This window comes from Rhipicephalus microplus, chromosome 2, assembly GCF_043290135.1.
Source record: "Rhipicephalus microplus isolate Deutch F79 chromosome 2, USDA_Rmic, whole genome shotgun sequence".
Lineage (NCBI taxonomy): Eukaryota > Metazoa > Arthropoda > Arachnida > Ixodida > Ixodidae > Rhipicephalus > Rhipicephalus microplus.
In genome coordinates, this window is record NC_134701.1 from 146,058,272 (window position 1) to 146,130,360 (window position 72,089).

General features: G+C 45.5%; 2 protein-coding genes across 4 annotated transcripts; both read left to right on the forward strand.

The window, feature by feature from the left end:
• Positions 1 to 2,421: 2,421 nt before the first annotated feature.
• LOC142792021 (endothelin-converting enzyme 2-like) lies at positions 2,422 to 34,060 on the forward strand. The gene is made up of 6 exons (XM_075885592.1): positions 2,422 to 2,609; positions 10,854 to 10,995; positions 13,293 to 13,652; positions 21,313 to 21,542; positions 25,320 to 25,589; positions 32,885 to 34,060. Exons 1-6 carry the CDS (start codon positions 2,422 to 2,424, stop codon positions 33,987 to 33,989), a joined length of 2,295 nt encoding a protein of 764 aa, XP_075741707.1. The 3' UTR covers positions 33,990 to 34,060.
• A 14,613-nt stretch (positions 34,061 to 48,673) lies between these two features.
• Positions 48,674 to 69,497, forward strand: LOC119182148 (uncharacterized). Of its 3 annotated transcripts, none has more exons than XM_075886904.1 (5): positions 48,674 to 48,910; positions 52,755 to 52,832; positions 60,124 to 60,192; positions 65,934 to 65,978; positions 69,223 to 69,497. In XM_075886904.1, the coding sequence occupies exons 1-5, from the start codon at positions 48,832 to 48,834 to the stop codon at positions 69,447 to 69,449; spliced, it is 498 nt and encodes a 165-aa protein (XP_075743019.1). In that variant the 5' UTR covers positions 48,674 to 48,831; the 3' UTR covers positions 69,450 to 69,497. The 3 variants fall into 3 exon arrangements, with proteins under 3 accessions (XP_075743019.1, XP_075743021.1, XP_075743020.1); XM_075886906.1 differs by having other exon boundaries at positions 52,759 to 52,832; XM_075886905.1 differs by lacking the exon at positions 60,124 to 60,192.
• The last annotated feature ends 2,592 nt before the right edge of the window (positions 69,498 to 72,089 follow it).

The following is a 72,089-nucleotide window of genomic DNA, read 5'->3' on the forward strand; positions in this document are numbered from 1 at the left end:
TTGGTCGTAAAAATTGTTCATCGTTTCGTTTCGTTGATACTTTTTAGCAGTATTCATGTTGCCAACTTGCCCTTTCTGTGTATTTACGTACTATAAAAAAAACTACCTGTATACGCTCTTTGCTTAAAAGGCACGCATTTCTTCCAAATGTGTATATGATTTCGAGACCAAGCAAGGAGGAGCAACTTGGGCAGTTATTAGACACTCCTGGATTTGCAAAATACATTATTTATTATTTCAATATCTAGACACCCACGCGTAATGCTCCTTCACTTTTGGCTACCTTTAGTCATATAACTACGTCATATACGATTTTATTATTTTTTAGTAAGGTGCACTCTGTGGACTCCGCGAATGGCAGAAAGAGAAGAAGAATCACAATGAATGATACCGAAATACGACCGGTGATCATCGTGATTGTTATAGCACTTGTTTATTTCCTTAGGTGTTGCTGACTTTCTTGCACTTCATTTTAGAATGTTTCTTTCTACTCAAGTTTTGTTAATAAGCAATGATGGAGCTACCATTCATACGCCAAATCCCCAAGAGTGAAAAAACTTACTATTGGGCTCGTTGGTAGAGCATTTCCAAAAGTTAATTCGAGCGCGAAAACTTGACACGATCACTCACACACGGACACACCCAAGAGTGAGTATGCCACCGTAGTACTCAGGCTAAAACCAAACAAACAAACAAATATGCAACCGCTGCATAAATAAACAATGCTGCAAATGATCGAAAGAAGTCAAATCTTTTTCAGGCATTGTCATCAGGCTTGTACAGCATAAATGTATGCTCTAACGCAGCCTACCTTCCATATTTCTTGCCAAGCATAAATAAAAAATAAATGTTTGCTGTGAAACTACTTCCTCGCGATGCGATACCATGGAGCCTCGAGCCTAATTTATACTAGTCATTTAGCGGACCACGTAGCGACCGGGGGGCACGGCGCTGATGTCTTGGAGAACCGTGGCACTCCCATCTCGTATAACGAATTGACAAAACATTTTTACATGACGCGGAGACAATAGCCTCCACCACACAGAAAACTAAGCAAACCCCAGGCTCCACACTCAGGCTTCTTCAGGTCGGGGTGTACCCTAACCCCGTGCTATTGAACATGATTTATCCCGACATACAGCCAACTAATACATGTACCTACTGCCACGATATAGATACCTTGGAACAAATGCTGTGGCGGTGCCCCTTGTTACGCTGTGGGAAAGTCATCACGCTGTCCAAATCGGAGGGTGCTATTGCAAGCTCCGGACTTGAAAAACAGCGACGGGCAGTCCAACGGGCCCGCGACGCAGCAGAGACTTGGTCTATATGTTCCGACGTGGGAGCGGCCCGCAACGTGCTAAAGCACGTTCTGAAGAACCAAACAAAGTTCGTCAATCCATATGTTTAGTGGACCTTGTGAGTAATATTTTTTCCCTAAATTAAAGTGTTCATAAAATATTATATTAGAATTTCTACTGTAGACGCATCTATTCAGTTTCATAAACAAGTTTTTTGTGACTACCATTACCTTAACAAAAAGGGTGTGGCCCAAAAAGGATGTGGATGAATGAAAGGCAAAATTGAAAGTTTTTTTTATCTCTCTAATTTCTTTACAAGATGAGGGCTATATAGATTGGCCTGAATAAAGAACATTTATAGAACGCCTTCAGCTTTATGTACGTTGTTCTTTCTTTTGGGTACGTTGAATAATCTAAATGTCTCACTAGGTAGGTAGGTAAAAAACTTTATTAGGATCCACTGAGGAATTACTAACCCGGGCTAGGCCTTTAGGAGCTCTCGTCCGCTGAGCATCATGCGATGTCTTCGGTGATAGCCCTGGCTCGCTGGACAACTCAGATTTGCTTCACTGCACTTGGGCTGAGAAGGGCGCCTCGCCATCGCTAACCCAGTCATCCTAGGGTACACTCACGCCCGTCCGAGTAGTGGCGGCAAACACTGCACTTACACTCCGTAAGTATATGTGCCATGTCGGCTGTCTCGTGCCCGCACCACGGACAGCCGGGTGACGGGTAGAGCGAGGGGCACAATCTATGCAGGTGTCGGGGATTCTCAAATGTATCAGTCTGCAGACGCCTGAGATCAGACGCCTGAGACCTTTGTAGCTGCATGCGGGGTCGTGGGTAACGTCGTCGAGTTTTTCTGTAATGGTTTAGAATTTCGTGGAAAGTAACCATGATGTCCTTGCAGTCCTGTAAGGCCTTGGTGTCTGATGTTTAATTGATGGCCGATCCACCGGAGTGGGTGTGATGCATGTTTCAAGATTCATCACCATCATCATCATTATCTGACAAACACGAGCACCATTAACCACGCGCACCATTAACGGGCGGCTTCGTTCTTTGTACAACATCCGTAGTAGACAAGCTTCGTGAAAGAAAAGGCAATCAGCCGGTAACAATGGTTGTCGAGAAGAAAACAAGCAAGAAGGCGACCCCTGTGTCGTCTCCTTTCGGGCTAAGGAACGCAGACCACAGCAAGAAGCGCCGGCATAGGGATCATCAAGCCAAAGACATCCAAGGCATAAGCAAACAAGCAATCAAGAAGGATTCGCACCGCAGCAAGAGCGTGTCTCCAGAGTCCCTCAGGTAAATGCTCTTGTATATCGCATTTCCTGAATCCGGCGCAGAATATATTGTTTGCTTTTGTCAGTTGAACGTGTCCTAGAAAACAGAGAATTTTGTCTTTCAGTATAGAATTTATAGGCTACTAAATTGACAAGATAACGTGGTCTACGACTCTGATATCGGAATCTGTACAACACACATTAGTGAAACTTGTCTTCACAAAAGTAGTTGAATGTTTATTACACATTTATAAGAAATGTATATTGGTGTTTAGTGCCTGCACTACTCTTGGATGTTGATGCCTTTATGTTAGACCTGGTCGCACATCTTTACCGTAACAATCAACGACGTGCGGCAGTATACGCTTTCCGGAAACACTGTGCGCACCGAATAATTGTGCAAATCACTCTTTAACCACAAGCATTTGCAAACCATGCAAGTGACACATAACGGGATTTCACTCAATGGTTTTTCAACTCACGTTCCGGTGCAGCGAAGGAGAGTGATCTGCGGGTCGGCAATAGTCCTGTAGATATGTGCTTGCTATGCATCGTCGTGCTGGCGAGCAGTGTTAGGCTGATTAGTCGCTTCGGCGAAGATACGATCAATTCAGTCCTGCATCAGTGTATGTGTGACAGCCAGTTGGGTCGCAATGCGCTCAACTCACCAACGCGTGAGAGACAAGTTCTAAGCTTCAGCCGCGTAGCCGTGAAGGCATCCCGCTCCCCCCTCACGTGTCCGTCACCGCACCAAACTACCTGCGTGACATGAGTCGATCAATGCTGTTGTCTTTCAGTGGCACTTAGTGCAGCAGTTCAAGGGAGCAAATAAACGTCATTTCTTTCTCTCTCTCTCTCTCGTAGTCGGCCCCGTTTATTCGTTTTGCGTACATGAAGGACATACATCATTATTGCATAAGGAAGGTGCACTATACTGCACACGCTACCAAAAGATGAAATACGGAACACCGCCAAAACGCAACCGACTAAGCACGTAACTGCGTCAGCGAAGCTCGTATAGCGCGTCAAAATCAAGCACTGTATTTGTGGCCTTCGAAATCAGCCCCAAAAACCATAGGAGAGGTGGTTGCGAAGGCAATGCGTCTATATGCCCGAAACATGAGCCGCGAACATGCTGCCCTATCCTCGTATTTTACCCTCCCCCTCCGGTACGCAGGCAAACGCCCCTGGGGGCCACTACTTGCGTACAGAGCAATGCTCTCACAGTTGCCTACTCGCAGCGGTGATGTCACGTGACATAGCGGTACGGTATTGTCACGTGACTGAGCAGTATGAAGGAGAGCACTTGCACGCAGCGGCTGGTCGCAACATGCGACAGAAGGCATGGCCTCAGAGATTGCGTGCTGGCAGCAAGCTACCAATGGAAAAGAGGGCAACGTTTCATGCATGGATGGATGGAATAAACTTTATTTTGTATCCGGCGTCTTAGTGGGCTGAGCTCCCGCCTGGGTGTCGGCTAGAAAGTCTTGTCTCCTTGCGGTTTCCTCGGCCCGCTGAATTGCCCATAACTGATCGTCCAGTCATAGAATATACTTTTACAGCGCAAACATAAAACGATCCACAAAGAAAGCGACGACACACACCAGCGCTGACTAACAACTGACTTTATTTCGGGATATGTCAATGCATAAATACCTCCTGGGCAACCTCACCGCACATGCGCCACACATCTCGACAGATAACAGACACTCAGAGGAACAATCAGAGTTGACAAAAGAAATGAAACCGTGTATTACATACGTGATGAAATGAACTGAAACTCAGATGGGAGCAGCGTCAGAGACGTGTCGCTTATACAAAGCTGAGCCCTTTTTCTGATATGATAGGCTTCCAAAGCCAGCAGCGCATGTTCATTGTTACTCCTGCCAAGGATCGACGTCCCTTCAAAACGTGGCTCACAATTGCAGCAAGAATTAATATGAGCCACAAGATGGGCTCCTTTATCTTCGTTCTTGTTAACTTTTTGAGCGTGTTCCCTGAGCCGCTCGTTGATACATCTTCCAGTTTTTCCGACGTAGAACTTGCCACACGAGAGCGGGATGGCATAAACCACACCGACGGCACACGGGACATAAGTCACACCGTGTCGGATTTTGCAACCTCCTCTGTTCATACCGCAAGTGCGGGAGCACAGCTTGGAAAGCTTGTTCGGGGCAGACAGCGCCATAGCGACCCCATGTCTGCCTGCCACTTTCTTGAGCTGATGGGATATCCCATGCATATACGGGACCACCACAGGCCTCGCTTTGTCCTGTACGGCGTCCGCCCGCTTGGCAGTTTTCTTTTTCTGGAAGAGCGTTTCCGCCACTGCAATCAAAAGCGACCTTGGGAACCCCGCAGCCAAAAGTCGGCTGATCTGATTTGCGAAACTATCGTGCATCTTGTGAGTGCATGATTTTCTAAGCGCCGCTTCCATGGCCCCCATCGCAATACCTCTTTTCACAATTTTCGAATGCGCCGACTTAAAAGGTAACAAGTCCTTAGTTGCGCGTGGATGATAGGACCAACACACATGACGTTCACAAAACTCGAGCCTTAATTCTAAAAACTGTAAAACACCATTCTGTGGGAGCTCAAAAGTAAACACCAGACCTCGTCCTTCTCTGCTAAAATCACCTAAAATCTTAGTCACCGAGTCCTGGTAGGAGGAGTCTATAGATAATAAAACCAAAAAATCATCGACGTACCTAAAAACCTTTACAATCTTTCTCGCGCTAAAACCTATGCTTAAAGAGCAATCCACATTTGCTAAAAAAATATCTACAAGCAGAGGCGCCAGACAGGAACCAATACATATGCCATTACGCTGCAAATATGGCTGGTCATTAAACACGATAAAAGTGACCTTAAGATAAAACTCTAAAAGGCTCAAGAAATTGCTCAAAGAAACACCGGCAAAATTCTGAAAAGGCACAGCCCCATAGGCCTCAATGCACGCTTGCACAGAAGACATAAGCTCATGCTGGGGTACAGAATAAAACAAATCTTCTATGTCAACTGAGAATCCATAACCCACATTGGTATTCCTACTCAAGAAGTGCACTACATCATCTGCATTTTTTGAGTGTCTGTTATCTGTCGAGATGTGTGGCGCATGTGCGGTGAGGTTGCCCAGGAGGTATTTATGCATTGACATATCCCGAAATAAAGTCAGTTGTTAGTCAGCGCTGGTGTGTGTCGTCGCTTTCTTTGTGGATCGTTTTATGTTTGCGCTGTAAAAGTATATTCTATGGCTATGAACCAACTAGGCCCAAAAGAAGTTTTACTTATGATCGTCCAGGGCTGAACTGAGCAGCACGGCCAGCCAACGCGCGCGGAGGCTGTCGGTGGAGGCCGCGTTCTCATTACTGTGTTTTTGATTTCCTCGCATTCCCTTAGTATATGTTCTAAGGAAGCTCGTGCCTGACAATCTTTACATTGAGCGGACGCGAATATCTCTGGATACATAGCATGTAGTAGCGCTGGATTACTATAGGATCAGGTTTTTAATTGTCGCCATTGGACAGACTGTGCCCCGTTGAGTTTATGGTGAGGAGGGGGGTAAACCCGCCTGTCATTTATAATGCTTCATAATTTCACTGAATGTTGTCATTCAGTCCTCCAACTGCCGCACATTTGGAAATTCTGACGAGGTATCAATATTTGTCGTAGCCGGGAAACTCAGTCCTCGAGCTACGTTGTGTGCCACCTCGTTAGGGTTGATATCTCCTGTGGTGTTGGGTATGTGAGCTGGTAGCCAAAGAATGCAAACGCATCTGTCGTCTTGGTTGGTTTCGCCTGTCCTAAGAGTACGCAGTGCTTCAGGGGAGATTCTGCCATTTGCAAAGTTGCGTACAGCTGCTTGTGAATCGCTGATTATATAACACGCGTCAGTTCGTGATATGGTCAAAGCTATAGCTATCTCTTCTACCGTTTCAACGCATCTCGTGTGTATTGTAAGACTGGTTCTGCATTGTTTTTGTGGTTAACTACAGCCACGACGAAGCAGATGTTTTGCTTTTAACGATCGGCATCTACGAAGACCGCTTCTTTGTTGTTTCCGTAGTTCTTTGTCATCGTCATTGCTCTGCTCAGCCTTCTACCTGCGTTGTGCACAGGGTGCATATTTTTAGGTAACGCAGGCACCATGAGCTTAGCCCGTATGTCACTAGGAATGACCCATTTAGTGCCAAATTGTGTGTGGTAAGTGATGCCCAATTTTTCAAGGATGTATCTACCAGTTTTGTTTTAGAGAGGGGCTCGTACTGTGCAATACGTTGCGCCTCTATCAGTTCCTCTAGTGTATTACGTAAATCTAGCTCTAACAGCCTCACTGTACTTGTGATTTGCATAAGCCCCAGCGCTTGTTCGTAGATTTTTCTTATGAGGCTGTATAATTTCATTTTTTCTGCTGCGAACCATCTTTGGTATGCAGAAACATATGTAAGGTGGCTGATGACAAACGCGAGGGTGAGCCGTGTGACATTTGCCTCTCTTATGCCGCTATGCTTATTCGTAAGTCTTTTGATTAAGCGTATCGTTTGAGAAACCTTCGCTTCGATATTACGTACCGCTTCCCCGTTGGTGCCTTTGGCTTCTATTATTAACCGCAGTACCCTAATCTTATCGACATTGGGTATGTTGTGTCCATCTCGTGTTTTAAGTTGTATGTCTGTATAGGTATGTGTGCTGTGGGGCTTGGGATTGATGATTTGTGGGGTTTAACGTCCCAAAACCACCATTTGAATATGAGAGACGCCGTAGTGGAGAGCTCCGGAAATTTTTACCTCCTGGGGTTCTTCAACGTGCACCCAAATCTGAGTACACGGGCCTACGACATTTCCGCCTACATCGGAAATGCAGCCACCAAAGCCGGGATTTGATCCCGCGACCTGCGGGTCAGCAGCCGAGTACCTTAGCCACTAGACCACCGTGGCGGGGCCGCTTGGGAGGTGAGCCTTTTAATGTGGGCATGGCTTTTTTTTTTTTTTGAGGCGTTGGTTCCACACTGTTTGAAGTACAATTAGTGCCACCTAGGCTGCGTTGGTAGGTGGTCTGATGCCAGCGCGCGCTTGAATGCTGGCATCGAGGCGCTGAAGGACTGAGGGTGCCACAATTTCCATGTTGGTGTGATTATGCAGTATATATGTTCTCCAATTTTAGGCGGCCGCACCGCCCGACAGATGAAAGATGAAAAACGTGGGTACAGAGTGAAGGTGTCTGATATATAAAAGGCGCGTCCGAAGACCGATAGTGAATTGCTCCAATGACTTAGTCACCTTAGCGCCTGCTTCCTATCACGGCTGATCGAGAAATCGTGGGTTTAATTCCCGGGTCTCAAAGATTGCAAAATGCACCGCCGCGGTGGTCTAGTGCCTAAGGTACTCGGCTGCTGACCCGTTGGTCGTGGGTTCGAATCCCGGCTGCGGCGGCTGCATTTCTGATATGGCAGTAATTTTGTAGGCCCGTGTGCTCAGATTTCGGTGCCGGTTAAAGAAACCGAGGTGGTCGAAATTTCTAGAACCCTCCACTACAGCTCCTCTCGTAATTATATGTTCGTTTTGAGACGTTAAACCCGACACATCAGCGAAAAATTGCAAATTTTTGTCTGAATATTTGTGTGTGTTCTATTCATGTCAACTTTAACAACGTTATATCCACGACGAACATACGTTCTTGAAGTCTTTGTGGGCAGTTTCCTGTTAGAAAAAAATCCTGTCGTCTCCACAAAGTGAATTGCGATAAGTGGGGTGAGGCTACAATGCCTATCGGTAAAATCGTGAAACATTCATGCACACACCATGAAGACTCGACACGTTGTTATAGAGTGTTCACGTGCCCGCTTATACACACGATGGTTTTTATTTACTTATTCATTCAAATATCTACTTGTTTACATACAAGATGTAATAATTTATTTAACTATGAAGGTATATATAAGGATTGCATCAATGATTAGAAAACTGTGGGATGTGTACTTATTTGAAGGTTACAATTTTGTGGTTGGTGAGGTTCGTGGCCAAAGAATGTTGGGTGAACTTTGTTGCATTGGCACGGGGCCGGTCATTGCGGATGGAGACACTGATGATCAGGTTGTAGTCAAACAACAAGCGGTTGCATACCTTGCTGCTGTGGCCGAAGGAGTGATCGATGTAGTTGAGTACCTTAGTTGAGTACCGGCTAAGGTACTCGACTGCTGACCCGCAGGTCGCGGGATCGAATCTCCACTGCGGCGGCTGCATTTTCGATGGAGGCGGAAACGTTGTAGGCCCGTTCGCTCGGATTTGGGTGCACGTTAAAGAACTCCAGGTGGTCTAAATTTCCGGAGCCTTCGACTACGGCGTCTCTCATAATTATATGGTGGTTTTCGGACGTTAAACCCGACATATCAATCAATCAATCAATCAATCAATCAATCAATCAATCAATCAATCAATCAAGGTAGTCGTGGTTGGAGGGTGCCTTCAAGCTCAGGTAGCACATTTTCCGGCGCTTGACCACTGCTTCCCGCGCCCGCTTCAATTCTACGTTCTCTTGCCGCGACATGCGTGCCACTTCCACATCGCGGGCTTTCTCATAAGGTTCCGCTTGTCGGCAAGCCCACTTAGCTTCGCATGCGCGAGCTCTCACCGCTGCCGCTGGCTACACATTGATGCTGGTGCTGGCTTGCGATTGCTGCCGCCTCCGGAGTCTTTCTTTGGTCTCTCGAGCTCTCACTGCGATGTCTTGCTGGTGGGCCCCCGTTGCAGTCACGTTGCGAGCTTTTCGCACCACTGCCTGCACTTCGAAGATGTCCATGACGATTAGCTAGAAGGAGATAAGTAGCTGCGTTGAGTAGCTGCCGCTAAAAGAAACACTGCAGTGCCAACAGCAAACCTGCGATCGCGCGCCCACTTCCAAGACAAAACTGTGACTTGCGGTTACTTTGATGGCACGCACTCGAAGCGCTGTTTAGTTCTTCCGAGAGAAGACACACGCCAGACCTCCCAGCTTCAGCAACCGTACTGCTTTCGATAAGTACAGTAGGGAGAACTCTGGCGCTAGTGTCTACTGGAGCTACATAAAACTTTTTTAGAGCCAGCATGGCATTGGTGGGCAGTACACACATCAGTCTAGACGTACATATTTCAGTTTCGTTTGACTTCCCATGACGGGAAGCCACTTTGTCACGAGGCAATAATAAACAAATGGCCCATGCCGCGTCAACATTTGTTATGCTTCCTTTCTGCCACAAACAAGCAGTGACTGAGACCACCTTCCTGCTTCCGTCGCTGCGATCAAAAAACCTGCCCCCTTCAAAGCCTCAATTGATAACATATTGTTCAACCACACCTTTCTGTATTGCCTTCAGACCCTAAAGGTATGAAAATAAATCAATGAACAGTTGCACTTCACCACCTCATCTATTCAAGTCGCGTCATGAAATTCACAACGATCGGTCCTTTTTTTATTGAAAACAAACAAGAACACAAAAATAAAGAATGCCTCAGGGGCGTTCGATGACTGCAAGCACGCATACTAGGCTAATTTATGTACTACCCATCATTCCAATGCTGGCTGAACAATTGTGGTGCCACGGTCTCTTCAAGGTAATTTTATTAAGAATATTTATGACAGCAGCTACAGCGCCGTGAGAAGCAACCGACCAATCCATAGGTAGCCAGCAGCAGCGGTCAGCACCGCCATGTTACGCGGAAGAAAACCACATAACTTAGAGGTGAGGTGACGCAATGCACTGGGCGGGGCACCGGGAACGCCGCTGCCCTCTCCTGCGAAGGGAGGCGAGTTGAGAGTGAATGCTTCGTGCAAATATTCTTATTTCTGGATCTCCAGTCCTCCTTCGGCTTTTCGAAAAATTATTGCGGCTATGTTTTTCTACGAAGCATCCAACTCATTCCAAGTTGTTTTTCACGCCAAGTTTCATTAGTGGTGTATGACCCTTTTATGGTATTCAGTAAGGGGCTGCATTTGCACCATGGCCACTTACACCCCAAGGAAATGTACTGAAGCTGTCTACCCTAATAAAGTTTTCCAAAAAAGAGTTATATATAGCGATACCGATTCGCATAAAGGAGTTAAATAACACCTAGTTTCCTTTGAATTAAAAGCGATCACGTGAATGGCAGGGTTGGTATTAAATTGAGTACTGTATTGTAGGGTGTGACTAATGAGTACATTGTGTTTCCAAAACAGTTGAAACAGTTTTGTATCACCAAATGTCCTGTTGTCCTCATGTTTCTTAACGAAACGTTATTCTATTACGCAGAAGCCCGTTGGATGTAAAAAGCTCTCCGAAGGCGCACACGCGAAATAAAGGCTCGCATTCGAAAGTACCTTCACGGGAGTCACCCGGAAAAGGGCCTTCGTCACCACTAGTGCCATCGCTGCGAGCCAGCCCTTCACCCAAAGTGAGTAACTCATTGATCTGTAGAAGCTGTGTTCATATTGGGTTGCATTGTACTTAATTTGAACGCATAGGCGACGCGTAGTTGCCAAGAATGCGGTATGCTTACATTGGTGAGGGGTGAGCTCCTGGCAGCATTTTCTATGCGATCATGTTGCATTGCGGGCTCTACAATTTGAGTGAATCGATATGTTAGCGCCGACGTTTACCAAATCATTTACAAATTACGGTAGTCGGTTCTAATTCTGTTTGTCATTGAAAGGCTATCTGCTAGGTTATGCAAACTTTTACGTTACGAACAACACAAATTCCGGCCCGGGTTGATGCATATGTTATTGCTTGAAATTATAGTGCTTTGAGAAAAAACGGACGTTTTTATGCTTCACAAAGAAGCTCATTTCTTCCAGTGCCTCACAAAGTCAACAGATTGTGAAGGGAAGCGTTCGAAAACTAAATAACAGTTCGTGTTTGGGGCGTGGTGTCTACAAGATAATACTACACCATTAGTATTGTCGACAGTTTCAGGATTGAAGTGCTGCCTATATGCTGCTTGAGAAATTTATTATACTCTTTATGAAAATATTTTTGGAAACAATGTCAGTCATGCATCCCGCCAGAAAATACTAGCAGCCCCAATAGTAACGACGGAAACAATTTTTAGTCTAACCTAACTTTAATAAGTACTGCAATAACTTGAGTGTTATAGCCGATAGTTGCTGTACATGTATTGCATCATAGAAAAAAAAGTGAGGGTTTCGCCAGCTACTAAAGGTCCTAAAATCAGATGGCACATATTTGGACTCATAGGCAGTAATGCTGAAAAAGATGCATACAGGAGACCATCGATTTTTAGGGCGGCCACTTTATCGGACACGCTTCAGAACCGGACACAGTCGTGGCGCCATCACATGACACATAGTGTCAATGTAAACAAAAAATGTCTGTAATTGCAGCCACTGAGACTTCGAAATCTGAATGTTCGCACGTTTTATTCGAACTCACGCTCCGAAACATCATTAACTCTAGCGAGCATGCTTTCGCGTCGAACATCTCACAGACATAAAACGATGATATCGCAAACTTCATGGCTGTAGGGAAACTCCAGAGTTTGAACTGGCACCTTGCAAAATTATTCTGTCAGGAATGACTCCGTCAATTCGAAGGAAAAACCTGTTACGGTGCGAGTGCGACAGTTACTTAACAATTATCAGCAGAAATGCCCATGGGTGCAATGGCATCAATCACCAAAATTATCGGTACGATGTAAGCTCTGACAACCGTAACGACAAGCTTTCCTACGTAACAGCTGGGCAGTGCGTGTGGCCCAGAGTACTTCCAAGTTCACAACATTCCTCTAAAGGACGACAACTTAAAGCCTCCACGCCACCTTTTCAATTCTGCCTCCTCATGCGAGACTGCTAAAAACGCCGCAAAACAGCATTGCTCGTGCTGAACACATACATAACATCACAACCGAAATGCTACTTTAGCACGAATGCGCTCCGATAAAGGTCACGGAGTGAATTCGGACCAGCGCCAGCGAAATGCTCTAAGAAAACGTGGCGTCGTGAACTTGTGTTTCAGAGCGCAGAGTCCATTGTAAAGTACCCATGAAGTACAGTCGTCTGCAAGCTTAACATGAACGCTCCGACGCGTGACCTGGACTACTTTGATGCCAGCAGCGAAGCGCTGGGCGCTGTGGCCGAGATAATAGCTCGGTATGCTTCTATAGTACGTCGGCATGCATGGGTAAGATCTCGGCAACAGAACACAAAGCTATGCGGTGCTACAGTCAATCAAACTGTTCCAGGCACGCTGCGGAGCCTTCGTGTTAATCCTACTGACGACTGTCTTGCGAAGTACCCGGTTCATGAAAAGGGTGAAGGAGAAGCATAAATGGAAAGACTCTATTCCACTGAGCTTCTCGTTCTCATCTGCCTTTGCAAGGACATGATGTTTCGTTACCGACAGGCAGTAGTTGGACTACGAACGAATAATGCGCCATAGTTGCATTTTAGGCAGTGGGTTATTTCACCAAAGAGAAAACATAGCAGTTTCTCTTCGCAATGAACGAAGTATTATGAAAACCGCCATCACGGCGGGTTGAGCGGTGATGCTTGTAAAAAATCAACAATCAAAACGTAAATTAGGGATAACAGTAGGCGTGTTCAACATTTGTGTGAGTACATGAAGGAGCACGAGATCACCCTTTCATTGCGTTTTGAATGCACTGGTCATTAGCGATGTGCGTGGATACAAGCTTGATGTAACGAGACCTGCCTGGCACTTTTTTTTTCACAGGACCAGAAATCGCCCCGACGAGATGAACAAGTGGGAACTATCTGCAGTTGGAAAATAGTTCTGATTGCCAGTGCTTCCGTCGCAGCAGCTGTGGTTATACTCGGCGCAGCGTTTTTATGGCGTATCGAACGGTCTCACCGAAACGCTGACGCCCTGAAGTCGTCTACTTGCTCAACGCACTTCTGCAAGAAGTACGCGTCACTTCTTAACAGCGCCGTGAACGACGGTGTTGACCCGTGCAATGATTTTTACGAACACGTCTGCGGCCTTTGGGAAAATACGCATGGTGACAGAACGGTTATGGAGGAGGCCTGGAGAGGTTTTATTATGCTGGCCATGACCAAGCTAAGCGAAGAAAAGGTAAGAGGTGGCCTGAGGTGTGCCGTAGAGTGTCATGCACTGTACTTAGCCCCAAGAAACAGTTTAAATTGCGAAAAATTATTGAATTGTAAGCAGTTTAACCCTAGCCACTATTTCCCACAGTTATATCTCGTCATGTGGGTAAAACTAGGTTTAGGGATATTTATGTACGGCTCTTGGAATCTAGTTACGTGTTGTGGTTTTATCTTTTCACTGTCGCCCACGACATGAGTCACGTTAAGTTACCTATCCCCCAGCAGGATATATGGAACAGTGAGGCCCACGTAACGACTTTATGCTGTCCCATAGTAGAGTTTTACGTACTTTAAATTGTTAACAATTTTCGGAACACACAGATTTGATGTAACTCACTGTGTGAAAATCAAATTTTCAGCAAAAAATTTCGAATAGGTGCGGTTCCTTGATCGTAACAGAAACACTCGAGCGACTTCAAACTGTGCCCTTAGAGTATACGCCTTTACGAATATTTTTTCAACACAAAAGTCTTTTATGCCAAGGTACACCAACAATTCACTCACGTTTTTTTTTTGGCAGGAAAATGGTGTCACAAAAAATAGGCTGGCTGAGAAAGGAGATAAAAAAACGTTACGTGAACGGGAGTCGAATTCACGACCTTGGTCCAAGAAAACAGATACCGGGCATACTGCTCACAATGCCATGGTTTCATAGATATCTTGCACTGTCATCTTACACTGCTTTTAGTAAAGTGAAGGAACACCTAAGAGGCGTTGAGCAAAATAATACATCACGAGCATGATATACACGCTTTACTTCTTCAGCACGTAGTGTGTATACGTTGCCTTCCCATCTGGAGCATGTCTAATAAGGAGAAATGGAATTTGGTCCATGCCTTAACACACTTCCAGGTGACGACCGTAGCCCCCAGCGTCTACAGGCGTCGGCTTTGGTCAGATAGTGCATCCATAGCAAAAAAAAAAAAAAAAAAAAATGTCGCCCGCATCTGCCCATGATGGGAACTCTAGTATATGCGTGGCGGGATATCACGTTAATGTTGCGTTGTTGGGTATGGCTTCGAAATGCCTAATTGTTACTTCTTCTTTATTATTGAATGAAGCAGAAGCGATGCCTTCAACGTCAAGAAACTGAAGTTAAAACGCCCTTGAATGAATTCCAAGCTCGCGATTTAGGGCCAACATATGCGAGGTGACCTGTGAACAGTTGTGCAGCGTGAGCAGTCACTTTTTTTTTACTAGCAGACGCTGCTTGTGTCGGCCTTGCGAAGCAAGAGAGGGGGAGGAGAGTGGCAGTTTTGTGCCTGTCTTCCTTAGCCGGCTATATGTTCGCATACCGCACGAATCTCGAAATTCGAGCATGTGCAGTGAAGTGTGGACAGCACCACCTTCGACGTAGAAGCGCAACATCGTGCTACATTAGTAGCACGATGTTACGCTTCCACGTCGAATACACCGCATTTTAAAATGTACCTTTTGAACGCCCGCATGGACACATGCCTCTACTTCGCGTAGCTGTAAACGGCGCTGCCTGGAACTACGTGCTCACCACTAACCATCATGCGCTCACTCCCCAAACTACGGTTGGCCAACAGGGAAGACACCACGCGCATTGCGATTCTCTCCAGTATGGCAGGTTCAATGACTCAAAATGCCGCGAGTGGGTGACCTAAACTCAAGTTCGGCGTCCTATCAGTGACGCTCTCCTGGCTTTAGCGCCGAATGCTCTGACTCTGCCAGTAGATATTACCTCCTATAGCGACAACAAGCACCTATACCCACAAGAGTTTCTTTAATCTACGATTGTGGACGTCAGGCATCGGAACGGAGATGTATCACTCAGCGTGAACATATGTGCCTTTGCGTTAAACGGGGCTACAGCTATCGAGAATTAAGGTACAATGGGGTAGTAGCCTCTCTTATATCTCTTTACTGTAAACAATAAACTACTTCCGTGAGCAGACGTTTTACTCTCCTGTGATACCGATTCCTATGATGAAGGGATTAAGCATGTCTTTTTTTATTTTATTTTTTTATTCTGGCGTTAAGTTCAGGAATTGTCGAAACCCAACGGTTAGTAACTTCATTACTGTGGACGTTAAGTAACAAACCATAAGTGTTTATTTAGAGCTATGGAAGGTATTCGTCGGCGATGTGACACTTGAAACGATCAGTCTCTCTGAATGAGGTATAAGCGACACTTGCCTAGTTTCCGCCAACAAAAAGCTGAAATAGCTTCAACAAGCGCCCTATGAGGCAAGTGACTACAGCGAAAGTGAGCTTTCTCTTGGTATATTTTATTGCCGCTATAGAAACGTCTTCACTTTTCTAAATGAGCAAACTTCGGCGACTTTTAGCGTTTATATCTATCTATCTATCTATCTGTCTATCTATTTATCTATCTATCTATCCGCCCACAAAGTTTAGCTCTCCTGGCCATTTAGATAATGGTATCGATACCGAAATTAGTGTGGCATAACATGACTGTACGACAAGCTTAAGCGACTAGTCATAACATGAAAATTATGACATGCATGTACTGAATGTTATAATTTACATTTCATGGTCTTGCTGCTCTTGCTGTGGTTTCTTTCGCATGACATGTAGCACAACCGATATAGTATTACATGACTACATGGAAAAAAAGTGTTACAAACCCTAGCGCGGAAATCATGACATGTATGTCATGTAAGTCATCACCACACGCCACGCTCATGGTGTGCTAGCGGTCGTTAAGCTAGCTTCAGATATACCAAATTTGGTATTACATGACGCCAACGAACGACGAACGTAAATGACATGTCCAAACATGACAATTAAGACATGCGTGTCGTGTACAAGACGACTACATGCTACGTTCACGGTGCGCTCGCGGTCGTTTCTCTACCTTCATATATACTATATTTGGTGTTGCGTGCCGTCAATGGATGACCAAGCTAAATGACACATTCAAACATTATCATCATGACATGCGTGTCATGTAAAATATGAGTACATCTTACGCTCATTGTGCGCTCGCGGTCGTTTCGCCAGCTTCACAAGTACCATATTTGGTGTTACGTGACATCGACGAATGACAAAAGTATATAACTGCTGCAAACATTATAATCATGAGATGCGTGTCATGTACCAGCATGACTACATGCCACATTCAAGGCACCAATATACTTCTACACGACCTGGCACGTGTGCGTGCCGGCATTCGTTTCGTCGAGTCAAGCCAGCGATGCCACGCCAGGCGCCGATCTGCCTGCCATATACTCGCATGCACGCGCCGCGCTCAACAGTGGCTCACAGTGGCTCACAGTGGCTCGCAGTAGCTCACTAGGGATGAGGCTGAGGAGAGAGAGAAAGGGATAGGAAGAAAAAAGGGATAGGGAGAGATAGGAACAAGGACAGAGAGACCACGTAGAGAAGTAAAAAAATTGCCCGCAGCTTCCCTCGGGGGAACACTGAGGAGGATACGGACCATATAATTGGTTAACGGGGTGTTAAAGTGCGACTTACTTGGGTCGATGGCTAAATTGGTTAACGTGGTTGTGAAATGGGGTGTTAAATTGCGACTTACTTGGGTCGATGGCTAAATTGGTTAACGTGGTTGTAGGAGGGGGTGTTAAATGAGTGAACACGTACACACGTATGTGAAAGGGCGGCGCTGGTCGAAGGGACGTCGATCATTGTGTTCGTGGATTCGTTGGAATTCATTTCACCGCCACCTTGGACGTCGACGCGCCGTACAAACCAACCGACGAGCGGCAACTGAGCGAGCGAGCGCCGACCTTGAGTATATATACAGCACGACGGCGCATGCACTGTCAGCTGTTGAATGTTCTCGAAGCGCGACGCCACATGCGCGTCCACTGGAGAATCAGGAGAATTGTAGATGTCGAACGCGGTGTGTGGAGGAGGAAGGGTGCACAGATGGTGGAGGAGTGAAGCGCGCGCAGTGTGTAGAGGAGGAAGGGATGCACAGATGGTGGAAGAGTGGGCGACGGCGCATGCGCGCGCGTCAGCTGTCGAATGTTCGAGAAGCGGTGCGGACGGCGCGGACGGCGCACTACAAGGCGCGAGTATAAGATGCTCCGCATCTAAAAGGAGATGGGAAAGATGAACACGGTCGCGAAAGTCCGAGGACGGAGCACCCCTCTGCGAGAGCTTCACGGTGTCAGGAAATGGCTAAGGGCGAGCCGGTCAGCCAGAGCTGCAATGTCGTCGGAGATCGCGGGGGCACAACCAGTCGGCGTGAAATCCAGCCAGCGAATCCCGCTGCGTTTCTTCGACGCATGCGAGTTTCAGCGCACCCGGCGTTCCTCCGTCACGAAGAGGGGCTCGTATACGTCACGAAGAGAGGCAGACGCGGTGCTGTCTGGGTAGAGGCTGGTGCACACCGGCGACTAGCAGTGGTCCCGTGACCACTTCCGACTGGCGGCCAAAAAGCGACTGATGTTAACATCGGCAGAGGCTGCACGCGAGCGACCGGAAGTTGCAGTAGCGGAGAGTCACGTCTGGATCTCGTTATCAGTGAGAACTCTGGAGACCGGCGCCGATCAGCTGATTGCCGCCAGCTGAGTGAGTGGAGCAAACCGAGCGCGCCGCATTTCTCGTTTTTATTATTCGTTATCGCCAGCGCAATGAAAAAAAAAAATGGAAGCATATCCACGGAGTGAATGATGGAGAGTGGGGCCAAGTATTCGTCTGTAAATTCGTTCTTGCTTCCGTCCGTCCATGCGTCCGTCAGTGTGACCGTTCATGCGTCCATCAGCCCGTCCGTGCGTGCGTCTGTTCATGCGTCCATCCCTGCGTTCGTCCATGCAGCCACCCCTGCGTCCGTTCATGCGTCCATCCATGCATCTGTCTATGTGTCCATTCGTCCATCTATTCAGCACTCCAAGTACCACCATCTCGCATCTTTTCATCATATATTCCCCATATAGAAGCACCGCAATCCAGCGGACATTCCGAACACTAAACGAGAGGTGGCACACGCACAATTTCTTATGGCTTGCGCTTCGGGTCCACTGGGAACCTTTACCCACCTCGAGTTCATGGTATATACTAGTTCACTGTATTCATGGCACTGCGGCCGAACGCTCGCTAAACCTTTCAAAAACCAAGAAGGTTACGCCCAGCGAGTATGACGTAGCAAACTTTTTCAGTCAGATAGTGCTCAATGTACATGCCAATGGCTGCTAATGGGAAATGAGAGGCGGAGAATTCGGCTTTTACTTTCTTACGGCTTGCGCTTCGTATCTACTTCCCATTTTTAACCATCTCGAGTTCATTCATGGTATATACAAGTTCATTGTATTCATGGCACTGCGGCTCAACGCTCGCTAAAACTTTCTAAAGCTAAGGAGGTTACACCCAGCGAGTATAACGTAGCAACCCTTTCTTGTCAGATAGTGCTCAATGTACATGCCAATGGCTGCTAATAGTGATCGCAGCCTGCGCGTTAACTAAAAGCCGAATGCTCCTGTCTCTCATTCCCCATTAGCAGCCATTGGCATGTACATTGAGCACTATTTTTTATTGTTCAACAACGCACAGAAGAAGTCTTTCACCGGCACCACCTTGGAGGTCTAAATGTTATACTTTTTACATACTACGGAGGACGAACGGGTGCCGCTATAAGAAGCTTTGCTCCTTAAAAAGCAAACACAAAAATTGAGCATCGCTTATTGGTTCCAGCAGCTTTGCGACCACAGTCGCGCGACTGAAAAATTGGTCACGAAGCGACTAGCCAGGGCAGTCGCTTTGCGACTGTTTGTGACCGTTCGTGACTGTTTGCGGCCAGTCGCAAATGGTCGCGCGACCGCTGCTTGTCGCCGGTGTGCACCAGTCTTAACGTTGTCGGTGCTAAATGCAGCATGACACATTTCACGCCGGTTGCCGCCGAGCCGCGCCGATGGACACTGGTTGCACTGGTCGCGCCTGGCGGGTGCTCGCGTTTTGCAAGCGTAGTGTCGCTGCGCCCAGCGTGCGCGCGCTTCAACGTTGTGTCGGAGTATTTCGGGCCTTTCATGATGTGCTCGCCACCATTTCGCTAGATTTACATGTACCAAATTCGGTATTACGAGACGTGAGCGGACGACAAAGGTTTGCGGCTGGTGCAAACCTGATAATTTCCAGATGCGTGTCATGTAACAACATGACTACAAGCCACGCACATGATGCACTCGTGGCTGTTTCGCTGGCTCCACATATACCAAATTTTGTATTGCAAGACGCGAACGGACGGCTAATGTGAATGACACGTCCAAACATGATAATGATCACATGCGTGTCATGTAAAACATGACTACGCGCTACGCTCATAGCGCGCTCGCGGTGTTACTATAACTTCACATATACAAATTTTCATGTTATGTGATGTCGATTGTTGACGAAGGCGTATGGTGTCAACTCGATAATCCTGACACACGTGTCATGTAAGAACACTACAACATACCACGCTGATGATGCGCGCACGGCCGTTTCGCTAGCTCCACATATACCAAATTCGGTATGAAATGACGTGAAAAGATTATAAAGATTAATGCCACGTTCAAACATATTAATCATGACATGGAGGTCATGTAAGGCAAAATTTACCTCCGCCTCGTAACGTTGTACTGATTTTAAAGTGACACATCAACCTTCCTGCTTCATACTTTAAATATCATCGATTCCCACTATACGTGTGATCTGCCCATTCGTTTTTTAATACATATGTCTCATTAGAGCTGCTTCTCTTGTTATTCTGAATGCAAACAACTTTCCGTATATATCTGACGTATCTTGCCTACAACATAGAAACAAAACGTGAAGGCCTGCAGTTTTACTACAAATTATAAGGACGTGGTATTAGGAAGTTAAAGCCTGAAGAAGTTTACATGAAAACTATATAGGGGCCACTATAGCTTCATTCATTGCGACTTGGAAGAAGGTTGTTGTAGGTGAAGTAATTGGTCGTAAATTATATTACTCAAACGCACAAGGACTGGCACGCAGGAATCAACAGCAAGTTATTGTGTTTGTGGTATTTTTATCGATGTAACTACTGCAAGAGTTAATTGTCATGCTTCACTTTCAGTGCTAGCGATGTGTTATGTGTGCAAGATTCCTTCCTAACTTGTCGCGCTTTCAAGCAGCCAGCCATTCTACGCACTTGTACCTTCGGTGTTATGACGATCTTCTGATACGGCTGCCTAAATCTTAAGTTAACGTGCATGAATGGGGACATTATTGTGCGTAGTCGCCCCATGACGCTGGCAAGTTGAACACAAGGTGACAGTAAGCATATTCCCACTTAGCATGCTTGGCTGGGCTCATCATCCGCGAGGCAGACGCTGCTTGACCTCCTGAAGTGCTCTAATATGGGCTAACATCCTAATATCCTAGGGTACGGTAGGCCCAGCTTAGTGGGCTTTGTGGGCTCGCGTTTACTTTGCCCTCTTTCAGCTTGATATCATCATACGCCACTGACGAACAGGGAAGCCACTTCTCACGCTCGCTTTTTAAAGATTTGAGCGGGCTATTAGACTTTTACAGGTAGTATTTTGTGTATCAAGTAAAACTGAGCAGAAATATTTCTCGATGACCTAACCTTTTTTCAGGCTATCGCACGTGCTTCACGAGTTTCTATGTCTGCCGGGAATGACCTAACCTATCATTCCCACAACTCACAGGACCCGGCAGCAACCACTGATATCGAAAGCAAGGCCCGGCTCTACTTACACACGTGCATGAAGGTAGTTAACCAAAGCAACATACCCAATGTAAAGCAAGCGTTGGCCAAAGGAAGCATCACGTGGCCGGAAAAGAACCCGCAACCCGATTTCCTCAGAGCGTTACTCTTCATGTCACGCACCCTAGCCATGCCTGTGCTGCTTCACTTCATTTACCCACTTGAAGACGGGTAAGATGCCGGAAATATTGTTACTCTCTACTAGTGATTGCGCTGTCATTACAACCTTCAATCTTAAAATGACGGATAGCTCAGTCAGTTAATGGGTGTTCATGTTGACCAGACAGCACTAGCAAACACGCCGAAAAGGGAGAAGTAGGCTACACGTGCGTGAAACACCAAGTAATAACTGCAAAACAAAGTAGACGTTAAAAGCTATCGGCGCAGACCAAAGACACAGGTGAACCTATTTATACGACTCGTGTGGTGGTCTGTATGACAAAAAACTGTTCACACCTTTTATTTCTCATTTAATCGGGTAATACGATGATTGGCTCATGCGTGCTCTGTCACTATTACTGATATGCGACGTCTCGGCAATTAGGCGCATTTTTTTGTTTTCGTTTTTTTTTGTGTTTACAAGCCTTTGCTTTATTCGAACGTCAGCGCGCACTTACAATCTCGGCAATGCAAAAATAGAATGGATTGTGAGCGTGTGGTTAGCATGGCCTTTTTCAGCTCATTAGTATCATGGTTAACACAGTGGGTCCCTGCTGTCCTACGTGGAAGCGCCCACGGCGAAATGAAATCTTTCGCAACGCGCCCATACAACCGTCCGTATATTTGTTCGCAAGCTTTTGGAAACATATGCCAGTCCTCTTCTTGTCCATCACCCTTTGTCCTTCACCCCGGCGCGTATCTTAACTTGCTTACTAACAGCCGTAAACACAATAGTAATGCTGTATCTACTGCTCACTTTCTGTAGCCTGTGGCATGGGGAATTAATGTTAGGTAGACACACGACACATTTTTTTCTCAATCGCTTCGTGCAAAAATGTCCAGACTTGACAAAACAGACTTCTTAAAGCACTTCGCCACAATGCCCACTATCACGAGAGGACCTGCACCTAGTGGACGCGTAACTTGTGCGTTAATTCTGGCACTGATGTTGTCCTCGTACAACTTTGTGAGGTAAGGCTTAAGGCATGATATGCCATCACCGTCTTTTACAACCTTACACTTTTCTGACCAGAAGCTTGACAGAAAGTGGTGCTGGGTGATGTAAAAATAACCTAAAGCAACATTAAGTGTTAAGCCCTGCACGCTTCACCAAAGTATCACAAGTTGTCATATTTAAAAAAATGGCAAAGAAAAAGAAAAAAAAGAAAAGAAGGACTACCACCATTGAAACGACGGCCGAGGGAACGGACCAGCAAAATCAGGGTGTTTATTTTTTTATATAGGTTAACCCTTTACATTTTGGATTTAATCTTCATCCTCACTTACAATTCTTTGTGTTCGAAAGTGTACTATAAACATTGTAATGTTATTTTTTTTCCTCTTGACTTAAACCTTCTGTTTTCTTGTTCTTTAAGTCATCCTATGAATCTTGAGGATCTTGTTTGAAGTTGTTTCCATGATGCCTTTCCTCCCGTCTTCTTCCAGGCTGATGTCGTTGTTCCTATCTAATTCACCCCTTTTTATGGTTTTCTCACTACTGCCCAGGTTCTTAGTTTTGAATTTAGATTGAAATTAGAAGAATAGGTTGGAAATACAGGCAAATATACACCTACATATACATATACAAACACATATACATAGCTATATACACCCAGGTGGTCGAAATTTCCGGAGCCCTCCACTACAGCGTCTCTCATAATCATGTGGTGGCTTTGGGACGTTAAACCCCACATATCAATCAATCATAGCTATATACACCTATATACATATATACACATACACATGCATATACATGTAATTGGGTATACATTCAAATTTATTGTTTCATTTATTTTTTATCAATTTTTTCTATCTCTTCTGCCTGTTCCATCAGCATTGCTTTCAATTTCGATTGTTCCGAGATCAAGGTGTCCAACTGTTGTGTCACTGACTCGTCACCTGAAATTAAAGCCGAGATCTTGATGAGTGCTCTCATTATTGTTTTTTATGTCTTGGCTAACCTAGAAACGATCGTCCCTCTCCCTTCACGTCCCACTGAAAGTATTGAAGAAGGTGTCTTGTCTTCCTCCCTACAGTTGTCAATTGCCCGTGTGTCATGTTGTGTCGTTCGGAGTGTCTCCTTCCCCTTCATTTTTTTCAGTTACTAGATTTTCGTCATTCTGATCATCTTCTTCTTTTTAAAAAAAGCCCCATTTTTTAAAATTTATTCGAATACTGCAAGCATACATTGTTTTTTTTGAAACGTTACGGAGATCTAAATAAATTGTCTTCCATGATCCAGAGGCTGTTCCTCAGAGAAGTTCTTCACTAAGCAAACAAAGTTCTGAGGCGAGTGATTTCACAATTACAACGTAAATGCAAGCCTTCCAACTCACTAGCGTCCAATAGATATACACGTTTAGAATTTCTAGACAAACGTTTGTAGACCTGACACTCACCTTCCGAAAACGCTTCCGAGAGTAAAATTCAGGTTATTGAGATATTACAATCGGTGATAGAGGTACCATCCGTTGATTAGCTACATGAAGCCAAATATTGTGCCAGATGACAGGACACTAGCCGTAAGTTGCAGGAATTTGGTGTCACTGAATGGAAGCCTTAGAAGTCTGCGTTTATGAAAGGTTTGAACACCGATACCTTCTAAGATCGATGCTTTGAAGTGACACTGCAACTAAAAAGACAGAGACACTGATTACGAAAAAAAAAAAGAGTTCTCCTGAGTCCCGCTAGTCGCTCTTGGCGTCAGTAGCCTGTAGTAAAGCACGATTTTCATTGGACCCTGTAACATTTGTCTAACTAAATGAAAAGAACTCACCACTTCGCGAAGGGACTCTTGCAAAACTTTTTTCATCATCCACCGAGTACGATGAAAACTACAGTGACTTGTCGGTTGTTTCAAGCACTATATCTCTTATTTTGTACCAGCGAGCCACAGAAAGCTTTGCAGCAAGAGATGTGACACAGGGGCAAAAAGAAGGGTCTCTTCATCAGCGTACTTCATGTTCTACACCACTTTTATTTAATTATTTTTTATTTGAACGTGTGGCCTTTCTTCAAAATGATCGACAGTGCACACATGGGCATGCGATGACATCCCGTGGTGGTCACACTAACTATGCAACTCACCATGGTCAAACAAGAAATAAGCACATGACAGAGATATTGGCCAATGTCTTTGTGATTTGGGCATATCGCATCGGTTGTAGAGAGAACAGTAAGCGATACCTAACTGGCTTCGATAACTGGTTGTTATTTCCGGGCCGTGGGCTGCTCTACAATGTTTCAATCGCTTGTTATTCTGAGTCATGACTACCCAATGGCAGCGTTTATTGACATTTGTGCCCACTATCGATTAGAGCGCTTAACCTTCCTTCCACTCACGCGCAAATCTTCATGCAGGTGCGAAATTCTGTGGTGACAGCTGCCGACTACAACATTTTTTTCCCCTTACATTGTGCACTGCATTCATCCGTCCTGTTGCCCTTCTCTCTCTTGTAAATTGTGTGCCTCTTCCACAGCAGACCCAAACCATATCATGTGGTGCTGCCCTAAGCACCCTCTTCCCCCTTTCTGGAACGCCTAATTTCCTATGAGGAGCAGTGAGAGGCCGCCTTGCGCAGCTCGAGTCCCGACATTCAGAAAGTCGTCCTGGAGTGAGCTGAGAGGGTGGAGGAGGATCACGTCAAATAGTTCGTCCCCACCACACTTTTTTCCTATTGCCTCCTTTCTTTAACAGGGAATAAATGAAGTTTTTCATTCATTCATTCTCTACCGAAATACCACTGCCAGCACAGAGTGCTTGATTTTATTTTTTGTTTCGCTATGCAGGCTACTCATATGGAAGCAGCGCTCGGATTACATGAGAATGGCCAAAAATTTACGGCGTCTTGAACACGCGAATCATATTCGTGAATTCCTGAGTACCACGTATGAAGATTTCAGCGGGGCGGCCAACGATACTCGCTTGGATGAAATTCTGGACCGAATGAGCATATTTCTTGACTTCGACAACAAGATGGCAAACTCGGACTTGACAACGGTTACCTTCAACGACAGCACCAAATTTTTTGAGTTCACGCCGTCCGTGTCGAAGGAAAGGTAACAATTTCGCTGTCCTTAAGATTGCCTTCGCTTCGTGTAGCAATAAAACGCGCTGCTTATGCAATTACTATTCGTTAGTCGAGCAAACCTTCCTGTTTATTCTAATCAACAAATTGGAATATTAGCACACAAACATGCAGCACGTATAAACATTGTGACAACTCGCACGTTGAAAAATCAATACTATTGGACTACTGTGCAGCTTCGTGAGGATGAGCGGGAACATCACTTTTTTTTATACGAGTTGTCTTTGGTGGTTTTGCGACTCGAATAATAATTAGGTGGGCGATGGTGGGCTACAAAGAAACATTATCCGCAGTTTAATTTAGGTTTTAAAGGACGACTCTAAAGAACCTTCCTGGGTTCAAATTATTCACCCCAATCACAAAGAGCACATACAACTGGACCCTAATAAACTACATTCACTTACAGGCACGCGGAATCAGGGGTTTCTCTTCTGAGCGCTCTAATCCAGGTCAAGAGAAAAGGAGCAGTGAAATGAGAAAGTCCTCGCAGTTGTTGTAAATGCAAGCGTTTCTTAGCGAACCTCGGCGACTTTGAGCGTATCTATCTATCTATCTATCTATCTATCTATCTATCTATCTATCTATCTATCTATCTATCTATCTATCTATCTATCTATCTATCTATCTATCTATCTATCTATCTATCTATCTATCTATCTATCTATCTATCTATCTAGCCGCCTACGACTTTTAGCTCGCCTGGCCGTACCGATAATGGTATCGATACCAAACTTGATATGGCTTAACATGACTGCATGAAAAACTTATTTGTTGAGTCATGACATGAAAATCATTACATGTATGTCATGAATGCCACGACTTACATTTCATAGCCCTGCAGCTCTTGCGGTGGTTTCGCTCACATGGCATGTTGCAAAACTGGTATGATATGACATAATTGTATGGCGACCACAAGCGACACCCCCTAACATGAAAATCATGACATGCGTGGAAAGCAACAACATGACTACATGTCACGCTCATGGTGCGCTCGCGGCCGTTTCGCTAGCGTCACATATACCAAATTTGTTATTACGGCAGGTGAATGGTTGACGAAGGCATGTGACTGGAGCAAACATGATGAACATGAGATGCGTGTCATTTAACAACATGACTACATGCTACTCTCATGATGCGCTCGCAGCCGATTCCCTAGCTCCACATATACTGAATTTTGTATCACGTGACGTGAATAGATGACAAAGGTAAACGAAACATCCAAACATGGTATTCATGACACTGAAGTGATGTTACGGCCTTATTTACCTTCACCTCATAACGCTGTGCTGATTTTAAAGAGGCATATCAACCTTTCTTATTCGTGCTTCGCATATCATCGATTCCCACTGTTCGTGGGATCTGCCCATTTTTTCTTTACTTGTAAAGTCGTAAACGTTCATACTTCAGGTAAATTCCAATTTTTCTTCTTGGTCCTTCTTCATATGTGAGGTTGAATCACACGTTAATAAGTGCTTTTACAGTGCTTCTATAGCGCTGTCGAATGTCTGCAAATACTTACAGAGGTTGATTTGTGAAATTGGCTGGTCTATATGAACACGATTACACCTCAAGCTACGCTTTTGAGTGCAGTTTGAGGTCGTAAACGTAAGTACATACATTCTGAATTGCGACACATGCTTACGGTATACTCATGGGCCGCAACAAGCTGGCTTGCGGCAGACGCGCACAAGCCTGATCCTATTCACGCATAGTCCCGTGCCGCCTGCCTAACGCGAGATTATTAGTCCGAGACAACTTTTCCGTCATACAATATAGACACCTTTAGCTGGGCGTACGTAACGAGCCTGCGTACGCTGCACGATACGTTGCGTACACTACGTGCGAAGTGCTCAACGACACCTTTAGCTCAACGTATTGACCACACCGAGATACATTTGGCTCAACTAGACATATGTTATTAGAAATAAAACAGTTTTTAGGTGTTTTTAGCGTTCTCTGGTAGTAGGGGCTGTCATAAGGGCTACTAGCATACACGCCAAGGCGAATCACTTTGGATCCATAGGTTACGTCGGTTTGTTCCGGATGCCTAAACAGATCGCTGGTTTGTACTTCCGCTAGCAGCTCAACATCGTCCCTCAAAGTGAAATATATTCGAATTGAACCATCTTTGTTGCTCTCTGCCACGGAGGAAGAAAACAATTTACAGTGTAAAAAAATTACTCCAATGTCGGAGTAAAACGCTTGTCCTCTAGCGTCCCCACTGTTCAGAGCGATTCTTGCTCCGGACATCGAGAGCGAAATTTTAGCTCTGGCTTGCCGGAGTGATTGTGTGGCGCACACGGAGTACTTTAAAAAGATATTTCACTCCGGCCGGCCGGAGCAATCGTGTGGCGCCGCCGGAGTACTTTTTACTCCCATTTTGCTCCGACTGGCCAGAATGATTACATGGAACCTCTGGAGCATTTTTTTGCGTGTTTTTCACTCCGGCTATCCCAATGTTTTGTGTGGTATCTCCGGTATATTTTACGAGTGTACTTACTTCGTCCGCAAAAAATTTTAGTGAAGTGGACCAGTACATTTTAAAGGGCCACTCACCAGGCCCCATACCGAATTTGAGTTAAACAGTGGAAGTTGTTGGGTTTCCGATAAGGAACGTTTTGCCACAAAACTTTTTCGAATCGGTTCATTACCAGCGGAGAAAACAGGTTTTTTTGAAGCGGCACGAAACGAGGGTGAGAGGAGGCGAGCTCGAATCCCTTGCCGCTCTCCGCGTAGCCTTCGCAAGCCAAACCTCTTCCCCACCCTATCCGGCATCCGACCAAGAGGTGACGTGCGCATGACGTGCGCGAACAAGTCCAGCCCTCGTGCACGCGAGCGGCGTTGCTTTGTTGGCCAGCGCTATTTTGTGTTCTTCTGCCTGTTTCTGCGGTATTGTTTGGAAACGCTGGCTTAGACGCGGTAGAGTAGATAAGTACAATGAGTGAGCGAACGCGTTGGAGCGTTCCACTGCGGTCTTCTGCTCAATGCGCTGACCGCGGGGACCCGAACGCATGCGAAGTGCTGGCACATAGCCCCGCATCTCGTAGCATTTCACGGGAAAAAATCTAAGAAAAACGTGCACAATTATTTTATTGCGTCTCATTATTTATTTCAAGTTTTATTCATCTCTTAAAGCAACAAATACATAAACTACGCATGTTGCGTTAAATACTTTTTGCCATGTCACGTGACATACTGTTGACAATATCAGAGCAGAGTCGTTTACGCAGAGGACCAATGTCACCACATTGCTGTGTACGTAGGGCCATTCCTACGCCTACGTCATGCCCTCATTCTCTACGCGTGCGCCGATAGAGGGGAGAGGGAGCAGCTTTCATCTTGAAATTTGACCCATTTTCGCGGCGCCTAGCGTTGCAAATTTTGGCAGAAGTGATTATGAACGCCTCGTCTACTCATTGCGCTTGTCAGCTCAAAATTTTCAAACCTGGTGAGTGGCCCTTTAAAGTGTTTACTCTGCTGTTTATTTATTTTATGCTGATAGTTTCACGCATTGGTTAGATGAAGGAAGTCCCTATACTCTCGTGCAATACTGCAGAGGTACTGTGTATTATTTTCCACAAAGCTCTAGGAGATGAAATTCAAGGAAACACTTGAGTTCTTATTCTTTGATTAATTCTAAATAAGCTGCTCATTGTGGATGATCACCCAGCACTTAGGAAAAAGTAGACAAGAATAAAACATGCAAAAAGCCACCAAAAACGAAATTGGCAGATCCCACGTACAGCGGGAATCGATGAAATGCGAAGCACGACTGCGAAATGTTGATTTGTCACTTTGAAAGCATCACAACATTACGAGGTGGAGGTAAATGACGCCGTACACGACTTCCATGTCATTATTATCATGTTCGGATGTGTCGTTTGATTTCGTCATCTATTCACGTCACGTGATACCAAATTTAGTATATATGGAGCTAGCGAAACAGCCGCGAGCACGCTATGAGCGTGGTATGTCGTCATGTTCTTACATGACATACGTGTTAGGATTATCCTATTTGCGCCAGTCATGTATTTCATCAACGATTGATATCACGTAACACCAAGTTTTGTGTATGTGTAGCTAGCAAAACGGCCGTGAGCGCATCATGAAGGGCCTAATACACTCCATTGTACCGCTGACGCGCGCGCACGCTGCGCGCAGTGACATTACGTTAGCAAAACGCGAACACTCTTTAGTGTGAGGCCAGAAGCTACCAGCGTCCGTCGGCGTGGCCCGATGGCAAACGGCGCGAAATGTGACATGCATCATTTCGCGCTGATGCGTTACCCAGGCAACACTGCGTCTCCCTCTTTTAGTGATAGAGGGACGCCGAAAAGTAATGTCACATACCTTCGTCAACAATTGGCGTCACCTAATGCCAAATATGGCATATGTGAAGCTAGCGAAACGGCCGTGAGCGCATCTTGAGCGTAGCATGCAGTCATGTTGGTACATGACACGCCTCTCATGTTTATCTTGTTCGCCCCAGTCACATACCTTCGTCATCAATTCACGTACTGTAATACCGAATTTGGTATCCGTGACACTAGCGAAAAGGCCGTGAGTGCATCATGAGCGTGGAATGTAGTCATGTTGTTAGGTGACACGCATGACATGATTTTCTTGTTAGGATCTGTCGCTTGTGCGCGCCATGCAATCATGCCATACCAAACCACTTTTGCAACATGCCATGTGAACGAAACCACCACAAGAGCTGGAAGACCATGAAATGTAAATCATGACATTCATGACTTACGTGTCATAATTTTCGGGATATGACTTGTTAAATTGTTAATCATACAGTCATGTTATGCCATACTAAGTTTGGTATCGATACCATTATCGAAACGGCAAGGAGAGCTGAGAGTAGTAGGCGGTTAGATAGATAGATAGATAGATAGATAGATAGATAGATAGATAGATAGATAGATAGATAGATAGATAGATAGATAGATAGATAGATAGATAGATAGATAGATAGATAGATAGATAGATAGATAGATAGATAGATAGATAGATAGATAGATAGATAGATAGATAGATAGATAGATGCGCTTAAAGTCAACGAAGTTCACTAAGAAATGCTTCGCATTTAAAAAATGGTATGCCAATGAGCTGCATCGCGGTTGGATGTGAGTCGCGTCTCACAAATCAGTTTTGTTTGTTGGCGCACACTGCAGCCCTCAGCGCTTATGGCTTTCACAACGCTTATGGTGTCTCACAACGTCGTTTTGTTGGCGCATATCGCAACCCTTTGTGCTTGTGGCGGAAGTTTACGTGCGGACGTCACTATAATTTTAACCATTTGTCGATGTCGGTCTACCTGTGCTTACAAACATGCATGAAATGGGTCAATACAGCTCGCATTTTGCTAGCCTAAGGTTGCTGCGCTCAGCGTTCGCTAGCTTCACATATACCAAATTTGGTATTACGGGACGCGAATGGACGACGAAGTGATGCAACTGGCGCAAATATTATATTCATGCCATGGAAATCATGTATGGCATCATATATACTTCCACTTCGTAATGTTGCACTGATTTCAAAGTGACGTATCAATCTTCCTCATTCGTACTTCGCACATCATCGATTCCCACTGTACGTGGGATCTGCCAATTTGTTTTTTACTAGGAGACGCTGCCTGCGGCGGGCTTGCGAGGTGAGAGAGGGGAGGGGGCAGCTACAGCGGGCACGAGCCTGTGCAGCCGAGTGCGCAGGCTCACGGCACCACCGACGCAAGCTTTTTTAAAATGCTCCGCATTTAAAATCAAGTTCCGCTGGTAGAGGCCCTGGTGATAACCTTTTTGCTATTTGCAACTTTCAGGACCTATAGACGTTTTCAAAAATGCCTCCATGGGCGGCGCAATACTCCTGTTTGGGCAGCGCAATCTGGCGGTATTCCTCAAAAATGCACTGACAAGGCCCTTAGCCTTTGTACTCCAGTGCGCAGCCTATCATGGCGGTGTTTTTTTTTCCCTCCTGCGAAAAGGTTTTGGTGGCACGACTATACTACATCCAGCATGGCGGTCGTAGAGACGATCGCCCCGAAAGCGACAATACCGGAAAGTACACTTTTGGCGAATACTTCAGTTCTTCGCACTTTGGTGGCCCTTCGGTTTGTGTTTTTGAACAAGTAGGGAGGCGCTTACATACTATACTAAGTAAATAATTGCCAGGTAGCGTATAGGGAAGATAATTATGCCCGAAATTGTAATGCATTAAGCAGACGAACTAAGCGGGAGGACGGCAAGCCTGGAAGTTGCTGCACTCGTGCAGAAAATGGGCACTGCACACATCCACGGGCCTTGGTTTTTTGCCTGCTAAATTGAACCCTCTTAACTTCTGGTGGCTTTTTTAGGTACTAATTTGAACGAGATGCTTCATTTTTCTCCCGGTGTACATAGGCTGAGACCATGGAAGCTCATAGGAAAAGCAGTCGGATTATTCTTTTTCTTTCTGCTTTTCCTTTAACTTGAGAAACTCAAAGGATTACAGTAATATTGGGGCCTTTGCGGCGTTGAAAAACGACCACAAACGCTTGAAAACAAGCAGCAGCGTCTGCTGTTTGAAGCACGTTCAAAACTGCAGTCATCTCAACAGAGCTTCTGCCGCCAACACTCGGCGGCACCACGGTTCCTGGAAGTTGCGAATGCCACAGACGAAACATGCTCTCAGTTGCCTTGTTTCATTGTCTGCTGGTTTAACGATAAGTTGTGCGTACTAAAACAATCGACACCTGCATTAACCCTTTTCAATGAATTCGTAACATGGGTCACGGATAGACTAACTTCATTCGTTAGAAAGTATACAGGGTTTAATGGGTAGGTTATAGCTCGTATAACATCATGTGTTAGGTGAAACGAGCTCGCAAGAAAAGAGTCTTACACATTCGCCTTCATGGTGGCGACTTGTTCTGGGTAACACACTCCCGATTTCAAAATGACATACACAAAGTGAATGGGAAAGGACCATCACTGTAGCTCTACTGGTGGAGTGTAAGCCGCGTTATTCGGACATTATGGCCACTGTGCATACCTGCGTAAACTTATTTATTGTCAATATCGTTTCCTTTCTAGATAAATAAATGTACAGCAGTTTAAACATACAAGAAGTGTCCGCCATGTCTTTTTAAATTTCACCATCGCCTTGTTTTAATAACTGAACACTATATATGACGTGCATGTAGCACCACGAATTTTTTTTCCTGTGCCTTATCCAGGTTTATCAAGCTTATATACAATTAACGTGTTAATTTCTTTTGTGCAGGTGGCGAGCGATATTAAATCGGTACATCAAAAGGCCTGTAGAGTCGTACGCGGGCGTGACAATACATGGCGTCGACTATTTCAAAGCGCTGTTTGAGGTTCACAAGACGCACGACGAAGACGTAATGAACGACATCGTTGAAGCACTGGCCGTAACGACACTCGTACCATTCACAAGCATGCGCATGATAACGAGCTTCCACATAGGCCATGGAGAAATGTCCGCCGCTGCAATTACGGAAACCTGCTTCAGTCTTTTCTACCCCATTTTTGGTTACGTTGTGAACCACCTGTTCCTGTATAACCTAGAGACAACGAAGGAGCACGCCAGAGAACTCGCCGAAAGCCTCCGAGCTACATTTATAAATTCAACTATAGACCCTTCGAAGAACCTGGTAGTGAGCAATACTTCTTCATCGAAAAGCAAGCACACGCTGGACATTGTTTTCGGCATCCTCGATAGGTCCGCGCCGTCTCAGTTTCCTGTAACGTACAAAGACTACCCGAGCATAACCGAAGATCCTCTGCAAAACTGGGTGAACATTGCCCACTACTATTCAGGAAAAACAACAGAAAATGCCATAGTTAAGTACGAGGAGTCTGACCACATGACGTTCACGAATTTTGTAATGATGCTTCACTACCTTATGTTCCCGATTGCCGGTGAGGGCGCGCACATAGGCGTTTTGACTGGAGGAATCGGTCTAAGATTTGCGGCGACTGTTTTCTACCAACTTGTTGAGGAGGCTGGTGACGCTGCTGCTGTGCAGATATATGAGCGAAATCACCAATGCTTGGGACTCGAAGGAGGCCAACTCGACATAGACCTGCAAGGTGCCATCGCAGCGGTGCCGATAACTCAGAAACTCTACGCTAAGAAGCGCGAAGACTATAGCTCTAAGAAGCCTCTCGGTGGCATCCAGTCTTTCACTGAGGAACAGGTACCGTTCGCAGCCAGTTGCTTCCTTCTGTGCGGCGAAAAGAAGGGGCCCGATCTGTGCAACACACCGCTTATGCACAGCACAGACTTTTCGAGGGCATTCAGCTGTCCTGATAACGCAATTATGAACCCCGGTAAAAAGTGTACAATGGCGACGCACTCATAACACTGCCAAAAAAGTTGTTAACCCCTAATTTATGCTCAGCAATAAAATATATGACCATTGCTTTCAAGAAACTTTTTGAAATCCAACACCTTGACTATTTCACCTATGTATACTTTTATGCGATATTTCCTGCATACATCATGGGCACTTCGCCCTCGCTAATGCACAGTTACTGAGAAACGACACAGTTTTGCAGATACCTTCGTTAGATTTATTTTTTTTCTCATAACGTGAATAATATAGCAGGTTAGCTTCGGTCACTCAATTTCAAAATCGTTTAAAAATATGAAGACACACACAGGTTGGCCGACAACCATTGCCTGTAATGGTGTTCCGGATCTTTGTGTTTGATGAAAATAAACAATTTCCGGTTGGTCGACTGTCAAATAAGGAGCATATCACGTTGGCTTTATGACAGTTAGGGCCATATTAAACTCATTTTCTTTCAGTTCGCACAGTGCGTAGACATTTCGTTTTTTTTTTGCTTTAACATTGCGAGACCACCTTATCCAAGTTTGAATATTTCAATATTCCTTTTTAATTTTGATGCTTCAAAGTTGATAATTAAAGCCTCTATTCGTTTTTATTGTGAGGGTTGTAGCTAAGTTTCAGAAAGTTGGTTAACGCAGCTCCACAATTGAGTGATGGAAAGTTCAGTTTCCATTTCCTCGGATCTTAGGCCAGGCCGTCATGCCAGACATGACAGTTTTCTTCAAAAGCCTTGTAAAGAAATATTGTGAAGGTACTTAAAATGTGCCTCTCATTTCTAAATTTCACTGAATAAATCGTACCTGAGTATCGTATCTGAAGCGTGCTGCACTTCTAACAACATTAAACATGCAGCAAGCTGCTGCAGAGCGTGCACAGCGATCTGGAGGGCTATCGTGTGGATCGGCCACCAGGTGGAGCCCCGCCACGTGCTGAGCTGTTTGCCATGGACTCATGATAAAAAAGTTGCCAGCCAATGACTATCAAGTGAATTGCGTGCAGGGCCTTTGACGTGTACGCTAAAGTAAGACACATGGGCCCTAAGTGTTGTGCCTCACTTGCAGGTTCAACCGACGCGCTCTTGCCACGTCGTGCCAGATATCACGATCCTCTTCTCACCCCCTCTTCGTCCTGCGTTCGCTTCTAAGAGTTAATAAACAGTTTGTGACAGCCGTCGTCTCATATGGTCTCCAAAGCGCGGGGCTTCGATGTCTCGACATAAGACTGGCGATGAGTAGCAGGGTTTTTGAGCGCGAAGCTCACTAGGTTAAGCCATAATAACTGGAGTTATTCAAGGTTTCATCGAGCCTTTTAACGGCAAGAACTGATCATTGCGGTTCCAGCACCTGATCTCCTACTTTATGGCGAATGACGTCAGCAACGAAATAAAAACAAGCGCACTTTCCACCTGACGCAATGTGGAGCCAACACCTTTGAAACCTCCTACGCTCTGGTCGCGCTGAATACTCCTGAAGAGTTCTGCTACGCCGACATAGCCAAACATATTCGGAAGCACTTCGATCCATGACTATCCGAGTTGTACAGTCAGTACGTGTCCAAGCGATGCGATCAGCTGCCGGGAAAGTTTATCAGCGACTTCGTTGCAGTGCTCAGAAGCTTACCAGTTGACTGTAATTGCGTAATACTCGTGACAACGTCTGCATCGTCTATGCCACCAGCAGAAAGCAAAAATCTTTGCTTGCGAACCCCTCCATGCTTCCCCAAGACGTCATGTTCGTGTGCGGCAATCCACGACGAGCATCTCCAACAGCGAATGTTTGCGGAAAAAGACATGGCTTTTCAACGTTCGTTTGACTTGGCGCTGTCGTGCGAAAGTGCGTCGAAGCAAAAAAGGGGCTTAAGGGATTGACGAGCCCCAAAGAGCTGGACAATACCTCACAACCTGAAGAGGAATCCAGACATGCGACTCAGCAACGGTGCAGCTACCAATGCGACGGAAGGCACGAGATTGAGGCTTGCAAGTTCAAGACAGCACAATGCCTCTTTTGTTCCAAAACGGGTCACATCGTGAGCACCTGCTTATAAAAAAAAACAAGGAAAGAAATCTCAACACCTGGCAAAAAACACACATGGTGAACGCCTAACCTGTGGCCAACGACACCGTTCACAACAATACGTCCTACAATCTTCATGTTGTGGTCCTATAACCGTTCTTGGTTCAAATTCTTGGTTCACGTGAAAGTCAAGGGAAAGTTCCTGAAGTTCGGAATGGACACAGGCGCCGCAATTTTCTCATCAGTGAGGCTACCTGCCACTAAACATGGCCAACGAATGCTCCAAAGCTTTCGAGAGAACCTCTAGACTTAAGCACGTGGCCACGGGAAGAACTGTGCCCCTCTCGGCACTATTTAATGTGTGTTTTAGGTGAAAGAACTACATGCTATTCATGCTGATAATAAAAGTGGCTTAATGCAACCTGCTGAAACGTAAAGGTTTGCAGCACTGAACATCCGTGTTCTCGAAATAAGCTGGCTTACCGAATCAAGTCAAGAAAGCCAGGATGTTCTCACGTGCCATCCTGTTGCAAATAAGGAAAACATCGATGACGACGTGGGCTACCAGGCCAAATTTCGCAAAGCACGTTCAGGGCGGCAGGAGTCTATGAAGGAAGAGCTCGACCGCTTGCAAAAAGAATGTATCCTGGAGCCAAAGCAACTTGCCGAAATGGCCACGCCATTGGTGAGGGTGCGCAAAAACGATGGAACATTCTGCCATTGTGTAGACTACAGAAGCACTGTTATTGCAGTGGCTAAGAAGATGACGTACCCACCGCCAACAGCTGTGGAGGTATTCGCAATTTTACGTGGTGGGATGACGTTTTCAACGCTACACCTTTACCAGGCCTATCAACAGCTCAGAGTCGATAGCGAGATAGCTGCATTGCTCACCGTCAACACTACCAAAGGACTGTTCAAGGTTTGAGCGTACACTACAGCTACTCAGTGGTAGTAGATGCTGTAGTGCGGAGTAATGTTTGCACATGACTGCCACTTGAAAGTTAAGGAAGCTTTACTCTAGGTGTACCAAGTCTCATGAAACTGTGGAGCTAGGTAGCCTTGTCGTCGTTCTCGTTGTCGGAGCATGGCGCACACACAGCGCAAGGAATTGGCCACGCAGTAGGTGTTTTTTCAACTGTGTTATTCGTGCACGTTATAGCTAACTAATATATTGAACGGAAGCCCGAATAATTGGTAATCAAATCATCAAAGGAGGCAGAATTTATCTCAATACTGTTTTAGAATAACGCATTATTTTTCATCGTGAAAGGCGCATCTTTGTGTCTGTAGCTCAGAGAGGGCACCACAAATGAACAAAAATACTTAGTTCTGAGACTTCCCGGAAGCAGATTTGAATAAAATGGTACTATGAATTTTTAATCACTGACGTTAACTGGTGACCGGGTAAAAAGAAATAAAAGAAACACAGGGGGCAAGTAAAAACTCGGGGTGGTAATGCACAAATATATATTGTTATCGATGGATGGTGGAACTTTATGACCACTTCAATTTTTCTGGACTTATATAAACTGCTGAGCCACGAAAAAAAAGTCATATCCTGGTGCAGCTGTCAATAAAACGTCTGGTACTTTTACTCTGAATGTTGGCAAAGTCTCGCCACTGCGATGCGTGGCTTTAGCGAAAAAACCACATTTACTGGCTACATATATCACCGCCTTTGCTGAACAATCAGTCATTTCAACAAAAACCAATCATCGGACGCCTGGTACCAAGGTAAATTAATATATCGAAGGTGAGCGGGAGCTTTTAGGACCCTTAGTATAGGCGTTTCAGCAGATGCGAAAGGGGAAGGGCCCACTGATAATTAGTCAGTGACAATTGCAAGTACTGTAACACAATACCCAATTTGTCCATATTTCAGCTGAAAAAGAAAACAGGAATGAAATTAGGCTGTCGCAGAAAAAGAACACTAACACATATTGTTGCTGGGCCAATCGCTACATACTGAACGTGAGAAACACGTGAGACATACTGAACGTGAGACATGAGAAAAAGTTACAAGAAGCAGACATACACAGCGCTGTGTATGCCTTCCCCGAGATGCCCGAGTTCCCCCGAGATGCCCATCGCCAGCGGAAAGTGGTAGATATAAATAGCTTGCCGTTAGAACCTTCGATGAGGTGCTCTTTCATGGCTCAGTTGCTAACGCAACGCACTCCCTATTCAGGACGATAGTTATAGCGCGAGAACAAAACGACGACACAGAGACAAGAAGGACACGAAAGACTCTGTGTCTCTTGTCTCTGTGTCGAAAGACTCTTGTCTCTGTGTCGTCGTTTTGTTCTCGCGCTATAACTATCGTCATGCCATACCAACTAGCCCAAGCTGCCACACTCCCTATTCAGAGGTTGGAGGTTTGACTGCGCATGCCGGAATATTTTCTTGATTATTTTTCTTGCGTTTTCTTATATATAGATACGTATACATACACGATGAATGACGGCGACAAAATTCAACCAAGCGTGTCCATAAAATTGCTATCGCAGATAAAAGAGAAACAAATAAAGCCAACCAACGTCGCTCTTGCTTCCGGCTTGTCACCACTACTGCGAATCTGGCATAATTTTGTTGTACTTGTACCCGCGGTGATTTTTGGCGCACACAGAACACAGCCACGCTACTTCTTTTTTTCTCTAGCACGAGTTTCTAATGCTGTCGCGTTAACATTTGTCATGTCCGATCTCATGACTCCTGCGATGATATGTTCATAAACCATGTGCGACATATGCCAACATGACATGGATTGTGGTCTGCAGTTATACATCACACGTGACTGCAGAAACCATATGTATGAAATACGCGCCAGGCCTAACAATTTATTTAGGTCATTACCTTTTAGCTATCTTTGTTGACTCATATCCGGCTATGACAATAAATGTGGATGTCATGTTAAAGATAGGACCATGCCAGTGCCGATATGTTACGTGGCTATAAAAGTAGGGGGACAGTTAAAAAACATAAATAGTTATTTATGTTCAGTAAGAAACGTTTTTTTTTTCTTTAAAAACGGAGAGACATGAGAAAAATGAGCTCAACTATCTATCGACCCAGCTTACGGAGAAAAGGCTAAGTTCACGTAAACACGTGTATGACGAATGCAACGCTAACCATCTACGGTGCCGTAAGAATAGATCTGTAGTTGCTTCATTCATTTATGTTGCTTCCTGGCTTCGCCTACTCTGCACAAGCGCAGATGTATAATATTGGTGTCTTCTTGCATTGGCAATGAATGACGCAGAAGCTGCATAACAGCCACAAAGCAGGCCACAATATGGCAGCTGTAAATATGAACAACTTTACCGCATTGGGAAGAAATAACATGCCCATTTATGTGCCACTTGAAAATGAAGCTGCTGAAGCTTGAAGACACTTAAACTTCTATTGTTCTTGCACCTGTTTCCCTTCGCAAGCTGAAATTGATGAGACCTGTGCAAATTCTTTTGTTCACAACATGACAAAAAACGGAGAAGTTGAATGTTTTTGGTATCCTGCAATGCACTTTTTATTCATCTTTTTATGACGTTAGAAGGTATGCATGCAATCAAGTCATGCCGACCATATTAGAATAAGCGAATTCATTAAGCTAATCTCCTATCGCATGAGCTTGCGACAACAAAACGTGACAGCGATGGAACTATGACAAGGCGTCACGCTTGCATACTCGAACAGAAAGTCTACCTTTTTTCGCTCACGCGAATACCGCACATGCTGCTTATAGTCGGTTTACCAAAAATAAATTCACATGAGTTATCATACGCACGGCCTAAATTACGTGAGGTCAATAAAATTTGCTACCCAGTCTAAGTGATGTAAAAAAGAAGCTAATGATTTTAATCTGGAATTTGCTTTGAGGAAATCATGCTACCTAAATGTACGTGTACCACCTTTGTATTAATGCAGTAGAAAGTATACTGGAAGTATACGGTATATCGTGCTTACTCGAACGGCCGATGTCCAAGCCGATTTCGCAGTGCCTTGCGTTAGAGCCATCACGATTGACATACCACTGTGTCTGGTGCAATACCACGTATGAGTCATACAGCGTTTGCATAGCTTTACAAGTTACTTCGCATTTCATGTGATGACCTTTACATAATCTTCTACTTCGCAGGCTGTTACAAGCTTCTACATTTAGCCGATTTTTGAGATGTATTTGGCAGCTGTTGCTAATCTCGTGGAAAACAATGGTATATTATAATTAACAGTAGAATAAATGCTCAGAATAAATTCCATGTAATTCGACGTTATTGAACTATTTTGCCAGGAAGCCCCCCAGGCATTACATATGGCACTTAAAATGCATTATATAGCGAAGCCTACATTGAACTCGGATTATTGGGTAGAATGGATATGGCTTGAAAGGAGAGACAGACGGTGTTTTTTTTTTTTTTTACAAAAGCGTCAATTCAGTGTTTTCGCGCGTTTCACCTCTCGCTGCTCGGCTCTACCACTAGGCTAGAAAGCTTCCGAAAATTTGGTGGAGTAGCTGGATACTTCCAGACCTGGAGCTCTTAAACTAGACGATCTCTCCTGTGCCAGTCATGCATGGTGACGCTTGGCCGAGCAGTATTTCCCAGGCGTCACCATCAGTCATCTATTGTCGTACGTCATTCCAACGAGATCCACCCATTTTCTGTGAAGCCTGAGATCAAGCTCATCACCTTGTGTTCTTTCTCGTTTTTCAAACTTTCAGGCGCATTACAAGGATGAAGATCAAATCTAAGACAACTAGTTGCTATTATAAGACAAAGTCAGCGTCTCTAATAAGTAGAATAACGCAGATCAGCTTCGTTTTTTTTTGTTGTCAGCTTCTACCTGTATGGTGCCACCAGCATTCTGTTCCACAAACATGGATCAGAGATTTAGACCTGCATGTCACTCAGAGCTAGACTCCAAGAAGTCCGGTCGACCCACCTTTGGCAAGCTTTGGGCCGAGAAACAGCTACGCAGTCATGCTACACAAAAAGGTGAAAAATTCTCCAGCTGCATAGAAGATGTAGCAGATTTTGCCAATGCATAAACCCATTCATGAGTGATGACGAGAAGAAAAAGAACGCCATAAAGGAAATACAGGATGACACCTACCAAATGCTCTTTGCAAGAAATCCTCAGAGACTCAACAAAGTGATTAGCCTTTTCCAGAACTACGAGAAACTGCACAAGCAACCGCTTTCCATACATCAAGCTCTGATACCAGAAGGGATGCTATTGCCTGTAATCAATAGTGTACGTGCGGCAGCTTCCAACCCGTCCTTCCACGACCAAGTCACGTAATTTGCTCGAGAAAGAGTCACACGCATTGTCTCCTGCCAGCTTCCCAAGCGTCTCAACACCACCTTCTCTAAGGATCCATCAGGTCATACTCGAACAACTCCCAGACATCCTACCGCTTGATCACCGACCTGCTCCAGTAACAGTTCTGCTTGCACATGGTGCCTCTGTCCCCAAGCCGAGGACGCCACCTCCAACTGTGAAATATGGCCTATGCCCAGCTTCTCTTCACCTTTACACAAAACATTCGGCTGTACGCTCGCAAGAAATCGCGACCCACCACCACGGCCCCTTTACACTGATCAGCATAATCTCACTGAATAAGCGGGTACTGCTTTTATTCTGGGGCGCACCCAAAACAACCACTTAATGCCTTCTCCATGCGTATGTGTTTTTGGGCACGGTGTGGTGAGAAATGCTCCGTCATTTCAATGCGCTGGAAAGGACACGAGATGGTCGAAATTTCTGGTGTCTTCCCTTATAGCATACTTCATGATCACATCGTGGGTTTGCGACGTAAAAGCCCAGATAATATATTATGATTAGTAAATCAAAGCACCAACAGCGGCCTTCCACCGACTGAAGAGTCTTGCATATACTTAGAATGTTGCAGTAAGGTGAAAAAAGAGCTCAGTTGATCAATGTTGGCCTGACGATGCGCTTATCGTAGGACGCTTGCGAGCTGCTAGGAAGCTAGACCGGAGGGTGCCCCATGTCAGAGTGGCCTCTCTGTTTTCAAACCAGGTGCAGGCAGTGTGTTCCAACGTGAATTACGCAAAGCGTAACTTGTCTGTGGTGTACCATTTCTTGAAAGCAGCAGTGCTTTTGTAGGCCTCAAGCCACGTTTCTGGATCCTCAAACGATGACAGGATAACCGGAATCTCGAAGAGAAAAATAGCCACAAAATCATGCCTAGAAGCCAGAACACTAGTCAACCGTCAGCCGTTATATTATTTTTGGAGCCAGAAAATCAGCAAATTAGCCAACTATAATATCAGTTGGGTGTAATTATCACCTCAAGCTTATGCCTAAAAATACAAGAGTATACATTACAGCAATATTTATCACAACGAAATGGAGTAAAGAAAAAGATCAGTTGACTTTTTGGAGTAGACACTGAGACGATAGACAATGGCAGTTAACACTGCAACGACAGTCAAGTGTACGTGATCGAATTCACTTTTGCCAGCATGCACCGTGGCAGCGTTACTGTAGAGGGAGCGAAGTACTTGGTACATCGCTGTGTGGTGAAGTTTTTAATCTCGTTATAGTAGAGCTTGTGACACCTTTAAAAGAGGGTTCGAATTTGAACTTAATAATCGCGAAAGGTTCGTGTGATATTCAATTTCTCAAGTCGCGTTTTGTATGAGTCACTACAGAAAACACTCATTCCGCTTCTAGATTTAAAAAAGGAGTTTCATTGCTCTGTCTGCAATTTCTCTAATAGAATGAGCACCGGATGCATCCAGATAGGTTTATATTTTGATCCAGAATTTCACTGCTGGCACGTCGGCACTTACATGCTCAACCTGACGTAGGTGCCGTACTTGGTCCTCAATACGGGCCCGGGGAAACCGAATGCATCTCTTGACAATGTTTTCGAAGCGTTCATCGTATTCGGCCCCATAATAGATGAGGCGACGTGCAACTTGCAGCTAGAGCTGTTGGAAAAATTAGACCAGCCGGGCGTTTTTACTTGCGAATGTCTTTTTCTTAATGCGTCTGTGTTAGCAGACCACGCAAACAACAGCTTAGAAGCATTCGCATACAATGCGTATGCAGTGCATCGTGTGCAAACAGAATTATAAAAAGCGGTCCTGTCATTTTCTAACAATGACATGGAACAGTCTGCATAACAATCATCATGGCTGACAGTTGCAACAGCGTTGACATTGAAAATAGTACAAGCGAATCAAAAATTTCTACAAAAACAGCGTGATGCGTGCCCTTGGTGCACGTTCGCCTAGGATGGTGCCACCTGTACAGATCAAAGTAATAGCGTGTGAGGCGGATAGCAGCTAGAAAGCCTGAACGAGCCCCCGACAACTGCGGTACAGTGCTGCCTAACCTATATGAGTTCTATTAGTAATGTGAAAACTATGGCGGCCGGGACGCGTTTTGGGCGCACGCACTTTCTTCTAGTATACGGAGTAAAAAATGCATTTACAACGGGGCCGCTGCAACCGACAGTGTCAATAAACACTGAACATTTCTTTATTGGTGGCGCTTTGTTTTAGCGCATATCAGCAGTTGATGCAAGCGCCAGAACAATAGCCAGAAAGCAGCCCAGTAGCTAACGTCATTTTTTGTCACCACGGCCTTTTAAAAGTCGCCAATCTGGCGTAAAGTAGCCAAATCTGCAAGCCTGCGTGATTATGCAAGAAAGATCGGCGGCTCCCTTCGCAGCAGCACCACGATCATGGTTAGTGGCTCTAACTGTTGCCGTTATTGTGTCCGTGGCTTTGGGTTTCCAAGTCTTGTCGTGCAAAGGCCCGTACTCTAATAGCGAACCTTGTTACCTATGGCTAAAGCGCTCATCAAGGTTAGCGTCGGTGTCTCCTCTGTGACGTAGGCTTGGTTTGTGGGCTGACGGGGGCGTCCGGAACATGGAGAATTAGCACTTCCACCAGATGTTACGGCTTCGAGACGATGACGAAGCAAGCAGTCACCATGTTCAAAATGAAACACATTAGTTAGACGAACTTGTGGGGAGGAAACAGAAATTAAAAATTGGGAAGCACTAGACACTGATAGCAGTAAGCAGAGCGTCGACCATGAATAACCGGACAAGCGATAAAGTGGGTCGGCTGTCATATGGGCGTAACGCAGACTCCAGTGTTATCGCGAGGGGCCGTGCGACCTCTCCAATAAACTAGAATTTGTTCCAAGGTATATGTAAACTGGTAGCGTAACTTTCAAAGAAGCCTATGGAGGCATTAGTCAGCGGCTCGTTGCGACGGTTGCCATCTACGGAAAGAGGGGACAACTAACAGCAAACGAAAAATAGAAAATAAAATATGATGTCAGAACCAGAGGCAGTGGTGACGTCACGCTTTGCCCTACATGGTGCGAAATTGAAAGATTTTTGGATTGCTGACCTTTTACGTGTCGTTATTATTGCAATTTTATTGCGCCTTGGCTTCCCTAATTGCGTGAAGGAAAAAAAAGAAACAAGACACCAAACATTAAAGAAGCAAAATTGTTTCATAAGCTAAATGTCGTACTTACAAAATGCACAAAAACCTTCGCAGAGGCTATTGTGAGGCAACTATTTACGAGCACAATAGCTTAACAATTGTGAGGGTACACACATTTCTCTGTAAACTTATTTGTGCTGCGTGGCGCACGTGTCTCGCCCAAAAGCTGCATTTCGGGTTACATCCACCGGGTGGTAGGTAGCGTTGTGTTCAAGAGCGGTGATCACCACTATCATCATGGTTGATAAAGTGGTAGCACCGGCGGTGATCCCTGGCGAAAGGCAAGCCTTGGTGGCAGGGGTGAGTTGACCGAGTATCTTCTGCGAGAGGCGGTTGTTGCAAACGTTTGTCTTTAGAGTGGGTCCCCGGCGTGTGGCACCGCGAGCTGCGCGTCGGGGGCCCTCATGGTAAGTCAAGCGTTGGAGACGGTGCCTTCGGTGTGTTATTGTGTTTGTCATGTTATTGTGTGTTTGTCGTGTTATTGTGTTTGCCATCGATTGATTGATATGTAGGGTTTAACGTCCCAAAACCACCATATGATTATGAGAGACGCCGTAGTGGAGGGCTCCGGAAATTTAGACCACCTGGGGTTCTTTAACGTGCACCCAAATCTGAGCACACGGGCCTACAACATTTCCGCCTCCATCGGAAATGCAGCCGCCGCAGCCGGGATTCGAACCCGCGCCCTGCGGGTCAGCAGCCGAGTACCTTAGCCACTAGACCACCGCGGCGGGGCTATGCTTGCCATGGAGTACATGGTAATATTGTGTATGGATGTCCTATCGTGTTGATAACGATTGCTGTTATTATTCGGATGACGATATCGTCGTTCTAAATGTACCTAAATAAATGTATGTGTATCGTTTGGTTTGTTCCGACCATGTCTACTGTGTTCTTTCACTCTAAGAGCGTGGCGTGGCGCTCGCTCACCTCTTCAAGACCCCACACAGTTGCCCAATCAAGACTCACGTTGCCCAATCACCAAAGACCTCTGCAGTCAGACAGCTACTTTGAAACCACAGCTTTAGCAGCCATAGAACACAGCGTCTTGTTGCTTAGGGTGTCATGTTCGCCCTCATCAAAGGCGAGGGCACGCCGGCCGCGCGCCTGCGAAAGCAGTCCGCGGTCATATGAGCGGCTGTCTAAAAATTCTGTGAACAAGTTGAGCTCTGAAATGTCACACTGGTAAATGGCACACAAAAAAATAAGTCAGCTACTGAACGTACCCATGAAACCACCCCGGAAAGTGAGCGATGCCTTATTGACCTGGCAATGCACCGAACTAAAGAAGACGCTGAACACAACCCCTGATAGCAGATTGCGTGAATACGTCCCCGCCTTCCCATTTGTGGCAGTCGACAATATATTGAGGCAATCAACCATTTATCCAGGTGTTAGATAGACCACAAGGTAACTTTGTAGTTAACTTTTACATATATAAAATTATGACTATTTCAAGAACAATCAAATCGAGTTTGTAGTTTTGGTTCTTTGTGCTCTTCTCACATCGTTGCCCTTCAATCGTCGGCTGGCACTGATGTCAATGGCAATAGGTTTCCGACACTTTTCGTTACAATTTTCGCGACCCATGTAGTTTGACCATGTTTGTTCCGTCTACGAATCCAACCGATCAGCGAAGATCCAGAGAAATGGGAAGCAAGCGACAATGCGTCTGATCTCGCTGCCACTTTTCATGAAGGCGGTAGAATAGAGCAACGTCTTTGACCGTTTAGCAGCTCTGTTTGTGAGCCAGCACACGCGGCTGACGCATGTGTCTACGGCGCTGCTGTTCCCGCGGGATCGAAACGACCTTATGCAAAATTAATGCCATCTGTTGACCGCCGTGAGCATACCGCCACGTTAGAGGCTGGAGTGCGGCGCACTTCGCACAGTCTGCGTATATTTACGTACACGTATGGCGTATTGACGCGAGACTTGTATTGGTTTATAATCCCGATACCGACATATTGCTGCGTCCCTTGCTGCAAACAGAGAGGAGCTAAAAATGCTGAAGCAAGGAAGATAAGCCATAGGTTTTGCCCCTTGTTGTTTTTTCAAGCTGATGACGTTTGAAGCACGTGCTCCGGCTACTGTTCATTAAGCACATGTTTGCGTTCACTTTTATGAGCACAGAAGACGTGCAATACCATTTGTACTCGTGTTCCCTCACATTGCTGCCCCCCGAAGCAAGACAGTTCTTGCAACGTTTTCACTAGCAGCCGTTTAACAACGGAAGGCGACTCGTACGCTTCACGCCAAAGTTATGTTCACGTAAGAACCTTTATCGCAGCTAATTGCGCGCGCCTACATTTTGTTGAGTGTGTTGTTTTGTTTATTTCATTTCGGTAACGACACAGCATGAATTAGAAGCAAGTGCACGTAATCGGTTCATTCTGAGAAGGAAGAGAGCCACGATGCCAAAGCATCTTTTGTAGCATGTTTCGTTTTGCCATTTAGTGAAGTGACTTGCGCATGACCGCGAACGTTTTCCAAGGATTTGATGTGCTCAGCACACTCAGCGAACCACAGGCACAAGCAGATAGCCGCAATGAAGCTTGTTACGTGAATATGGCTTCTGCATGAAGTGTACGAGCCCCTTTCTCTTGTTCAGCAGCTGCTACTGAAAGCGTTGCAAAAGCTTTCTTGCTTCGGCGTGCTGAAAATTGAGAAAACACAAGCACAAGTGCTATTGCACATCTTACTTGCTTAGAAAGGGGAACATAACCACGTGTTTCAGGAGCAGTAGCCGGAGCACATGCTGGAAACGTCAGCAGATTCAAAAAAATAACTAGAGGTAAAGTTTACGGCTTATCTTTCTTCCTTAAGCAAGGAAGGCAGTAATACGTCGGCATTGTGATTGCCACCCAATACACGTCTAAAGTCGAGACGCCTTACGTATACGTATACGTAAGGCGTTTTGACTTGAGTGCATACGTAAACACACGCGTGCTGTGCGTACTGGGCTGCACTCGAGTCTCTAATATGGCGGTATGCACACAACGGCTGGCAGATTGCGGTGATTTTGCGAAAGATCTATAGGACAGTGCACCTTTGCTCTCAATTACACGTTGCAGAAGCTAATCACAGAGGCGACGAACATGCCACAGCCAGAAGAGACGTGCGAGGAGAAGCCGCTTGCGACACGCTGCGCGTTTCTTCGGGCCCTTCTTTCTCCGTACTCCGTGCGAGATTCGCAAACTCGTAGGGCATGGCGCAAGATAGAACTGCAGCGCCTTTAGTTCTTGCCTGGGCTGTCGCGCCCCCTTCGGCCAGCGTCTATGGGAAGCTGTGAAATGGACCTGGATCTAGAAACGTTGTCGTAGGAAGCAGTGAAGCGGCAAGGAGGCTCGACACTGACGACGTGGTGCGGGTATAAGGAACTTTGCTCTTAAAGAACTATAGACTATTCGCGTCTTGCGTGCGTGTAAACGGAATGATCTAAAACAATCGTGAAGCTTCTGAAACAACGTGGCGTGATCTGCGTGGAACGTTGCAAAGAGTTTTTGCGGATGCAGCCCGAATAGATCAAAATCACACGCGCGGCAATATTGTGCACGAGTGCGTTGAAGGGATGTTAATCGCGGGTTGGATCCTCGGACGGCGGCAAAGATTTCAACCACTATAAAGCCTTTTTCCCTGGAAATTCACATGATGACTCCCTCATGGCTTTGTTGTGAAAAAGGTTAATGACAGCTTTTCATTTATGAACCTTGCTCCTGCTTGCAAAATTTTGTACTATCAAATTTCGGTTTCTATAGTACGTGCTAAACCATCACAGTAATTATTGCTGCGTTGTTTTTTGTTTGAATGTGCTTTTTGCTTGCATTTCCTGATACACTAAGGCCCATTTCCTGCTACCTTTACGGACTCCTACAGAAAGACATCCATGCTATGAACGATTGGTCAGTCGGTCGTTTTATTTCATCCTTTGTTTTCACCTGCGAGAACAATAAACTAGACAAAAAGGTTGTCATCAACAACGTATGCACTCACCACTCCCTTATACTATTCGTCTGTTTTTTTTTTTGAGAATCCGACGTTAAACAAACATCCTATGAATGTTTTTTTTTCTTGCGAATGGCTTTCTATTTCGTTTCAGTTTACGTGAATAATCACTCTATTGTCTCGCAGCGCCGTATTACTCTTGAACATGTTTAAGATCATCAACAATAATCCAGATGTTCTACAAATAGGCAGCACAACTGTTGTATACCGTACAGCGATGCAGAACCCCTGATCATTAATTCACTAATGCTTGCAATCTCAGCTTATTGCATCCTGCTTTGATCTTGTACATATATAGTAAGTGCCGTTATATATTTTATTTCTGCCTGGAAAACTAGCGAAATGAGAGTAGCTGTAGTATCCTTGATACTCTTGGCTATTGTACCTATTGCTATAGAAGCAGGGATCGGTCATGCTCTTGGTGAGTACCCCTTGACAGATGTTTTTTGTCCTTGCATGACCATGTTGTATTCGGGACGTGTTACTTCGCTTGTGTGTGCATAGCACTATAGAAAATGTTCAGAATTGATGTCTCAGCCGTGTTGCATGGAATTCCAGCTAAGCGCATGTATTTCAATGACAAAGCGCGGAAGCCAGACAATACCCAGTTAACCAGGTGTACGAAAGAAATTATGGCGAATAGGCTGCACGTAGTCATACTTTTGTTTTGATGGCAAATTTAGCAGAGGATTCCCCTTTCCAAATCATTTTTCACGAGCTTTTTTGTGGTAAGGAACATTACTATTACTTCATTATTAACTATTGACAATGTTATTCTTCAATATATCTTTATCCCGTATCAATAATAAAACTAGGAGATTATACAAGACCAGCCTTTCATTTATAGGGGCAGAAATGGGACAAATGGGTGTCTTTAAGACAGTGGCTACCTAAACTCTAGGTGAACTTAGCGAAAATCCCAGCACATTTCAAGGAGTGAACGGGCATTCAGTGGTCACAATTAAAAAATAATGTCGCATTTGTGTTCGACAGAACTTTCCGACTAGGCCTAGAGTATTATAATTTTTACACACATTAGCCTCTCGAAGATATAAAAAGAAATAAATTTCATGTCAAATTTCCTAATAAATGTCGACATTTTTTAAAACCCGACGCCTATTTTTAGCATGACCAGACAAAAAGAAATTTATCCAAGCCTTACTTATCAAACTTAAACCGCAGACTACAGTTCAAACAGGTGGTGCACCTGGTGCATTTTATGAACCACAGCAAGTTAGGCCTATTGTATTGAGCAGCTATAAGGCTGCTCACCATGCGTAGAGTAACGCGTATCGCACTCCTGCAAAAATATGAAGAGCTGCTTAGCACATTTGCCCCAGGTCGCTGCATTAGGCATTGCGAGTATGTGTACTCTTGTCAATCAATAAATATCGCTTGAACACCGTCTCTTACTGTGCTCTTTGTTGCTGTCTTTGTTTCTGACTGTAAAGGCAATCTTGAAAGTTTGTCTGGCGTAATTCCCTCTTGCGAATGAGTTGAAAAGAATGCAGTGTCAGCTTATTCAACCGCCACCAAGTATCGCACGTGTGTGATAAAATAATTGTGCCTTCTTGTTATGATCATTCTTGCAAGAATTAGCAAAACATTGAGTGTACATAAATTTGGAACCTTAATTTGTTATAATACTACATTTATTTGCTATAATGTTAATTTCAAACTGTAATACAGGTGTTCATAGGTTTTTATGAAAACTATAATCAGCCGTGTAAGTACCCTGATGGGGGCAGTTACATATCCGACTACACTCTTCGTACATGGCATTTGTACGGCTGAAACAACAGTATCGTCTGCCCGTTTGTATAATAATACGTTTCTTCTAAATGTACGCAATTTTTTTTCCTATTCAGCACTGCTACTACAGCTCTTACTCTTTAGGAAGCTTCGAAGGCTACTATGTATCTTTATAGATAAAATATTTCAAACTGCTTACTTGTCGGAAGGGATGTAAATCGAATCTGCCAATGAACAGTCATAAAGTGCATATTGTTGAACTTTCACAAAAGTCATGTAATGAAATATGCGGGGCTGCATATGCAAAAATGTTTCGCTAGAGACGAGCTATCAGACTCGTTTTATTCAAGTCAATAAATGTGATTTATTGTCAAATGTTTCCCAAGCATCCATGCCCATACTCGTACATTCTATGCTGATGAAATGACTTTGGTGAAATCGCGACTATGTTATGTTGCTTTAAGTTATTATTGACGTGTTGAATGCTCTTCAGGCCCGTTAATTTTGATGGACATTCTCTTATGAAGACTGGTAATCGAAGAACTGTCAAAACGTCACGATGGCGCCTTGTCATGAAGGTGATGCAGTACACGACCTGCGTGATGTGTGCCGTCAGATTTGTTGGTCATACGCTCAGGTCATGTCAAGCCAATTGCGACAAAGGTTATGTTAAGGAAAGTTGTGAAAGCACTTACAGTTTTTAAGTATATTACGTGTATATGAGGCGTATGAAGTATTTTAGGTGTGTTTTAAATTTGAAGTGTAAAGCCACTTTTGTGTTCTGACTCGGGACTGTAGTCACCCGACATAAATGTCAGGCCCTGTGAAACTTGCTATTTTCAAATACGTGAAATAACAGCGAGAACCAGCTCGGTGGATAGACAGCCATTTACACAGAGAGATAGATAGATAGATAGATAGATAGATAGATAGATAGATAGATAGATAGATAGATAGATAGATAGATAGATAGATAGATAGATAGATAGATAGATAGATAGATAGATAGATAGATAGATAGATAGATAGATAGATAGATAGATAGATAGATAGATAGATAGATAGATAGATAGATTCTTTCACGGAACCCAGAATAAGTACGGTTTTAACAATGCCAATTTAGATGGGGTATCCGAATTTAAGTACATTTTCATTTTTGTGACACATAAGTTATCCTGGTGCAAACATATGGATCTCACACGCAACAAAGTCCTTAAGAGTTGAAGTTATTTATATCGTATACTTCGTCTCGCACCCGAAAAAAGCAAACTGGTTATCTGCAAAACTCTCATTCGTCCTCTAGTCGAATATGGTTGCGTGGTTTGGAGCCCCTGTGTGAAATGTTATAGTGAGATACTAGGATCCGTTCAATAAAGAGCTGCGCGCTTTGTATGGAAAAGATCGGACAGATATTTTTGTTTCTCCAACGCATATGCTTCCTCAGCTAGGTTTCACTGAACTTTTAAAGCGTCAGCATACTTATTGCCTCAAATTTCCGCAAACTTTAATGTATTCTCCACGCTTTGGTACTCTAGAATCATATCTCAAGTTTTCCAGACCTCTGTCTTCGAGAAGAGACCACGCCTTTAAAATTTAAACTTTTTACCCTTACGGACATGTTGATTTGTAGCTTTTATCCTTCAACTACAGAAACAATAAATTTTCTGACCGGAAATGTTCATTTACTACCACTTCCTTCAAAAATTTCCGGAAGCTTGTTCATGAAGGCTAATTTTTGTTGTTGTTTTTATTCTTTTAACATTCTTTCAATAGCCTTTTTGAGGCTGCAGTATGTAAATGCTATAAAAGAATAGATAGACGGATTTTAAAGACATTTATTGGATTTTGGCGTTCCGATCGACCAGTAGCTCAACGAATAACTCGATCCGTGGACCCTTTTGACGACAAATACTGCGTCAACAAAAAGGGAGCAATCCGATGATCTACCAGCATGCCACTTTTCGCGTATCGCCGTACTGCTTACAGTGTCACCTCTTCATGGTGAAAAAAGACGCAATTCTCGTGACGAAAACCTGTCTGACCAGTTACCCATGTGATATCTTCACCGAAGAGTACACAGTGCAAGTTTTTAGTCCTAAAATTCGGAATTTTAAGTCTTTGTGGTGTAATCACTAAAAAGAAAAGCACTTCTATGCTAGCACTGCACATTGTATTTTCTTCAGTTACTGGGGAGTCAATGGTTTCAGATTTTTTGAATTGGCTCTGTCTTCTTTAGTCATGTTTACTTTTTTCTAATTATATCAAATAATCAAACACAGGAAAGATTTATTGAAGTATGACAAAGAGAAAATCTAATTTTATATTGTTTCACCTTAAACTCAACTTCTGTAGTGATATTTCATGCTAATGTACAATCGTTTTATGAGAAGGTTTAGTACTGAGAAGCCTTTCATGTTCATTGGTGGTATTTTAGATTGATGGCGGAAAGTCATCAATGCATAGACATTGCCGAGCAAATTTTGTATAACTATTATTCATGCAATTTCATTTAGCCAGGCTCCTCGCAAAACTACCCAAAGCACTGAAAGTGTTGACGTTTCTGAGACCACGGAAATCGATCGTCCGTATCCGTAAGTACATTTGTTTCTGTAACAATATAATGAATCAATATGTACATTCAGATTAGACATTCTCTTCCTGTTTTCTGGATCACAGTCGTGAATTCTACGCCTTCCCTAAGCTGCAATAAATTAGAGGCGAAAATAAACAAAAACTTTTCATACTTACGAAAAAATAAAACTCTTTTAAAATTATTAAAATATATAATTCGCTAAATAAGTGCAGTCATTTGTCTAATATACATTGTCGGAAAAAATGTTCCGTGTATTCATGCCCCGTTTCCACCAACTAACACGACTGGTACCATGTAAACTCAGTCAGTATACGTGGAAACTACAATGCGCTGTGTTAGAAAACCATTGATTCCCTTAGAGGTAATCCTTATATTGTCACGAGGTTGTGATACACGCAGCACTTGAGAGGAAGCACGCAGGAGTCAGGGCGGTGTCAGGCGAACTGTTTATTGGGCGAACTTGTGCCCAGCAAAACAGGGCCAAACACAACTCACAGCAACAGCGGCGTGAACAGTCGTCGGCCGACGGAAAAAAAAAAGAGCCCCAGTGGCGCACTGCGCCGGCTTTTTATACACGCGTCGTAACGCGTTCCAAAGTGGCATACAAGATAAACGCGGCCTGCGTTGCGCTTAACAGAAAGTGATAGCGTCTTCCTTCGCAAACGAAAAGAACCGCACGTGTCAGTTTTTTATACACGCGTCGTAACGCGTTCCAGAGTGGCATACAAGATAAACGCGGCCTGCGTTGCGCTTAACAGAAAGTGATAGCGTCTTCCTTCGTAAACCAAAAGAACCGCACGTGTCACTACCCCCCTCTGAAAAAGCATCGTCCCGATGCTAAAGACAGAACATAAGAGAGAGTACATGCAATAAATTACATTAACAATGCGTCACAGCTAATCAGCGCGCGTAATAAGGTTTAAGTCGCACCACGTGTACGACTTCGGGTCGTGCACGGCGTCGTTGGGAGGACGTTAAGCCATCGGGCACGACCTCATAGTCCAGTTCACCACGACGTCGGACTACCTTGTAGGGTCCAAAGTAGCGTCGCAGGAGCTTCTCAGACAATCCCCGTCGTCGTATCGGCGTCCAGACCCAGACAAGGTCACCTGGTTGGTATTCGGTGTGGTGTCGTCGAAGGTTGTAGTGGCGCCTGTCGACCGTCTGTTGGCTCTTGATACGCAGGCGGGCTAGCTGTCGAGCTTCTTCAGCGCGATCCAGGTAGCTGGCGACGTCGAGGTCTTCTTCGTCGGTGCCGACCGGTAGCATGGCGTCAAGCGTCGTTGTTGGGCTCCGTCCGTAGACGAGCTTGTATGGAGCAAACTGCGTCGTTTCCTGCACGGCCGTGTTGTACGCGAAGGTTACATACGGGAGTATGGCGTCCCACGTCTTGTGCTCGACGTCCACGTACATGGCCAGCATGTCGGCGATGGTCTTATTTAGACGCTCGGTGAGGCCATCCGTCTGTGGGTGGTACGCGGTGGTTCGGCGGTGGCTTGTCTGACTGTACCTCAAGATCGCTTGCGTTAGGTCAGCCGTAAAGGCCGTACCTCTGTCGGTGATGAGGACCTCGGGGGCTCCGTGGCGGAGGACGATGTTCTCAATGAAGAACATGGTGACCTCGGCGGCAGTGCCCTTGGGCAAGGCCCTTGTTTCGGCATAGCGGGTGAGGTAGTCAGTCGCTACGACAATCCATTTGTTGCCAGAAGTTGACGTCGGGAACGGCCCCAGTAAGTCCATGCCGATTTGTTGGAATGGCCGTTGAGGTGGTTCGACGGGTTGCAGAAGTCCGGCTGGCCTAGTTGTCGGCGTCTTGCGTCGCTGACAGTCTCTGCATGTTTTACGTAGTGGGCGACGTCGGCAGCGAGGCGAGGCCAATAGTACTTCTCTTGTATTCGTGACAGTGTGCGGGAAACACCAAGATGTCCGGCTGTCGGGTCGTCGTGTAATGCTTCCAGAACCTCTGGACGTAACGCTGAAGGTACCACGAGGAGGTGGTCGGCGCGGAGCGGCGAGAAGTTTTTCTTCAGGAGGACGTTGTTTCGCAGGAAAAACGAAGCCAGTCCTCGGCGGAATACTTTCGGCACGTCGGCGGTCTTGCCTTGCAGGTAGTCCATGAGGATCTTGAGCTCCGGGTCAGCTCGTTGGCGTTCCGCGTAGTCGTCGGTACTTATGGGTCCCAGGAAAGAGTCGTCGTCCTGGTCATCCTGGGGTGGCGGATCGACAGGGGCGCGAGACAAGCAGTCGGCGTCGGAGTGCTTTCGTCCGCTCTTCTAGACGACGGTGATGTCAAATTCTTGTAGTCTGAGACTCCACCGTGCGAGGCGCCCTGATGGATCCTTCAAGTTAGCTAGCCAACACAAGGCGTGGTGGTCACTCACGACTTTGAAAGGCCTGCCGTACAGGTAGGGGCGGAACTTTGATGTAGCCCAGATGATGGCAAGGCATTCCTTTTCTGCCGTGGAATAATTGGCTTCTGCCTTCGAAAGTGACCGGCTAGCGTAACTGATGACCCTTTCAAGTCCGTCGGTCCTCTGCACGATCACGGCGCCGAGCCCTGTGCTGCTTGCGTCCGTGTGAATTTCGGTGTCAGCTTCTTCGTCGAAGTGCGCCAGTATTGGCGGCGTTTGCAGGCGTCGCTTTAATTCTTGAAATGCCTCGACTTGCGGCGTTTCCCATTTGAAGTCGACGTCGGCCTTCGTGAGGTACGTCAGTGGCTCGGCGATCCGCGAAAAGTTCTTCACGAAGCGCCTGTAATAAGCGCAGAGGCCAAGAAATCGGCGTACTGCTTTCTTGTCGGTGGGTGCAGGAAAGTCGGCGATCGCAGCTGTTTTCTGTGGATCAGGGAGCACTCCCGACTTGCTGATAACGTGGCCAAGGAACAATAGTTCCTCGTAGGCGAAGCGGCACTTTTCTGGCTTCAGGGTAAGTCCCGAGGCTTTGATTACCCGAAGAACAGCTTCAAGGCGCCGGAGGTGCTCGTCGAAGTTGGAAGAAATTACGACTACGTCGTCCAAGTAGACGAGGCAAGTCTGCCACTTCAAGCCTGCGAGTACTGTGTCCATAACCCGTTGGAACGTCGCAGGCGCCGAGCAAAGACCAAAGGGCATGACCTTAAACTCGAATAGGCCGTCTGGTGTTATGAAGGCAGTCTTCTCTCGGTCTCTCTCGTCTACTTCGATTTGCCAGTAGCCGGTTTTGAGATCCATCGACGAAAAATACTTGGCGTTGTAGAGTCTGTCCAGAGCATCGTCTATCCGTGGGAGGGGATACACGTCTTTCTTCGTAATGTTGTTCAGGCGACGATAATCGACGCAAAAACGTAGGGTTCCGTCCTTCTTCTTCACCAACACCACGGGTGATGCCCACGGACTCGTAGACGGCTGAATGATGTCGTCACGCAGCATTTCGTCGACTTGTTGCTTGATGGCCTCGCGTTCCCGTGCAGAAACTCGGTAGGGGCTCTGACAGAGCGGACGGGCATATTCGTCGGTTATGACGCGATGTTTCGCGAGAGGGGTCTGACGAAGCCTCGACGACGACGAGAAGCAGTCCTTGTATTGGTGGAGTAAGGCTTTGAGCTCCTTTTGTTGCTGCCTGGAAAGGCTTTGATTGACGTCGAAGGCAGGCGCGGACACTGCTGTCGACGTTGCGGCTCCCTGAGAATCAGTGAGGGCGAAGGCATTGCTCGCTCTCACAAATTCGCTTAGATGTGCTACCGTCGTGCCCCTATTTAAGTGCCTATATTCGTTGCTGAAGTTCGTCACCATTACCTTGGCTTCGCCGTTATGAAGCTTGGCTATGCCTCTTGCGACGCACATCTGACGGTTTAGGAGCAGGTGCTGGTCGCCTTCGATGACACCTTGTAAGTTGGTAGGCGCTTTAGTGCCGACGGAAATGATGACGCTCGACAGTGGCGGGATGGTTACCTGCTCTTCTGTCACATTCAAGGCATTGTGAGCGACGTTGCAGTCTGACGCCGTTGCATTATCCGTGGACAGCGTGATTGACCTGGATCTTAGGTCGATTACTGCGCCTTGCTGGTCCAGGAAATCCATGCCTAAAATGACGTCTCGCGAGCATTGCTGCAGGACCACAAAATTCACAGAATACGTCTGGCTGTGAATCGTGACTCTTGCCGTGCAGGTTCCAGTCGGTGTTATAAGGTGGCCCCCTGCTGTTCGGATATCCGGTCCTTCCCATGCAGTCTTTACCTTCTTGAGCTTAGCGGCGAAGAGACCACTGATGATAGAGTAGTCGGCGCCGGTATCGACTAGGGCGGTGACGCTGTGGCCGTCGATGATCACGTCGAGGTCGGTGGTTCGTCGTCTGGCGTTCCGGTTAGGTCGGGGCGTCGGATCACGGCTGCGTCGGCTTGGTCCGGTGCTGCTATGTCGCGTCGGCGGCGAGGCTTTGTCGTAAAGACTCTGCTCAGGCGGCGTACTGCGACTACGTCGGGAAAGTTCGTGCGTCGTGGTCGTCATCATCGGCAGCGGCGGCGGCGGCGGAGGAGGATCTTCGGCATTGCGTCGTGCAGCAACCGCACCTCCATCGGTTGCTGCCTTTAGTTTCCCGGGTAGGGGCTTGGGGATCGGCCCCGGTTAGGGCCGGTGTACTGGCGGCGATCCGGGGAGACGTAGCGGCCAGGCGAAGGTGAACGGGATGGTCGTCGTTGTTGCCACTGCGATCCGGCGATGTAGTCGGCGATGTCGCGAGGTCGCTCACCTGGGCGCGGACGCGGCGCGTTCACGTCGAAGCCACGCAGTCCCATCTCACGGTACTGGCAGTAGCGGTAGGTGTGCCCGGCTTCGCCGCAGTGGTAGCATAGTGGGCGGTGGTTCGGGGTGCGCCAAACGTCAGTTTTCCTCGGCGAGCGCTGGATTACTGGCGAGCGGAAAGGCGTCGGGGGTGGCGGCGGTGGCTGGCGACGAAACTGCGGAGACGTTGGGTCCTGGTGTTGGCGAGGAGCGGCGACAGGTCGTCGTGCAGTAGCGGCGTAGGTCATCGCCTCCGGTTGGGGCTGTGGCCGTTCAGGAACGCTCAGTGAGCGCTGTAGTTCCTCGCGGACTACGTCTTCGAGAGAGGCGACTTGGGGCTGAGACGATGGCAACATGCGGCGCAGTTCTTCACGAACAATAGCGCGTATGGTCTCGCGCAGGTCGTCGGGGCAGAGTCCTCGGACTTCTGCGACGTCTGGCGACATGCGCCGATCGTATTGGCTGGTCCGCATTTCAAGAGTCTTCTCGATGGTGGTAGCCTCGGAGAGGAACTCTTGTACCGTCTTTGGCGAGGTTCTGATCAGTCCGGCGAAGAGCTCCTGCTTCACTCCTCGCATAAGCAGGCAAACCTTCTTGTCCTCAGACATGTCGGCGTCGGCGTGGCGGAAAAGTCGCGTCATCTCCTCCGTGAAGATCGCTACGTTTTCGTTGGGGAGCTGCACCCGAGTTTCAAGCAGTGATGCGGCTCTTTCCTTCCGCACGACGCTTGCAAAGGTGCGCAAGAAAGCAACGCGGAAGTCGTCCCAGGTTCGAAGCGTTGACTCGCGGTTCTCGAACCAAGTCCTTGCAGCGTCTTCCAGGTAAAAATACACATGACGCAGCTTGTCGTCCGGGTCCCACTTATTGAGGGCTGCGACGCGGTCGTAAATGTCAAGCCAGCTTTCCGGGTCTTCGTAGGTCGATCCGCGGAAGGTAGGCGGCTCTTTGGGCTGGTTGACGACCACGGTTGCCGAAGACCTTGCTTCCGTCATCGTGGATGCCGGCTTCGTAGCAGCCTTTGTTTTCTTGTCCTTGTCGGGGAGCGGCAGGTATTCGGGCGGTAGTCCTTGTTGTCTTCGGCTCACTCGAACGACCGGGTCGGCGTCGTCCTCTTGGCGGCTTGGGCTTGGCTCACGGCTGGACGGGGGCGTACGGTACATGGACAGAGAAGCACCTCCACCAGATGTCACGAGGTTGTGATACACGCAGCACTTGAGAGGAAGCACGCAGGAGTCAGGGCGGTGTCAGGCGAACTGTTTATTGGGCGAACTTGTGCCCAGCAAAACAGGGCCAAACACAACTCACAGCAACAGCGGCGTGAACAGTCGTCGGCCGACGGAAAAAAAAAAGAGCCCCAGTGGCGCACTGCGCCGGCTTTTTATACACGCGTCGTAACGCGTTCCAAAGTGGCATACAAGATAAACGCGGCCTGCGTTGCGCTTAACAGAAAGTGATAGCGTCTTCCTTCGCAAACGAAAAGAACCGCACGTGTCAGTTTTTTATACACGCGTCGTAACGCGTTCCAGAGTGGCATACAAGATAAACGCGGCCTGCGTTGCGCTTAACAGAAAGTGATAGCGTCTTCCTTCGTAAACCAAAAGAACCGCACGTGTCAATATCTATGCTACGAATTGTGCATCATTCGCTTTAGTTCACAAAGTAGCGATTGAAACGCAAGCCATAATTAGGTGGGTTTATTAAGTCATTTAGTTATACAGACCACGTGGTTCCAAAAGTTATACGTGACTCCAAATGAGCAATATAAAATAATTACGGGCTTTATCGCAGAATATACCAACAAAGGTGCCTAGCCACGATGTTCCTGCGGATTAGGTACAGTGGTTTTCCGTCGATTACAAAGTACGAGAAAAGTAGCTATGCCATGTAAAAACGCGTCAAAATGAAAGTGTATCGACATATCTGTGCCCCTTGTGAATTTGAACAGTCGGCTGGAAACAGAAAGCCATCTGGTGTGGTCACGGAAGCCCCGCTAATCTGAATTGAGCACACAGCTCGCAGACCTTGAGCCAGAAGCACGCGTGTAGTCATGTCTTCCGTTGTGGTAATATAGAAAGATATCTGAGTGGCTCAGAGGGCCAGTGGGCCAAGCGAACGAGCGCATGTGCTAACTTCGCATGCGTGGCACAGTGAGCAAGCTGCTCATCCGCTTATTTGGTCTTCGAAGCGGAGGGTGCGCGGTGGACAAGACTTATCCAACCAGAGCTTCTGCTCGATCGACAGTAACTTCAACTGTGTTCAACAGGTGCCGTAACGATGCGCTCTGATTTAACAAGCAGTACATTCAATCGGGTATTATTGTTTCTTTTATGTTGCAATCCTCTGGGCCCTCCACTCAGACACTGGGCCCACTGGCTCACTCAGCTATCACTGTCTACTACTTTGTATTGTTTGCGCTACACTGAATGTTTACACTGCTAGCAAATTAAAGGTGTTTTTTCCCTCCAACTCTTCAAGTTACACACTATTATGGAGCTATTTAACCAGGATGTAACGTTTTTATTGCTATTTTAGTTGTTGGAAGTGGGGGGCGGAAGTCAACAATGCTTGGCCTGGATGCAGTTTACACAGCTTTGAATTTTGGTAAGTGCCTTTTCACAACTCGGCTGTTTGACAAATACACAGCTATCATTTATTTGTGAGGCCTTGAAGACGTATACGAGGCGATTATACGGCGAAAACGACTTTATTAAGCAGGAGCAAAGGCATCAATACAGTGTTGTTACACGTGCACTTAAGAACAAAACTACGAAACCGCGTCTCGACTACCTCAACTTAGAGCACAAGGATACAAGATTACGTGAGGTCTCACATCCGACCCCTCTTTTATTGTAAAGGTTGATGGGCTTTTGAGTTCACACCCTAGTCCGTTTTTTTTTCATGTCTCGTAGTCTAGCAGCAACCACAACACCAATATCTACCCAGAATCTTGGAACGATGGGGTCCTTCTTAAAACTCTTCATCTTTGTCTGGCGCTTCGTCTTTCTTCGTGCCTTATTGTTGTCCCGACGTTTCTGCTGGTGATCTATTTGACGTTGTTCCACTTGCTCAGTGCGTGTATCCCACATCTTGCGCTGGTCTCCCGCCTCTTCTCGCACTATTTCAACGATGTTCTCATGAAAAATATGGCAATCTCTGAACTTTATCTCTTCTTTCTTGCCCAAAGTCCAGTGACATTTCCGCTTCTCCTGAGCCCCTTTCACATAGCTGACACGGTGGAGAACAGTTGACTTCTGTGATGTCTTTTCCGCTTTCGCGTAGCTCGCAGCAGCTAGGCTTCCCTGACTCGGCTTGTGTCACTTATTCAGGATTGGCATAGCAGCTGCTTTTGTGGTTACTTTTTTGCCTTTGGGCCCACCACTTGCTGGTCCCTCATCCCTGAGAGCCTCAACCTTACAGCTGACAAGCCGTCGGTGCTGATCCAAAGGACGGACACGTTTTAGTAAGGCTGAGTGCATGCTTCTATCGGCTTCCTTTTGTTTCTCCGTTTTCAATTCAATGGCTTGCAGTGGCTGGCTAACTGTCTGCCTTCAGCCAGATGCGTTCTGGGTTCAACTGTCCCATCTTGATGCTTGAGTCCATAGCATGAAGCGCTTGACACTAAATGGTTGTCGTCTTTGCTGTATCTATGCAGGCGATATGTGTATGGCGATCTACTTGACAAAACATGAGTGGAGTGTCAGTACCTTTTTAAAGCCTTAAGTCATTGTAATCAGTGTCCAAAATGCCTACATGATGGTGCAATTTCAACGGGGTATCATTCGAGCAAAGTTACACTGCATTTAGTTCATGCGGCATCACGTTATGTAACCCTTCATATGGTTCAAGGAATAACCATGTGGTCTGGGGACTGTTTGGCAACGGCAAAAACGGCTAACATGCTGTGGAAGACGCTGCCTGTGTAAAAAAGGTTTTGAGCTAATGGACACCACAAAGCATTAGACATTCTTGGCAATGAATTCTCCAGGCATTGCATTAAAACACCTGTGCTGGGATGGAAAATTTTGGTCGGATGAGGTGGCCTAATAACAAGCTCAGCGTGAGCAGCTTCAAACCAGTCCTCTCCCTGGGTCAAAGGCAAGAAGTTTCTAGCCAGAACTAGAACTTCAAGCACTGGAGAAATAGGCTCCACAGTGATGCAAGTACATAACGTACCAACTGGCATGGTGGCACCACCATCAACATATATAGGAGGTTTAGGCCATGGTAATAGGTTCGCAGTTCCAACAACACTCAGCGAGAGAATTGTGTTTCGAGCCACTATCTGCATAGAAATGCATCAACAGGGCTTATGATTTCAATTTTGGCTGGAATAATGACGCACTGCACCAATAGTTCTTTGAGCAGCTCTGAAGCTTCAAAGCAGGCCATGGAAAGAAGACTCGTTTGCTGGTTTTGAGCTTTGCATTTGGAACGAGGACACTTGGATGCAAAATGGCTAGCCTGGTGACAACTGCTTAGGTCGGTTCCGGGGCTATAAGCAGGTGCGCCATTTCTAGAGGTGATCGCGGAGTAATGACTGTCTTGTTCTTCCAATGATAACGAGTAAACGCTACACAGGACTGGCGACTGAGTCGGATCGATTGGTAAAGAAGATCTGTCGATCATAATACCCATCTGCTGCACAGGCAAGAGAGGCGCTCGAGACGTTGATGTTCTGGCTGCAATGGACGGCTGACTTGGAAAACAGGGGCATGCTCTAAAGTTCGGTCGAGTTGGGTGACGATGGCAAGGAACACGCTAACAATTGGTGGTCGTTGTGCCGCGATAGTTGTTGCTAAGTGTGCGTCACGTACACCCTGTAAGGCACCCTGTAAGCCACCCTGTAAGCAACTACACGCTTACGACAAGTGCCATAGTAGAAGGCTCCGAAAATTTCGGCCACCTGGGGTTCTTTAACGTGAAGCTAAACCAAGTACGCTTATCTCGTGAATTTCCGCCTCTATTGAAAATGGGCGGAAATGGGCATACCGACTGTGGCGGAAAAGCCACAGTCGGTATGCATTCTCGTGACCTGTGGGTTAGCAATTGAGCACCATAACCGCTAGACCACCGTAAAGGTTTTCGATATTAGATAAGAGTTGATGCCTACAGGAGCGCATGACTCAAATTCGGATTCAGTTAACCAATGCTGATGAGTAAGTAGGAATCACATAATCAGTGGTGGTTGCGGGAACGTTCATTACCATGGCAAATTTACAATAATAGTTTCAAAAGAAGCGCTGCGAGCCATACCAAGATTCCTCTATGATATCTAAATTGTTGTACGTTCACAGTGCTCGGTGTGCTTTGCGCTTGCGTCGCTTCGTCTGGTTACAACAACGCAAACGCAAGCGAAAACGTTTTCTCAAGAGCGCACCTTCCATGACCCTCAAAGCCAGCATAGAGAAAGGGCATCGAGAGCCCTAACGATTCCTGCTCCAGTTCTGCACAATTGCAGCTCCGAAATTTTCACTAAGCACGCACAGTGTGCGTAGGCGCAGGAAAATGAAAAGAGACTGAAAACCACACTTTTTACCACTTTAGTACTTCGGTAAAACAGGCACAGCACTATAGACTCGGGAAACAGCTTGACACCACTATGCACGATCTTAGTAGAATGAGGCAACTTTGATGACTCTGATTTTCTCTGGAATAAATGTCTTTATGAAATTCCCATCGCAATAAATATACACCGACTTATTCGAATTTATTGCAGTTGTTTTTTTTTTCGCGTACGTTCAGCGCTTACTTGACAATGTCGCTCTGATACCGCGAAATCAAAAACTCGTTGTTCCTTCGCTTCGGCTGCTGTTTTCTTTCGAATCACACAATAAGCTTCTCAATTGTGGCATTGCTTTAAGTGGAAAATATAACCAGTTTCTCTGTATGATGACGCAAATATTTTTGTTACGTCTAGTGCGCTACTATGCAGCTGTCAAACTACACCGCAGACGAAGTATAGCAGGTTTTCTAGGAGAGATATTTCAGCCAAAAACATGTTGCGTACTTTTCGTGTATATGCGGGGCTTTGTTATCGCTTTTTTTGTTTTCGCCACAGCAGCGATGACACGCCATGTTATAACACGTCTATACCTCCTCCGAAGCTTTCTGCGGCACGGAGGTTGTTAGCACAACGCACTAATGTCCCTAAATTAAACGGATTCTAGAGCTGTTGGTGTATACATTTGAGAAGACACTGGAATCGATTTCACATTGGTTGTGGTACTTTCACGAAGCATCATTCTTTCAGAGGAGGCCTGGCAACAATTGTCACCGTATTTAGGTACGACGGATTTTATGTTCAAACGCAATTTTTTCCTGTAGGTAAATCTTGTTCTATTAGGAAGCTCGCTTTTGCACGGGGCTAGGATGCGAAGAAGCATCGATTGCCCGAGTTTCCGAAGCAAAGCAGTGTCACTTGATCGAGATTCACAGTTAGCATATGGTCCATCTGATTGCCGTGTCACTCTTTTGTGAAGACATATTCATTCAGCCTAAGCTTTTTTTTTTCGCAGAAACATTCCCCGAGCAGGATAGTTTCATTTATACCAGTGCTCATTTTACGCATCACTGTCGGAGAGTGTCCGCAGTGCACAAAACCTTGTGCTATGAGTTGCAGAATAGGTAGATGTTTCAAAGCTGCTCACGCGCTACAAAAGCGCCATCAATGTCATCAATGTGCGCTGCTAAGTTGCTGCATAGATTGTGTAAGAGTAGAGCAACAACACCTAATGGGTCGTTTCGTTTCATTTGTACAGTAGGCGGGACCTTTCACCCTGACAAATAGTCACAAAGGGCTTAAATACAATTCAATACCAGCATCAGTACTAGCTTCTTCAGTGACGCTGCGATAGATGAGGGACATATACAGACAGCTACCTTAAAAGCCTATTAACAATGCAAAACTTGCACTAAGTGTAAGACGATTTCTTTGACATAATCATTAAATGTCTCAAATTTTTCCAACGCTGAAGTTCACAAATGCGACAATTCGTTGCCATCTTGAGCAATGGCAGTGTCAACAGCAGCGTCCGTGTTCTCTCTTCTGAGCAGTAAAATACTGCGTTGCGTAGTCGCGAACATCCCCATATGACACCGCAGATGACGCAGTGCTGCTTGTGTAATCAGTGGCTGTCCTGTAAGTGTCCTACCTAAAAAAAAGTGCACAGCGCGCAGAGAAACAGCGGGGATAAGCGCTGACGTTCACTTTGATGAGCCCATTTTAAGACGTCATGCACCGACGGCAGTAGTTCTGCACTTCATCTTCTCTTTTTAATGGCAAACTTGGGGCCCGAAGCTTGCCGACAGAAGTGTTGTCCTGAACAATTCTTGTCGCAAAGCCTATCATGACACCGAAGAAGAAATAGTTAGCGCTTCCATCTACATTCCATTGCGTGGTCAACTTGAGCAGAAACTCTGGCGTTTCTTTTTTTTCAATTTCATAGAGAGGCCACAATCAACTCGAACATGAAGGAACTCTCGGGTTTAATCTTGCTTGCAGAAACACATCCCAGTACACCGTTGAAAAGGGGAGGCCACCTGTATAACTGATGTGGCTGGGGCACGACGTGTACATGTGCATCATAGGTTCTCTTGCTCGTTCCTTTATCTGCGGCACATTTTTTTTCGCTGAAGCTTATAGCATTATACACTAACCATTAGCCAACCCCCACATCTTGCTTTCAAGGTACGTGCGTTTTGCGAGTGATTCATCTTGAAATAATGACTACGTTCATCAGAAGTAGCACCACGCCCGGCCTCGTTTACGAAACGCAACTCACGAAACATATTGCGCCAGGTAGATTGCGCCACAGGTTCGAGCATCAAAGGCGCCTAATCTGTAAAAAAGAGTGTATCAGAAGTACTTCATAGCCTTCCGTCATAGCTTTTTGCGCGCTCTGTATAAAGCGGAGTTTCACACGTTCGCACCCGCTACAGCCTACATCAGCCACTCGGCAGTGGCAGTGGGGTCATTGCTGTATTCGTAGCCCCGCGAGTGGGGTGCTTTTATAGCTAACATGCCATTGAAAAAGCAACAATAAACTCTTATGCCATGATCTGACCTTATAATAAGAATTCTTATTTCCTAAACGCAGAAATGCGTACAAATATGCTGAATAAATAACCCTTGATGAGTTTCTTTTAGAACCGAAGAGACTCATCTCTGATGGTGTTTGGAAAACAAAAAATAAAACCGCTTCCTTATATGCAGTAGTTTACAAAGAGCGCCTTAAAATCCAGTCACACAGCTTACACTGTGCCAATACGGCGAATTCTGCAGAGGTCTTGTGTTTTATTTAACGGAACGTAACAATAACAAACATTTTGCTGATTTTTTTCAGTTCCGCCACCAGGTGGCTTTCAGTCAGGGCCCGAAGGGTACAGAGGTATGTATATCAATACAACCACACAACATAAAAAAATACCTACAATGCTCATATATCCCAACATTGCTATAATTTCCAATATTATAATTCATGTACTCCGATCACAAACGTCACATTTTTTTAAGATGTGAAGCTCCTAAAGCAGCGGGTCTGTCCCTCTTGACTCGTCATGGTACTTGACCGCCTGGTTGAATGACTCCCTCAGCAGATGCTGGCAGACAGATATACTGACTAAAAGATGAATAAAGAGACGGATGGACGAACGATTCACGGTTTTACTTATAAAGCCCTCCGAAGCTTTGCCCCACTCATCATCATTCACTCCGTGGATATGCAGTGGTTCTTTTTCTTTCGTTCACATTCACTAATTGTAGCGCAAAAGTACAACGTGGACATTTAGTTCCCTGTGACTATCAAATGATACCAACGCGGTGGATGTACCTACGCACCTCGTAACCCTCGAATAAATACAATGAAAAGAGAAAAACATCACATGAGATAGTACTGTAGTGGAACACGCCACAATGGTCTAGCGGCTAAGGCACTCGGCTGCTCGCCCGCAGGTCGCAGGATTCAATCCCAGCCGCGGCGGCCACATTTTCGATGGAGGCAAAAATGCTCGAGGCCCATGTGCTTATATTTAGGTGCACGTTAAAGAAGCCCAGCTGGTCAAAATTTCCGGAGCCCTCCAGTACAGTGCCTCTCATGATCATATGAAGGCTTCAGGACGCAAAACCCCACATATCAATCATAAGTGGCTCAATCGTCGGATAGACGATATTTAATCTTTTATGATCAGCATTGCAATCGTGAAGAATATTCACAGTCTTTGTAGCGAATGCTCAGGGATGCACCGGCAAAAGCGCATGTTCTGATGAGACATCAAGTTGACTTGATGGTCAGATTTGATTGAATGATATGTACTTCGCTCGAGGATTGTGTGCCTCACACGGGGCGTTTTACTTTTCACCAAGCAAAAACGCCATTTCATGGTTTCATCAGATCACATGACCATTACGTAATCTGAGGTACAAACTTTATTGCTTCACTACTTTGTTTGCAAACAGGCTGATGTACCTATTTCCCACGCTTACTACATTAGCAAACGCATCTGCCTAACTTTGCGACTGCAATCGCACCATCAAGCGACAACCACGTCGTAAACGTGTGAACGTGAATCATTGTGTGAACTTGCGCAGTTCGGCCTGTTTGAAACCGCAGCGAAAGTCGAGTGCGAAACAAGCAAGACGAAATGCATGCTGGTGGCATGTGACTGCATTCAGAATAATACCTTTATTTCACATTGGGAATTAAGGCTGCATAGCTCAGTACAGTGCATAGTTGCAGGGCGTCACAAACGCTTCTTTACCCTAAGAGTACTAGGCGGCTTCACACCTCTGCTCATGCTCCGCTCACTGCTCTGTTTTCTTTGAAGTGACAGATATCGCGTAGATCATATAGCTAGCTGCAGAAGCACTGTTTCTTTACAGCGACTTCTTCTTCATTTACCCAGTTGATGTTCCGGACTGTTCCAAAATTAAGAGTTATTAAGCAGGGTTTGATCCTGCAGTAGGTATTTATTAGGCTTACTTTGTGTTACCCTTAAGCAAAGCAAGGCTAACAGTAACCTCCTGTAGCATCTATGTCGTTGTCGCATTCAGTGCTTCGTGCTTCTTGAGAAATTTATTTTTTTCAAGGAAAACATTTCTTAGCAAACTTCGGCGACTTCGAAAGTATTCATCTATCTATCTATCTATCTATCTATCTATCTATCTATCTATCTATCTATCTATCTATCTATCTATCTATCTATCTATCTATCTATCTATTTATCTATCTATCTATCTATCTATCTATCTATCTATCTATCTATCTATCTATCTATCTATCTATCTATCTCTCTATCTATCCACCTTCGACTTCTATCTCTCCTGGCCGTTCCGATAACAGCATTGATACCAAAAGTGTTAGGTCATGACATGACTGTATGAGGAACATATTTGGCTGGTCACAACATCAAAATCATGACATGTATGTCATGAATGTCATCATTAACATGTCATGGTTCTGAAGCTCTAGCGGGGGTTTCGTTCACATGCAATGTTGCAAAACTTATGTGGTATGACATGATTGCATGGCGAACACAAGCGACAGACTCTAACACAAAAATCATGAAATGCGTGTCATGCAACAACATGACTATATTCCACGCTCATGATGCGCCCGCGGCCGTTTCGCTAGCTCCACATATACCAAATTTGGTATTGGATGACGCGAATGGACGGCGAATGTGAATGAGACGTCCAAAAATGGTAATCATCACACGCGCGTCATGTAGAACATAACTACATGATACGCTAATGGTGCTCTCGCGGTTGTTTGGCTAGCTTTATATATACCGATTTCGGTGTTACGTGACGTGACATCATTAGAAGACGAAGGTATTGGACTAGTGCACGCATGATAACCATGACACGTGTGTCATGCAAGAACATGGCAACATACCATGCTCATGATGGGTTCGCGACCGTTTGGCTAGCGCCACATATACCGAATGTGGTATCCCGTGACGTGAATAGAGGACGAAAGTAAATGACACGTCCAAACATGATAATCATATTGTGAAAGCTATGTACGGCATAATTTACCTCCGTCTCGTAATGTTGTGCTCATTTGAAAGTGACATATCAACCTTCCTCATTCGTGCATCGCATATCATCGATTCCCACTGTACGTGGAATCTGCCAGTTCTTATTGAAGTAATGCTTCCTGCGCATTTACCCAACTTTATATTCGGCATTCAATGTGAACTGCGTAATGTCCAAACGATCACAGGATTCCCACGCGGGGCTGCATCTCCCCCTTATTATTATTATTATTATTATTATTATTATTATTATTATTATTATTATTATTATTATTATTAACATAATGAGGCTGCGTCAGCCGCTTTTGTTTAGTCACCTGGGGAGAGGGTCGAAGCCTACCCTATACATTTGCTTAATATGCAGTAGATAGAACTGCGACAAACCTCCACCCACTACCCTCCCCCCTCCCCTCTGCAGAGGCAAACCTGCGAAGCTTGTGCAAGCGATACAGGCTTAGTTATGTACAAGTAACCTAGTTCTATATGTTTAGCTAGATACATTTTTAGTTTTGTTTTTTTTTGTTTTTTTTTTGTTTTTTGTTTAGCTAGATACATGTTTAGCTAGATACACGAGTGTTTCAAACGTTTTTTTTTTAGGCCCTGGCATCTCAGGTAATCCGACAAAGTTCAAGGCTGGCTACAAGTGGACCGAGTGTACTTTGTGCAAATGCAGGTTCAAATTTAATGCCTCTTTTTATGGAGACAAAATGGGCTGCAATTCGTCGGCCCGACTCCATTGTTATTGCACAGCGAAGGCCTGCACCGAACAGAAAATGGCCGAATGCGCAAATGAAGTGGCTGCAAATCCATTACCATATGCTTAGGAGAAACGTCACCGAAATAAATATTTATATGAAGATCTCGCAAAGTAACTATGTTTGTGTTCTTTTTTTTTGTTGGACAGAAACAGCGAGTTGCAGAATTATTTCACATTCAAAGAAAGATCCGAAGCGTTCCATTATATACTGCGTGTTATACTGCATGTATGCGTTTATGAGTTATTAACACCCCGGCATAAACATCACAGTCATAACTGTTGCGACGCTTGATTCCTTATTAAGGAAAATCGTTCAAACATTATTGATCAAGATAATGCGCAGTGATTTCTCCCATACAAATAAAGCCTGCCGATCGCATTAGTGATGTATTTCACTTAAGAAATATAATAAATAAAATTACAATACTAGTTAAATTGGTATGGGTTGTTTCGAAAAAAATGCGCCATCTCCCAACAAAGGAAACTATTAGTAGCAGATCAACCATGGACCTAAAAAGACACTAAGCTTAAATACCAATTTGCGTCAGAGGGAAATCTCAATTTATGAGAACATCTAAAACGACAATATTATCAACAGCAGTGCCCTACTTAGCGAGAAATCAAGGTAAATGCATGAGAATACATGCGTCTCAGTAGGACACTATCAAAATGGTTCCAATGACGTTAGACGAACCACCTACAATTATTATTCAATAATAATCAATCTAGGTACAGTAAAGAAACTTCCGTGAATTAAGAGACGCAGTGTAAAGCTGCTCGTTCGTTCAGCTTTATTCATGGAAAACAAAACCGCTGGACGTTACTATGGTGCATGTGGGTAAAAAATTAAATTGTCGCGTAGTTCAACTGAACAGGTCGTACTATCTAGCGAGACCCAGTTGACTCAAAACATGTCTGCCATCTCAGAATGAATGGAAGGAAACTGATTCATAGCCGTTCTTGCTACTATGGCTCCCGCTGCTTTCGGTCTGCTGCTACTAACTAGTGTCGGTGGCCAAGCCGTAAAGCCGTGCAACGTTGCGCACGGCAATAGGGACTTGAGACGTTACGCTTCTTGAGACGGGTGATTTGAAGAGTACTGACGTGACGGGAACCACTAAAACGTGATTTTATTTCAAATTCAGCCCTTACATGACACTAAGAGGTTTTTTAATCGGTATTTCAACAATCATCCTCGACCTAATAGTTGTCTTTGGTGCCCGTTGAAAGTTCCCTTCATCACGGGCACCTTGCCCCATGTTCACAAGTCCGTGCAAGCGGAGCACACAATGATTTCCCTCTTGTTTCTAATACTTTTACTCATGTCGAGCTCGCGTTATAGCACGCCACGCTGGCTCATCACCACGCAAAACGGGAAAACGTGCGTTCAAGGCGCTTCTGCGGAATCTCGTTCCCCGACGTGATCACATGATTACTGAGAGAGTGTAAGTGGGAAGAAGCCACAGCATCTCACCCAGCCTCTTACACAGGCCGGAACGCACTATCGCGTGAGCGGGTTTCACACTGCTTGGAGCATATGTGGCGCATGCGCAGTAAGGGCGGTTACGCACAACGGAGCTCTTACCTCATGCTTAAGTAAGCCATTTAAAAAAAAACATTGTAGAGTGCAACAGTCTGCGACAGGTGAATATGTTCGATTTCCGGCCGCATGTATCAGCTGAGGACGTTTTTCTCATGTTGCAAAAGGGCGTACTAAATTAAGACATATGATCGAGAGACGAATTCAAGCTAGCACTCGACATCTGGAAAACTGTCAATTCAATATATCACGAAATGATAATGAAAGGCATCGAATGAAATAACTGCGGCCAACGAGTATATGATTGTCGGGTCATTTTTAGAAACAGGAAAGCTACCCTATTTCTAGGCTCAGTGTATAAATCCCTCAACTATACAAATAGCTCCCCCCCCCCCCATGGAGCCATGCTGTCCCCTCTGCTACTTAATATCGGCCGGAGAAAGATATCATGAGTGCTGGAAAATACAAAGGGTATACGAGTGCTCTTTAAACAGGAGACCTCACATAATGGACAAAGAATGGGTCTTATATGCGGACAAAGAAAACGCCCTCCGGGGGGCCGTAGATAAAATACAAGCTTTCTCTACTGCAACAAGGATAGAATGCTCACCGAAAAATACTGGACTGCTGTGGCTCCCACTGCTGTCGTTGTTGGCGACCACGCAGTAAAGCCGGGCAAGTTGTACACAGCAACAGTGACGTGAGTCAATCCGCTTCTTGAGTCTGGTAGTTTGAAGTGCGCCAACCCGATTCAGGCCACTAAGATACAATCTTATTTCAAAATAAGCCATTTCTCGACACAAAGGTAACACTACGAGGTTTCCAGACTGCTATTTCAACAATCGAGCTCGAATTTACAGTTTCCCTTATTGTCCTCTTAACATCTTGACATTAGTTTTCACCAGCTTGCCCAAATGTCAGCCGTTTCATGGAGGGAATCTGACTTTCACTAGTGTTTTAGGGACTAAGCTTCTTAGGGCGTCACCCGATCTTCCCGTTATCGTTTGTAACCACCGCTCATTTAGTCTCCAATCTGTCCATAGATGACACTTCTTGTACTAAAGAACGAATGCATATACGCTGAGAAATGCAAAATCGTCCCACACTGAAGGTCGCTTTGTAGCAAACTATAAAAATTGGCTTCGTATCTGCATGTAATCTGCAAAT

Bases quoted from the DNA above. Each gene is read 5' to 3' on its own strand.
- LOC142792021 (XM_075885592.1), top strand. From the start codon at position 2,422: ATGGTTGTCGAGAAGAAAACAAGCAAGAAGGCGACCCCTGTGTCGTCT. The intron at 2,610-10,853 runs GTAAATGCTCTT...TCTATTACGCAG, and splicing joins GTGTCTCCAGAGTCCCTCAG to AAGCCCGTTGGATGTAAAAA. The intron at 10,996-13,292 runs GTGAGTAACTCA...TTTTTTTCACAG, and splicing joins GAGCCAGCCCTTCACCCAAA to GACCAGAAATCGCCCCGACG.
- LOC119182148 (XM_075886904.1), top strand. From the start codon at position 48,832: ATGAGAGTAGCTGTAGTATCCTTGATACTCTTGGCTATTGTACCTATT. The intron at 52,833-60,123 runs GTAAGTACATTT...TTGCTATTTTAG, and splicing joins GAAATCGATCGTCCGTATCC to TTGTTGGAAGTGGGGGGCGG. The intron at 65,979-69,222 runs GTATGTATATCA...TTTTTTTTTTAG, and splicing joins AGGGCCCGAAGGGTACAGAG to GCCCTGGCATCTCAGGTAAT.